Raw genomic sequence first — 72,089 nt, 5'->3', positions numbered from 1 at the left:
AAATGGGGAGTCCAAAATCTGCACCTCGTGGGGAGAGATGAAAATGTTAGGTATCTTGATTGTGGCAGTGGTTTCACAGATGTATACAACTATCAAAATTCATCAAATTGTACATCTGAAATATGTGTAGTTTACTGTACAGAATTTATACCATAATAAAGTTGTTTGAAAATAAAAAATAAAATGAACCTAATTACCTCCCACAATCAAAAAATAAAAAATAAAATGTTTTTTAAAAAAACAAAGTTGTAAACATAAAAGAAAATGAGAAATATAGATATATTGATACATATGCAGATATATAGTGATGTATAGACAGATATGTATCTGAAATAAACATATATATCTGTATGTCTCTATATATTTTATATATAGAGACATACAGATAGAGATGTGTAAATTGATATCTATTTATTAGATATAGGTATCTTATCTTATAGGTATATAGATAAAATTCTCAGCACATAGCATATACTCCACAAATGCTAGCCCATCACATGCACACAGCATACACTTTTAATCTCCCGCCTTTTTTCACACTTAAGAAAATGAGAACTGGCTGATTTAAATTATCCTTCCACCAGGGCTCACGCCTTAAGAATTGGCACTTTCAGACCCTGGGAAGCCTTCTCAGCCGACCGGGAGACAGAACCTGCAGTGTGAGGCTTTCCCAGGCACTGGGTTTGCATCAAGCAGATGCCCACAAACCCTTCATTCATAGCGTGCCTGAGCCCGGGCTGGGGAAGCAGAGCAGACTGGAGATAACCAGGTCTTTCATGCACTTAGACACTGAACAGAATTTCTGTCTTTTCCCCCTCTCTGGGAAGGCTGCTCTCGACTTTGCAGCAATAAATAAATTTTTAAATGTGGAATCAATTTAGAAGATATATGGGTAGTACCAGGTTTCATCAGTGGATACCAAAATTGGCTTCACTGTCTTTGTAGTTCAGAAACGGTGCCGCTCATGAGGCATCCAGGCATGACAGCTAGGACACTTGATTTTCTCAGGCTGGCACCCTCATTTCTAATACACTACCCCAGATCGGAGTAGAGTTTACCAGAGGGAAAGGGGTGGGGGATGGGGAGGAGGACCAAATGGGTAAAGGGGGTCACTAGGTGACAGATGGAAACTAAATTTCTGGTGGTGAGCACACTGTAGAGTATAAGTATATAGAAGTAGAAGTATAACGCTTTACACATGAAACATACATAGTGTTATAAACCAATGTTACCTCCATAAAAAAATAAATCTAAGCGCGCACACACACACACACACACACACACACTGTGTATGTCAAATATCCTATGAGGCCATTAATCAGGCTGTGTCCTGGTTTGGGTCTTTGAAAACATGGTCACCAGTTAGAGACAGAGGAGAAAGTAGGACACGCTTTTCTTCCCAAACTTAAAAGAAAATTATTTATTATAAAAACAACATCCTAGCAAGCAACATGACCAGAAATTCTATTGACAGAAAAATTCACCCCTGAACCAAACATACCAAGAGATAAAAATGTTTTCTTTTCTGGATGTGCCCTTCGCCATCCTTAATTTGTGAAATATTTGTGATCAAACTTTAAAAACAAAACAAAACACAAGACCCAGGCAATGCCAAGGCTGTGTGAGCTTCCAGACCTGCACTCTCCCACCCTCTCGCCTGCTCTTCTCCCAGATACAGAGAAGCAAACCATGGGATGCTGTCTCCTCCTCCCCAGCCCACCTGCAGACAGTTCAAATGAACCCCCTCAAACTCTCAATCAATCAATGTTTCAAAACATCACCTACTGCGTGTTCAGCACTCTTCTAGACACAAAGGGGGGTAGGGAGGAGGGGTGTAGGAAAGAAATAGAGGGCCTGGTCCTAACTCTCTAGGGGCGTTGCCATGGCAACGGGAAGGAGGGCGGCGGAGGGGGTGGAAAAGGGCACAGTTTCAGCGAGAGGCCAGGGCCCAACTGGGGTTCTTGCCCTGTTTCGTGTGTACAGGATGCAGCTGCCTTCTTTGTCCTTTGTGAATGAAGCCACTGATTGTAGTTTCTGGGGCAGTTTCCCAAAAGTGTGTCATGAGAAAGAGGCAAGATGTTAATGTGCTGAACAGAAAAAAACAATTCCATGGCCAGATGAGTTGGAACACGAGGGTTAAAGAAAAACAAACAGGTCTCTTTCTGCGGGAGATCTCAGAGCATTTTCTCTCCTGAGGGGCAGTGTGAATCTCAACGAGGGTACTGAAGCTCCCTGCATTTCCCAAGCTTGCATGGATACAGAGGAGAACGTCTTGAGGAAGCAACATCCAAGGAATTCACTTTGGGAAATGCAGCTGCTAAATACTCACTCCCATGCCTACCGAAGATCATACACCAGATGCTCCCAGGTCTTTCTAGATCAGGAGAAGCCATTCTCTTGCCTTCCTTCCTATGCCTGGAAAATGGTGGAATGGAAGGGACATAAGATGGAGTATCCCTGTGCAGTGAGGCCAGAGAAGACTGAAAAGGAAAAGAATCCAAATGAAGATGCCATTGATGGAGCCTCTTCTCTGCGTCCTGCACTATACTCTCAAAGCAGTACTGGGTCCCAGCTACTGTTGTAACCAAGACCAAAGGTAGCCCCCAAGTAGAAAGTTCCATGGCCACCTTCTTGAGGTGCCATAGAAATCCCAGCCTTTCCCCTACTGCCTTCTCTTTCCAAATACCCTCTTCACAGTGTCATGGAAAGCTCTTCCATGAGGTCATGAAATGTTCCGTGGTTCACACTTCTAGGATTGCTTAGGCTGTTCCGGGTCCCTCTTCTTCCCTCCAAGTTTCCTCCTGTAACTTCTTAAGTAACTCTTTTCTTCTACCCTCTAGTCCAGTGGTTCCCAACCTTGGCATATTAGAATCATCTGTAGTTTAAAAAAGTGAAAAAATCCCATTAGCCAAGCCTCAGCCCAGACAAATGAAGTTGGAATCTCTGGAGGGTGTGACTAAGGCGTCAGGAATTTTAACTGCTCCTCTGATGATTCAGATTTGCAACCAACATTAAAAATTGCTGATATAGTCCAAGGATAGAATTTTATCTTTTAGCAAGCTTGGTCTCTCAGGAAGCAGGTTCCTTTTCATCTGGAACCCAACCATCCTTTATTTTGAGCCCGAAGTGTTCTCTCCAGGGTTCCTAAATCCGAATTTACTGGTGTCTCTCAATTATGACCACCAAATTTTCTGGAACCATCATGTTCTCTGCTCTGGGGATCCACTTCACTTCAGTTCCTCTGAGCATCTCTTCAGTTCAATCAATACATTAGGGAGCATAGTTAGGCAGGCAGAGTGCTGCCTGCTTCTGAGAGCTTTCCCTCTCAATGATTCTTGCCAACTTCCAAGTTCTATTACTAACCCAAATTTCACCATCTTGGTGCCATTAACCCACATTCCTGCTAGGAGTGCCACCCCCAGAAACTCATCTGCCACCATTTCTCTTCTCAGAGAAGCCTAAGTGCAGAACATTAGCTCCCCTGTAAGATTTTAGTCTGTGACTAGAAGGCTACAATAGACTGCCCCTTGGATTTTCGGGAAATGAATAGAAAATGTCACCTTACTTAAAATAGAAAGTAATGGAATTAATATAAAACAGATAAAGTAGCCTTTCTGATCTCATCTAAATAACCTGCTTTAAAAGATGGATTTGTAAGGTCGGTACAAATAAGAGTCAATCCAAGTGAAAAATCAGATGACTAAAGTGTAACTTTAGGTCTGGGATGGATTTAACGCAAAAACACAAAATTCTAAAACCGTGTTCTTTAAATGGAGAAGACAAGACAATCTAGGGCATAGAAAAAAAAAATAATAACATTTCCATTTAGATTCACTTTAATTTAGAGAAATAAATAAACATTCATTTTAATATACAAATTGATAGTAGTACATGCAATATAATTTATAAACAAATAAATATATGTGTGGTTAGCACCCAAAAAGTTTTAATCACAGGGGTGCACAATAAAAAAAAGTTTGGCTATTACTGTTCTAAATGATTACATAATAAAATCTCAGTGTACAGAGAAAGCCAGGGGTCAATTTGCAATGGGAAGGAAATGGTGAAAACAGCAAGAGTTGGTCAGTGTTAATCCAGCACTACTGAGAAGTAGAGTGTCCTGAACAAAAGAATGCCTATCAGACACATCAAAGTGTGTTCAGCTATTACAGCTTACATGTCAATTCCTTAGAGTTATCCAGTCCTCTGGACCTGCAGCGATACTCACAAAGCAACCTTCTGGTAGTAATCTGACTTCTCATGTAGACTTTCCTACAGGCAGAGCATGTATTAACCAGCCAACTCCTGATTCCAGGTCTGTCTGGAGATATTGCAAATTCATAAAATAGCTTCCTGACTTATTAGGTGGTTTTGGTTAGTGTTTCTAGTAAATTTGGTAAATGTAAGTCGAGTTTCCTGATCCTGATCACCTCTGAGGGAACATAAGACGCTCAGCATCCTTGAAGTTCTGTCATGAGCAACATGACACATCACTTGACAATACGGAACTTGATTTGTCTGAGTCCCATACATACCAGGTTTTCCTAAGCCACCTATGTCTTCAGGAAAGGGAAATGGGTCTTATTGTTTGGTGCCTAGTGGTAGAATCCCAGGCACTACAGGACACATAAAATGAAGAATTGGAAACAATACAAATGCCCATCATCTGACAAATGGATAGATAAGATATGGCATATCAATACTATGGATTATACAACACTATATATAAAACTGATAAGCAACAAGGATTTACTATATTGCACAGGGAACTGTATTCAACATCTTGTAATAACTTATAATGGAAAAGAATTGGGAAACATGTATCTATCTATCTATATATGTATAGCTGAATTACTTTGCTGGACAGGTGAAAATAACACAATATTGTAAATCAACTGAAGGAGAAGGGTTCTGGGGAGGAAGGGGATGATAGCCGAGGCATATGGTGCTTCATTTTGGGGTGATGAAAACGTTTTAAAATTGACCATGTTGATGGCTGCACATATCTGTAACTATACTAGCAACCATGGAATTGTACACTTTAAATGGGTGAATGTATAGGGTACATAACCTGTACCCCAGCTCTTTTTAAAAAATGAAGTATAAAATTAAGAGTTGATCAAAAGTTGCTGTGGATCTCCTCACTGGGATATTTTTTCCCCACTGATCTCAGTTATGCTTCCCGGAATTACTCTCTAAGTACAAAGAAGAAAATCCAAATGCTTCTGAGACTCAGAGTTCCCATAGTGGTCCTCAGAGCTGACAATCCACACCTCAATTCAGGATAGAAAAGGGAGTCATGAGCAGAGGAATCTTGATCCCTACCTCACACCCCTCTGTAATTCCTATAACCTCAATACGACAGATAGTTTACAATCAGAAGAAACTCAGAAAATCCCAGCAAAGCTAATAATCTGGATTTTTAAAATATCCACCCAATCTGCATAAGAAGATTTAGAATCATAGAATTTCAGACCTGGAAGATCTCACAGAATTTAAGGATTTAATTTAACCTTTCATCGTATAGGAAACTTGCCAAGCTCCCTCCCCACAGGATATGGGGTAGAAACTTCTTCTGTCTTCTCACCCCTAAACCTGCCCACAGAGTGTCCCTTGCCCACCTTCTCCCAGGGTCCTTTACTTTGTCTAACTCCCTTCTCTCCTTTCCCCCCAAACTCCTCCTGCTAGTTCAGAAAATTTGAAATTGCCTTCCTGTATGGCAGGAAATTGAATTTGTCATAGCCTACATTCTTCTAACTCTTTAGTTTAGAGGAAAAAAAACAATTATGTTCAGTCCTCCAAGCTCTGGTACTGAATATTTAAAGACAAGCTTTTGGCATTTGGAAAAATACATTATTTTTTCTCTCAAGGGCCTGGCTCTTGTAATTCAATGTGTGGCTTTCCCAAAAGCTACTGCTGCAATGGGCATCAAGAGTCTATTTTGGCCACCAAATCCTCAACTTTGACTCCTTATTTCTCTGTGTATTCCAACCATAAAATCCTGACCCTCCCTGAGGGAAAGGCACCTCTGGTTGAATATTTGAAAATGTACCAAATGTACCTCAAAAATGTACCCCAAAAATGTACCAAAAAAGGACCAAAAGAAAGCATAGTATCATTTATGTACCCAAAAACTAGCTCATAAAGCTCTCAGTTTGAATATTTTATGATTCTATGACTTTAACCATGGCAGTGAACCAATCTCACTGCAACCAATTCTTCAGTCTTCCCATAAATTCCTAGGTGGCAACTCCTCCTCCTTTCTCCCTCCCCTTTCCTTTCCTCCATATGGATGGGCAATGGACTTCTAAAAATATCTCCCAGTGGGTTGGCAATGGTAGAAGAGAAGGGTCACGTGGTCCTGGAGTCCCACATCAGAGCCTAAGACAAGTCTATGAACGCTTTGAAATCACCTGTTTTTGTCTTGAAATTTCATGCATATATTCCATTCTTCTCCAAAACCGATAACTATTTCTTTTAAATACTACAAATATGCTTTAAATGACATATCAAAAGCACTTAGCTTCTTTTAATCTATGAGTAAAATCAACCCTTCAGTATAAAGCACTACTTTGATTCTGTGACTTCTAATAGACCCTAAAACATTGCTGAGTGCCCCTAGTGGTAAGCAGTAAAAATTATTTTGCTCATTGTTCAGAAACAACACCAGCTTTTCTGCATTTACCAGTCATGTATAAATATTTACATCTTTGTAGTGAGCATATAATGGGAAAATATTTGGGGACTAGTAAACCACCATATTAACCATTGGCTGTCTTCAGTTCCAAGTCATTCTAGAACATCCAGAGCAGGAGTCGATTCGTGTCTAGAGGTCTTGGATCATAGATTTCCTTGAAACTGTAGAGAAGAATCCTTCTCACGTGGCAGCAAGGCCACAGGGCTGGTTGTTCTAGGGGAGGGAAAGCCTGCCCCTTCCAACTGGGAGAATGATAGGGAGAAAAAAGGAGGAAAAGGGCTGAGAAGGAAGGAAGGTAAAAACAGCGCTTCCTTCCCCATCTTGGGGTCCTTTCCCTAAGGAAGGGCATCATACTGATTTTCTACGCTGTGTAACAAACTACCACAAACTTAGTGGCTTAAAATAACACAGACTCATTATCTTAGTTTCCATGGGTCAGGAGCCCAACATGTTCTAGCTGATCCTCAGTTCAAGGTCTCGTGAAGCAGAAGTCAAGGGTCCAGCTGGCTCTGTTTCTACCTGGAGGATCAGCTAGGGGAAGATCTGCTTCAAAGCTTGTTCTAGCTGTTAGAATTCCTTTTTTTGCAGTCGGAGGATGAGGGTCCTGCTGTCCTGCTAGCTGTCACCCGGGGTTGTCTCAGCAATGCAGGCTGCCCTCAGGTCCTTGTCGTGTGCCTCATGCTTTCAATCTCTGACTGCTCTGTCTCCAGCCTCCACAAAAGGGCTCATGTAAGTAGATCTGGCCCACCTGGGTCATCTCCCTCTCTTGAGGTCAACTGATCTGCAAAATCCCTTCACAGCAGCCCCTGGATTAGTGTTTTACTGAGTACTAGGAGTAGGTGTGAGTTCACCGTGGGCCAGGAATCACCGTGGGGTCATCTTAGAATTCTGCCTATCCCAGGCAGGATAAACACCCAGATATGAACGAGGAAGACTGAATACATCTGGGCTAGCGCACGCTTCCCCTGACATCCTGGGGGGAGGTTTCAAGTCTCTGGGGAAAGCCCACACCTGATGCTGTCACTTCTAAATGACAAGAGCAGGGATGGACATTGTGGCAGTGGAGGGTAATCAAATGAGCCTAAGGCAGGACTTTTGGTTCTCCCAGTCCCCCGCATAGTGAGCAGGTGACCAGAAGTGCCCCAGCCTAGAGAGACATCCTGCAGGGGCATAAGGGCTGGGGACCTGGCCTGAGGGCAAAGCTAGATGGAGTAGATAGAGACTTTGAGATCAAAGGCCCCAAACAAGAGCCAGAGAGGGTGGGAGTCCAAGCTGTCTCCGAAGCTGCCCCGGTCTGCTACCCTCAAGACAGGTAGACAGGATCCAGAGGATTCCACGGGGACCCAAAGACCTGGGCTCCTCTTCACTGCTGAGTCAGGCAAACCACCAGTGCCCTCTTAAAGAAGAGAGGAGGAGAGGGGTTGGAAAGCCTGAGCATTGGTCCCAAAGAGACTTGTGTTGAGCTGAGTCCTGGTTTTCCTGGGACTGAGGGGGATTCCCAGGCACTGGACTTGAGTTTTAAAACTGGGAAAGTCCTGGTGAACCAGGACAATTGGGACCATGGTCCAAAGAAATGGTCTAAATGATTAAATTGAGCTATTTAAACTAAGTTAGATTTAAACTAAATTGAGTCACACACACAAGCACTACCCACCTTGGAAAGATCACAACAGTATAAATAATGAGCTGCAGTTTCTTCACTCACCTAAATTGTAGTGCCAGTAAACTTCCAGTCCTGCTTTGCCATTTTTCTAAGTGCTTTCGCCCATATTCTCTTGCTTCATCCTCACACCAGCCTTGTAATGAGACAGAGACTTTGGGGACCATGAAAAAGAGACTTTGGGGACCATGAGGCTAAAAGACGTCCCAGTGAGTTCACTTCAGGGCCAGCACTGGAACCAGATCTTCTGATTCCAAGTTTTCAACTAATGATGAATCTTCTGAATCTACAAATTTGCCACCTATCCTCATCTTTTTCAGTGATTTGCTTAATTTCATTAATAAATTAGATCCTGCATATTTCTGAATGTTAATTACTATTCATAGCGTGTCCATGAGCTACATGGCCATGATCAGACCGCAGGCAGACCTGGTCACAGCTGAACAGCAGCCGCCTGTCGTGGGCCTCACCTGCCTCCCTTTCCTGGATGACAATAGGAAAGTCAGAACAAAGAGCAGGCCCAGCCAGAGCGCTCTCTCTGTGTGATGCTTCCCCCTTGTGGCCAGCTTGTTGCTCTGGACAGGAAGTAAAGCATTCTCCAAAGGGTTTCCATACATGGGGATTACGTATCCACTCAGGTAAGAAGCCTGGACCTGGCTGGGTCTGGGTGGGGTGGGCTCCCCCCAGCCTTCTGCCCAAAGATTCCCCATGAAATTCTTACCTTGTGGGTAAGGGAGGTGGAGGTTTGCTCTCAAGAAATCTGGCTGTCCAAAGATGAAGACCCACAAAATGAAGTCTCTGATCGCCAAATTCCAGCCAGGAACTTTATCATTGTTCCTGGGCTGACTTTCTAAGACAGAGCAGCGCCTAGCTGCCAGCAAAGGCTCATCGCATCTCGAGGATATTAGCAGGTTGCAAGCAACAGCTGATGTCAAAGGATGGCTGGTGTGGAGGAGAATTAGTAGGTGGCTAACCACCCCTTAATCGTCATCAGAGCTGCCCTCAAGCCCTCCTCAGTGTTCTTATTCTTTCATTATGTATATATTCCTTCAATTTTATATAAACTTGAATAAAAGCAATTTTAGAAACTACTCTTTTTATTTGTGTAAAGAGAGCTTTAAGGCAAGCACCCTAAGACTGCCCGCCCCCTTACCCTCTCAGAGCCCCTCTGGCTCTTTGTCCTCGGGCTGCCACAGGCTGCAAGCTCAAACGGGCCGCCACAGCCTCCCTTCTCCATGGTGACCCAGTTCAGGAGCCCAGGGGGTGGTGGATGGGGGGGGCATGTATAGCTTGGTGTATGGAGCCTTGTTCCACCCAAGTTCCAACGAGCACAGAACCACCCTAAGACGGCAGAGAGAGTCTGAGGGTAGAAAACTGCACAGGAAAATGGTGGAGGGAGAGGCAGAGGAATTAGCAGCAAATTCCTAGATTATTTTTTATGACATCAGAGGCTCTAAGAAGACAGCACTATGGTAACCAATGGGTTTAGAAAAGATTTCAATTGAATTGAACTGTCTCACACTGGGTTTATAATTGTTGGTCCATTGTAAGGCTAGGGGTTGTGGTGCAGGGGAAGGTTAACGTTGAGATGGCTGGAGTAGGGAGTATAGCTCAGTGGTAGAGCCCATGCTTGGCGTGCACGAGGTCCTAGGTTCAATCCCCTGGGCCTCCATTAAAAAAAAAAAAAATGCTGAGATGGCAAAAACGTTCCTATTTATGTCCTTGATAGAAAGCTCACTTTCCCTCCTCCTCATCCCTCCAAGATAAGGCCGGATCCCACTTTAATGTATGTTCTTAAGTCCCTTCTTCTACTTGCAGCCCTGATCAGAACTCTTATGAAGTGACTATTTGGGTACTTAGTTTACCAAGTCCTTCCCCACCACTGAACTGTAAATGAGGACAGGGAGATCAACAAATATTTTTGAGTTAGTGAGTAAATGAATGAAGGATCGTGTCATCGAGTGAATATGTGCCAAGTTCTGTGCCAGGCCTGGGGAATACAGAAAGGAACAAGACAGAGGGGGGGCGGCCTTCAATGAACTTACAGTTTAGCAGGTAATTAGAAAGCAGATGAAGGTGTCAAAGGACGAGTACAGTGAGCTACGGGGGCCAAAGGTAATCTGGTATGGATCTGAGACCTCACATAATGCATGGCCATTCACTAAGTGAAGAGGTAGGGATCCCAGGAGAGAGCATTCCAGGCAGGGAGAACTGCCCGTGCCAAGATCTGAGACGGAAAAGGACTTAGCTCATGGCCGAGACCAACAAGGCTGTGCCAGAGTGAAGGGGAGAGTGATGCAAAGTGATGTGGGCAGAGGCCAGAGCACTCAGGGCCTGTTAGTCCTCGTTATTGACTGGACTTCTCCCTAAGGGCAACACGAAGCCACTGGTTGGCAGCAAGCTATGGAGTGACATAATTGGGTTTATGGGAGTTTTAAACAATAATTTATCTGGCTGCTGTGTGGAGCGTGGATTAGAAGGAAGGCAGAATGGACAAGGCTAGGCCAGTCAAGAAGCTGTGGTAGCTGTCCAAGTGAGAAGTGATGCGAGGTTGACCTTGGTGGTGGTCATGGAGATGGAGTGGGGGGAGGGTTCATGAGGAAGCAGAACATGGACAGTGTAGAGCCAGAGGAAGGAGTCAAAGTGACTTCCAGGTCTGGGGCTTGAGCAGTTGGTACACGGACACTGGAGGAGGAGCAGGTCTCCAGGCTCATTTGGGGACCTCATGAACTGAGGGTTCTGTGTGTCCTCCAGGAGGAGTTATCGAGTCAGTAATTGGCTATGTGCATCTGGAACCCAGGAGAGAGGACAGCACTGGGACTAGGGAACAGACTGATGGTAAGTGAAGCTAGGTGGGGTCAAGAAAAGAGAGGTGGTGGGACTCCGCCTAACAGCCACTGAATAGATAGCCATTCTGTGACTGTGAGGACAACACAGCAACTCTCCATGTGTTACTCTGCTTGCATTTTGTTTCCTAATCTCTGTATTCTCCTGGGCGATTGAATTCTTATATGTGGTAGAGGCTGCTAGTAGCCTACCCCATGTCCATTCTCCCTCCTGCCTTAATAACAGGCTCATATGTTGTCAAGACTCTTAGCGTGTCTAGCCAGAAAACTACATTTCCCAGATAGGGATGGCAAATGGGTTATAAATGGAAGTTGCTGAATGAGACTCTTGAGGGGGCTGACTCAGCAAGAGGCATGTACCTTCCTTTATTTTCTCACTGGAACTTGGGCTTGATGGCTGGGGCTCCAGTGGCCATCTTAGACCATGAGGTAATTTTGGAGATAAGAGCTGCACATAAAGTGGGGAGAAATGGACAGGAAGAGAGTTTCTGGTCTCTGATGTCTGTGGAATTACTATAGCCTAGGTGACTCCCAGGCTTCCGTTATGTGAAATTAAAAATGAGCCTCTATGCTGGATAAGCTATTGATGTTTGGATTTTGTGGTTTATGCAGTCATACATAATCTAACTGATAGATCATTCTTGTCATAATCAGTCGAGAGAGTGAATTCAAGAAGGAGACTGTGCAGGGATGCACAGGAAGGAATAAATCAGGCTAGGCTGGTGCATGAAGGAACAAAAAGCTCTTTCATATATCATCAGGGAAATTTTCTATGTTTCTTGCAATATCTTGAACTGGCAACACAACAGCCAAAGTATATCATCCTAAATACCTCCCCTTGGGAGTCTGTTAGCAATTGAGCATCTTTGAATCACAAGAGAATGTTAATTCCATGAACATAAAAGAAATACAGAAACAGTGCTCATTGTGATTAAGATCTAACAGCTATAATTGAATAATTGCAACGTTTAGGATGTTTCAGACAATGTGGAAAGTGCAAACATCTCAGCTGCAAGCACACTCTGTACAAAGTTCCCTCACAAAATTTCCAGGAAAAAAAATTTTAAAATATGTAAATAAACCTCATGTTATTCTTAGTTCTCTTTGGTCTACTGATTCTTCCAGAATTTTGTCTCCAGGTTGCCTGGCTAAGGGAGTGAGTGAGGGCTGAAATCCAGCCTAAGCTTAGCTCCCAAAGTCTTCCTTAAGGTCAGACTAGATCACCTCAGAAGCAGTGGTACTTTTTTACAATTTCTTCATCCATAAGAGGCATCCTTTAGTAACTGACACAGAGATGTTGGTGAGCTAGCTTGTTCTCTGGTGGATACATGGGGCCAAACTTATTCCTTTCTTCTGAAGACCGTGTTGATTTAGATCACATTCAAGTAGTTGAGGAATAGGAAAGCATATTGGGAGCCCCTCCAAACAGGAGGAAAGACAGATAAAGCTCTTTGAGGGACTGGTATAAAGAAAATTATTACAAGCAGACAAGTATGGGTAACCCACTGCAGAGCCGTATCCACTAAGTAAATATAACCCCCAAATGGAAGAAAACATCTTGCTTTCTACCAAGACTAAGGAAATGAGGATGTGGCCAAAGGGGGAAATTTTAAAGAAGTTTCTTTAAAGCTTTGTTGCTCTCTAGCAACCCCTTGTGGTACTTGAAACAATCTGCAGTCCAGTGACTCTTCCAGGCCTGGTTCTTGAACTATAAGAGATTTAAACTAGAAGAAACTGATACCTTGAATGCATTATAATCCCTATTCTAAGCACAAGAATCGTATAGACCTTGCAAAAGAAAGTTAACATCAACCAAAATAAAAATACCCGTGAGTCCATTTCCTGTACACCAATGAGACTCAATTCTTTTTTTTTTTTTTTCCTGCTTGTTAACAGCTTCAAACGGTCAGAGGAAAACTCCAAATAAATATAATTAGAAACTTGTAAAAATGTCCTCTCTGTATGCCTGCTCTCCAGGACCTACCCTTTAAGGGACCCCCTTCTCCAAGCCCCCCTCTCCCAGCTCACATATCCTGACACTCCACCCTCACCAAGAGATTCCTTAGATGTGTCCTTATTCTGGATCTTCTCTCCAACCCAGCAGCTCCTGCCCAGGTCTGTCCCCAGCTTGTTACCATGAGTGACCAGATGCAGACAGCCCCTGGCCTAGGGCTCTGAAATCCAAACCCCACAGCTGTCTAGGGCTGTGGTCACAGCCACAGGGAAACCATAGGTAAGAAAGAGAGCCATGGTGCCCTATTTAAGGGTCATGATTTTGAAACTCAGTTCTTTGGGAGAACCAGTTTGGTTAAGAATTTCAATCTCTCTCTATCTCTTCATTCTCCAAATATTCAGTAAAATGCACTAGTCCTAGGATTGTGGCTCAGGTCAGTAGATGGACACAACATCATAGTGTTGTAGGACAGCCAGATAGGTGATGGGCAAGAAATGGATCATGAAAGACCCTTTATATTCTGCTGAGAAATTTGAAGGTGATAAGGAGGCATGTAGGATGTAAGCAAGGAAGAAATGCAATCAAATCTGTCATTTACAAAAACTCATTCTGGAAACAGGATGAAGCAGGGTTGGGTGTAGGTATAGGATTATGAGACTTAGAATTCAAGATAGGCTGTCCCAAGGCCAGGGTAGTAGGCATAAAGAAAGAGGAGGACAAATCTAAGAGGTAATTGGGAGTAGAACTGAAGGATGTAGCAGATGGGTCAGGATTCTAACTAAAGCAACCAAGTGGCTGGAAGTGTCAGTAAGTGATGTTGCAAATGAGGAGATTTGGAGTTGGGTAAGGGATGCAGAGGCTCGAATGGGGAGAATTTGATGGAGTTTAGGTGTTTTCATGGAAAGAGCTTGGCACCTGGAGTCAGGCTCCTGCACTGATGCCCTTTTGTCCTAATTGTATTTTCGTGGCCTGCACTTGTCTATTTGGCATTCATTAGTTACAGGGCCAGACTGATGACCAAAGCTGTCTACATCTGCCCTGCAATCCAGCTTTCTCAGGTGCACAAAAATCATATTACAAACTCTCCAGATCTCAAGCCCATACCCCCAACTGTCTCCTTTATCTCACTCTTACAAACCAAGTCATATTTCCCCTGTTATAAATCAACCCAGGGCCAGATGTCAGACATCTTGATCTTGGAAAAGCCCTGAAGCCCCCAAATTTGCTGGAATTATCCAAGCTAGCCAACCACAAACTGTTTGTCCTCCTTGCCCTCCCAACACAAACCCTAGTAAGGTGGTGCCTATGCTTTTCCCTCTTCATGCTGCCTCCTGGCCAACTCTGGTGCTTCTCCATATGGCCCTACATGGCCTGATGTGTGCTCCCTCCTCGCAGGAAATGTAAGTAATAAAAATTCTCTTTCAATGGCATTAACCTTTCTGTGCCCTTTATCAATTAAGACCTGGTCACAAATCACAAGTCTTCCTTCATAATTCTAAATATTACTACATTCTTTGAATTTTCTTTTGCTTCTAAAATAAATCATTTTGACCCTTGAATAACATGGGTTTGAACTTCACGGGTCCACTTATACACAGATTTTTTTCACAATAATAAATACTACAGCACTATGCAGTCCAAGGTTGGATAAATTTGTGGATGTAGAACCACAGATACAGAGGCACCTCCAATATGGAGGGTCTACTACAAGTTATGCATGAATTTTCAACTGGACCGAGGGTGGATACCCCAACATTTGTGTTGTTCAAGGGTCAACTGTATAGGAATAATAATAAGAGTTGGTTCATGTGGTTATCATGAGCCTTATTTAAGATATGTGATACTACTCAGCCATAAAAAAGAATAAAATAATGCCATTTGCAGCAACATGGATGCACCTGGAGATCATCATTCTAAGTGAAGTGGGCTGGAAAGAGAAAGAAAAATGCCATATAATATCACTTACATGTGGAATCTAAAAAAAAGGGGGGGACACAAATGAACTACCTATTATTTATAACTTAGATGATTAATTTCTTGAATATGTGTAAGCACATTTGACTGTCCTTTATGATTGGATTACCACATTCTGTTGATTCTTATTTTGTGGTTGGCTTTATTCCTTTGATAACTATGTAAGTTTAAAAAGCTAAAGCTCTAAACTATTCTTAGAAACAATGATCAGTACATATATGTAAACTAAAAAAAATGGGCAGTATATTGTATATATGTATTTACATGCAATATATTGTATATGTGCAGTCAAATTGTAACAATACTACCTAATAAAGCTGAAAAATGAAAAAAAATGTGATAGCAGTCTTTGCGTATTATAAGCATATTCATTATTATGATTAGCCCTCAGACTCTGATTGGCTAATGACTTTCCCCAGCAAAACCAACTTATGAATTTTTTCTGATGATCTAGTTGGTCCACGCATCATATTTATGGAGCATCAACCCTATGCAGGTGCAGGATTTCTTATCATAATCTGAGTAAATTCCTGCAATCTAGTCTAAGCAACAGGGATAGAACTACAAGGAGCTGGACTGGTTGGTTTTTCTTAATGCAGTATCATGTACAAAACTCTACATTTAAAAAGAAAAATCAATAAAAGGCTCCTCTAATGTATTAAAAAAAAAACTGGATTTATGATCATTCTAGTTAGAACTTTTCAGGAGTTCAGCTAAACAGATTTTGACCCTTAAGTCTTTATTGAAAGCCAATTGCTAGTTTATAAAAACTTCCCATCAGATTCTTAATTACTATTGTTATAAACACAATGATTTGGCAACAGAAATGGAATAAATCATGTTTAAGGGAAAAGGAAAGATAAACTGTTGGGGAGAGAAAAGGAAGTAGAAGGAAAATGCCCTTTTCCAGCAGAAAATGATATTATTGTTATTCTAAAAAATAACAATTTTCACCAAGAGCTCTCCACAGTTTCAAGATGCTAACAAGGAAAGGCTTGTTCACAATCAGAAACATCAGAATCAAGATGGTGACACTATTTAAAGGAACTCAGCATGAGGAAATTCTAGATTTCCTGGAGCATTTAATGCCAGCTCCCAGTGGTTCAGAATGAGAACAGAGTATAGCAGGACCACGACAAGGTGAGGCCAGTGAGATGCCTCTGGTGCAAAATTTAAGGAGGCACTCAGGATTCCCGGCTCTGTGGAGGTCCCCTGGTCCCCATTCTACAGTACAGCTACAAGGATAAAGAATTTCCACTGTAGTGTCATTAACACAGAAGCGCGCTATCAAGTGGCCAGCCCTCAGCTGGAGCAAAACCCTTGTGTGCCGCCCTCCTCGCTGAAGCACGCCTCTGTGGATGGACTGGGTTCTTTGCCAAGTAGCCCCCATCGAAACCTAACCAGAGTTCTGAATCTGGAGAGGAATTGAGACTAAACAACATTTGCTTATTCATACCAGAAGTGGAACAAATTCTCAATCTTAGTGAGGTAAAAGTCAGTGTTTCTCAGAAATTCACCCCAAGTTCCACAAATACGCAAGTGTATTTCTTATGAAAACAGCCACCACCCAAGGCCACCCACACACTTCATTCCACTAGTGCTCACGACCAGAAATTCCTCTGCCTCCGGCTCTTCTTGCTTCTGCTTCACTCCAGGCTTGGACAGACCATCCATTTTTGTAGCACACTTTTCAGAAACAATTATAACCTGGTCCCATCTTTCTAGGGCCTGGACCTGCTTACACAGGAGGAAGAACAAAGCCACTAACTTTTACACGGCCTAGCTAATCATGCAAGTGTGTCCAGGCTTCAAATAACTTGAATTTTAATTTTCTTTCCTTGGCAGAGTAATGACCAGTAAAATTCCAGATTTTATTTAAAATAAAAATGTGATTCTTCCCATAGGTCTATAAAGGATGTTATGGTGGCAAATAGCCCTCAATGGAGGGTTTGATTTTTCTTGATTCAAGAGACAATCTACTTAAACACTTTTTTCAGCACTTTTCAGATGTGTCCCTGCTAAAAACATCCCACACATTTGCTATAGTGTTTGCTGTCCCTTTTATTTTTTTTAAACTAGAGAAAAGCCCAGCCATTATGTCATAGGCATTTGTATTGTGGCACATGGGCAGGAGCTTTGGGTCAGCATTGAATTTGACCTCCAGAGTTGCTTTCTCAGTTAGTCTGCTGCCCTAAATCCTACTGTAACTCCTCCCTTTGTGGGTGAGGGATTCATTTAATCTTACAACAAATATTTACTAAGCATTTACTCTGGAACAGACATTATTCTAGGCACCGGGGATGCATCAGTGAAAAAGCAGATACAAATCCTGCCATCATGTAGCTTACAATCTAGCAGAGGAGACAGAAAATAGCAATGAGCTCATTGATAAACCATATATTGAGTTAGAAGGTTACAAGCTGGGTTCAGGGTTGGCGGGGAGAGAAAGTAGAGCAGGGTGAGACAGGAAGTGCTGCGGGCAGGGGCAGCATGGGCTGGGCTGTGGATGGTGCCGATGTCAATATTAAATCAGCAGCGATGGCCAGCTTCATGGAAAGGGTGAAGTTGAGCACACGTGTAAACTGAGGGAATTATCCAAGCATGGCTAAGGGAGGAACATTCCAGGCAAAGGGAACAACCAGTTCAAAGGCCATAACATGGATTTGCCCTTGTGTTCTGGAAACAGCAATGAGGCCAGTAAGGTTGGAAGGGAGAAGGCGAGGGAGAGAACAGGAGAAGGCGGAGAGGTGGCAGAGGCTGGATCTTGCAGGACTTTGACAGCTATTTTAGACACTTTATGTTTTACTTTGAGTAAAATGAAGAATCATTTGAGCAAAGGGGTGAGCATGATCTGACTTCATCTTAGAAGGGTCACTCTGGCTGCTATATTGAAAACAGTCTGTCATGGAACGGAAAAGAGCAAAGCAAGATAGACGTTTTAGGAAGATACTGCAGGAGTCCAGGTGAAAGGTGATGGTGGCTTGGCGCAGGATGGTGGCTTTACAATGGAGGTAGTGGTCAGATTCTAAATACATCCTGGATATGCTTAAGGTAGAGCCAAAGTCTTGACATATTAGATGAAAAGTGTGAGAAAGAGAAAAAGAATTGTCAAGAATGACTCCAAAATTTGGGGCATAAGCAACTGGAAGATTAGAGTTGCCATCAGTGGAGATGAGGGAGACTGAGGTAGATCAGCTTAAGGGAAGAAGTAGAAGTCAAGTTTTGAGGTTAAGAGGTCAACTCTTTGACATCCAAATGAAGATGTTGAGTAGGTAGTTGGACACAAGAATCTGTAGTTCAGGAGAGAGGACTGGGTTGGAAATAGATGTTTAGGAATTGTCAGAATTTCGATGCTGTGTGAAGCTATGAGGATAGATGAGACCAAAAAAAGAAATTCAAAGACATAGCCTTAGGGCGCTCCAACATAAATAGAGGCCAGGAGAAGAGAAGGATCAGCAAAGAGACTGAGAAAAAGCAACCAGTAGTGCAGGAGAAAAACCAAGGGAGGTTGATGTCTTGGAAGCCCAGTGAAGAAAGTACGTTAAAGATTGGAATTACAAACATTCCCATACAGCTTTCTCATTTGTGGCAAAAGGGTTGCATCACTTTGAGTTTTGAATGCATTTGTTGCAAGTGACAGAAAACATAAAAACTGTCATTTAAACATGCATGTCTGTCTTGCAAAAAAGGAATCTGGAAGTATGTAGGTCAGAACTAATGCACCTGTGCATGAATGTCATCAAGGAGACTGACTTTGTCTCTTGGACTGCCATTTTTAGTGTGTGCTTTTTAATTTCCTGGTCAAAAAATGGCAGCTGCAACTCCATGCAGTGTCTTCAAGTTCCAGGCAGGAAGAAATGGGAAGGACAAAGTGAGAGAGAAAAAACTTTTTCTGAAATTTTTCCCTTTTTAGTGCAACATGGAAGTCCTCTTCAGAAATTATACCAACATTGTATTGACCACAATCCTGTGACATGGCAAACCCTAGCTGCTTTCCAGCTTTCATATTAGGAAAAAGCAATAAAAACAATATATAGAAAAGTTGTTGCATGAACCAATCTATAATTTCTGCTGCAGAGGGTAAGAAATTATGCAGAGATAAAGATCTCATGGCTGTAAAAGTAGATCAGAAGTTGGAGCTTCCAAGGTAATATTTCTCTGATAAATTTATGCATCTTAATGACTTGGTACCCATATCTAAGAGTTGTAACCAGACCACTGCCCTTGCTTCCATTTGTACCTCATTTTGCCTTTAGTCTGATCAGTACCCAAGAACTTCACATGACAGTCCTTCTTATGACTCTTTTTTGGACCAATACCATTCTCATTTAAAATGATATCAACTAAGAGGATAACTTCAAGAGCCAAACTTTCAGCCTCTTGATCCTGCCTTTCAAAGACATGTTCTATCTGTAGACTAAAGATATTAAATATTCACCAGTACACTTTATAAAGGAAAGGTCTATTCATGAAGCCAGGAATATTGTTCTTTTGGCTTAGAATGCTCCTACCTTCCTCTCTGCCTAGAAAAAAATTCCCTCAAAGCCCAGTTCAAACGCTTCTCTGCAATATTCCCCAGATTAATTAAAAGCTCTTTTCTCTGTACTCTGATAGTACTTTGAACTATATATCATACTGCATTTTATCAAAATTCGTAGGATGCATCTAAAATAATACTTAGAGGGAAATGTATAGCACTGAATTCTTACATTAGAAAGTATTAAGGTCTCAAATAAATTAACTAAGCTTCTACCTTAAGAAACTAGAAAAGAAAGAAAAAATTCAAACAAAAGAAAGGAAAAGAAGTAACAGTTAAAAAAAAATCAATGAAATAGAAATGGAACAAACAATAGAGAAAAGACAAACAATGAAGCCAAAAGCTGATTCTTTGAAACTATCGCTAAAATTGATAGACTTCTAATCAATATCACCAGTAAGACACAAATTAATATCATGAATAAATGAGGATATAACATTACAAAACTTACAATATTAAATAATAATAAGGAATGTTATCAACAACTTTATGGTAATAAATTCAATAACTTTATGCTAAAAAATTCATAATTGATATGGACATATTCTTTCAAAAATACAAATTATCCAACTTACTCAAGAATAAGTAAATAACATGAATAGCCCTTTATCTATTAAGGAAATTGAATTCTTAATTTACAACCTTCCAACAAAGAAACTTCCAGGCCCAGGTGAATTTAATGGTAAATTATATCAAACATTTAAAAAAGAAATAATACCAATTCTACATAAAACTCTTTCAGAAACTAGAGAAGGAAGAAATATGTCCCAACTCATTCTATGAGGCCATTATTGCCTTGACACCAAACCAAGGAAAGATATGACAAGAACAGAAAACTACGGGCCAGTATTCATTATAAACATAAATTTTAAAATCCTTAAAACATTATCAAATTAGTCCAGCAATATATAAAAAGAATAATAATCACAACTCAGAGAAATTTAACCCAGAAATGCAAAATTGCTTAGCTTTTGGAAATCAGTCAATATAGTTCACCATGTTAACAAATGAAAAAAGAATGATAATCTCAATTTTTTATGATAATTTCATCAGATGCAGAAAAAAGCTTTCCTAATCAGCTTTCACCATTTCCATTCAACTTTGTACTAGAATTCCTAGTCACTGCAATAAGATAAGTAAAATAAATAAAAGGCATCCAAATTGGAAAGGAAGAATTTTAAAATTGTATTTTCTTACAGATAACATCATTGTCTATGTTAAAAAAAAATCCTTAGGAATCTACAGAGTTGTAGAATATAAGATCATTACATTTCTATACACTAGCTTCAAATAGAAAAAGAAAATAATGCCATTTATAATTACATCAAAAATGAAATATTCAGAAAAAACAAGATATATGTAAGTACACCAAACACTACAAAATATTACTGTTAAAATAAAGAAGATCTAAGTAGATGAAGAAATGTAGCATGTTTACAGATTGGAAGACTCAATATTGTTAAGATGTCAAGAGCATAAGCCCTTTGACACAAGCAAATTTCGAGTATCTATTGTATCATAATAATAATAATAATCTATTATTATCCTGTTAATAAAAGAGAGTCACATGGTCAAGCCTAACATCAACAAAGTGAAAATATCTAGTCCTCCTGTGAAGATGAGGGAGAGGAATATAGTTGTGAAGTATAATTCGATTCACCACAGTGTTCACTGAACATTAGTGACATCAGTATCCCTGGGACTTAACATAATACATGGAAAATGATTGTTGAATAATGATTAAAGAAATGTCTTTTTAGACAAGTCACCCAAAATACCACTTTATGGTTTAATTTGGAAGGATCCTTGTTTCTAAAATCACAACTAGAGTGTCACAACCTTACTGCGTGGTGATGCTGTCACCTCACCAGGCACATTTCTTAGACTCAACCATCACTAGAGTCTCACTCTGGTTGCAAAAGGAGTTATAATAGAAGCCAAACGGCAGCACTAAAACACAATCATTCTAGCTAGGAATGGGAAATTGCCTTTTATTTCCCTTCCTGTTTTCTATAGAGTTGAAGTAGAATGGTTGGGTTGAACAGGTGTAAGAATAGAAAATAATCTTTATTTATTGGTGTCCCAAAAAATCCCCCTTTATACCTGTTCTGTAAAGTTCATTCTTCCTGTCCCTTTAGATAAAATTTAGAATCAACTCACTGACATTTCTTGCCATGCATAGATAATAAAATATTCTCCACTTCCTCCAGTATACTAACTGTAAACTCTAGACTTCATGTGAAGTTTTAATTTCTATTTCTCCACCTTGGACCTCCTGAAGAAGTAAAGGCTGCAGTGGTAAAGAGATGGATATGATGAATTCCTTGTCTATTTTCCCTAACTAGAGCTTTCTTTTTAATTCCTCCCATACTCACTTTGTTACCTCCAGGCCCTCCAAAGTTCAGGGGAGAAGGATATCATTTGGGGAAGAAATAAAGAAGATAAGAGAGATCTTACTTGACTGGTACTCTGTTGGGTCAGTGTCAAGACTGTAAAGGGTCTGAGATTTTATCCTACTTGTAAGCTAATAAGTTAGTTCCCCATAGTTTCATGGATGCTGTCAAAAGACTACAAGACTCCTAGGTCAGAAACAAAGGATTTACTGTACTTACAGTACAGTAAACAGCACAAACTTTATGTTAGTTTGCCCTGCCCCCAAAGCCCTATGGGGACAATACAAGTGGCCTAGGTGGATGGTACACAGGGAATGGGTTTGTGTCACAGCTGCAGAACCCTAAGCTTAGGAAACACCAATCTTTTAAAATTGCAGGCAAATCTGACCAACCTCCATCCCAGAAGAAGACATTGTCTTCATTAAACTGGCCATCCAACGAATCTGCACTCTGCTCTGGAGTCTGTCTCTGTCTTCCATGATACGGAGACGTGGTTGTCTATTGTATTAATTTCTGAATCCCAGTACCTAAAACAGTGCCTAGCTCAATAACACCAAAGAAGAGAGGGATAAAAGTTTGGGAGGATGGATGTGAAGGTGGCCATGTTGTCTGGAATCAAACCAAGACAGGGATTGCAGGAAGTAAGGCCACCCGGTCTGGCTCCCCCAGCCCTAGCTTCCGTTCACAAATGTTCGGACACCACTTGTGAACTCTGGTTGCAGAAAAGCTTTCGTTTTATCAGAAGGCTCCAGTAAGCTATACTGTATGTCCTACTCCCCAGGCTCTTTGTTCCTCCCAAGCAAGGACTCTGGCCTGCTCCCACCACAATTTTCTGCTTGCTGCTCTGCTGTCACATAATGTTCCCCTCAGGTAATTAGCCAGGTGGAAAGTCTGCCAGCTGCCTAATTTAGGTATAAGCATTCTAGAGATCAACAAAACAAAGGCAAGGCTGTTCTCTAATATATATTTGTTGAAGGAATTAATTAAAAAATGACTTTCTGGGGCCAGATCACTGCATCATGTTCTCATGCATTTTCTCCATTTAGAAAACCAAACCCCAGCCTCTCTAGGAAGAAAGGATGTCCAATAACCTCAGGCTAGGGAAAGATGCACCCACTCTGGAATTGTCTTCAAATACACCAGATATCGCACGCCATCCTGCGGGATAGCAAGCTCAACAAGATAAGAAATGTAATGCAATCCTCAAGATGGGGGGGGAAAGGTTTTCTTCATTTCCAAGAAAAGTTACTTACTTCCTCATCGAGCCTGAAACTTGGACCAACCAAACGATCTGCAGCTTAAGGCCCTGCACAGAAAATACTGGATCTGATTCTGTTTGGAGCAGTCAGCATGAAATGTAATGAAATTCAAAATAGACAGGATACACATGCTCCAGAGGGAAGTCATTAATACCCATGAATAATGATAAAGCAAAATACCATCTGCCAGGATAATGTGGCAAATCTTTTTAAAATTCCAATTAGCCTATTACCAGAAACAGGGAGCAAATATACTCCCCCAGCCATGTGAGACCATGTGTCCTTGATGTCTCTGTCACTATATATGTAGACAAGAATGTGGATGATGGAAACATTATCCATGTAGGAATACATGGGGGATGCGTTCATTATTCTTCAGGACACGGATACTGTTTATGTAACTGGGTGGAACAGAATGCTGTAATCTGCTAATTAAGGAGATATATATATATATATATATACCCACACACATATATATATAATTTTCATATATATTTTAAGGCTGAGGGTGAAAAAAGTGTGTCTATTATAAACACAGTATATTAATTTTGCTGTAACAATGTGGTTGGACTTAATCCTTGTATGTATTTGAAGTCAGTGATAATGAAGCATTTATTTCTATCACTCCGTTATCCCAGGGAAAATTGCCTAGTTTTATGATGGTTTCAGATATTCTAAGCCATTTTCCTGACCTGCATTTTATGAACCACATAGCTATTAAAATCATAATATCCATTATTAGAACTGTTGTAGTAGAGCCTGAAAAGAAATTGCTCTTACACAGAAATGCAAAACAGTTCTGCAGGCCGGCTAGTCCATCAGTTGTCTTTTGAAATATTTCAAGAAGCAAAGCAACTTATTTCTGAACGCTGACATTTCCCAGTAACTCTTGCTTTTCCACTGTTTGTTGTAGCGCAAACAACATTGGAATTAGTGTATTTGGAATTTCTAATCCCAAGGTTCCCATTACTGGAATTGTTATGATTTTTAGAAATCAAGTGATTTCCTCAGCTATAAAGTCTTCCCTTCCTCAACACACTATTGTAAGAATCAAAATAAGCAAAAGTGAGAAGGATCTTGAAACAGTTTTAAAATCTTCCAATAGTAAAAGCCATTTTTTGTTACCATACTGTATAAAATAGGCAGAACTGCCTGCATTAAATTAAGAGGTAGAATTATACATTAAAAAGGAGAACAAAAAGACCTCTCCACAGGCTTGGAGCCCCGATTTGATGCTAGATTAGGCCGCTATTGTTTCATCAGCAGGATTATTGCTCCCTACGATCTGCCTCCCTCCTGGGGCTGGAACAGAGGCTGATCCAATACGCAACCTGCAGCCACGCTCCTTCCAGCCTTAACTGCAAGGAAGTGTGCTTTGATCTGCAGGCTACCTGAACTTGGGCAACAAGGAGTTATGTTGGAACAGGGTGCTATATTCCAATTATTAGCATAATCAACTTCCATTATCCATGAGTTGAAAACGAGGTGAGTTGTTTTTTGTTTTTTGATTTTTTAGTTCCTAAAGTCTTTTGATTCGGCGTGCTTTAGAACACAAAAACCCACATCCTGCCACACACATCACATCCCACTGAGCAATGTGAGGCAGAGGAAATCCTAGAAAACGGCAGGGAACTGGCAGAGCAGGTGATTCACGTGCAGCCATTCAAGAACTTACTGTGACAATCATATCTGAAGGCTTGGGCTCAATGTCAATTTATTTCTGCACCTGCTTTGGCCTAGCAGGTTGATTTCTAGGAATCTATCCTGACAAAACACTACTATATGTGCACAAGGATGTATGTACGTGCAAGGATTTTCATGAGTCATTTAAATAGCAAAGGACTAGAAACTATAAATCTATCTACAGGAACATGATTGCATAAATTATGGTATATTTACATAATGGGATACTATGCTGCTGATAAAAAATGAGGGAGGTCTGTCTATCTTCTGACAGATATCTCTAAAATACAGCATTAAAAGAAAAAAACACTGTGGACTCTGGTGATAATGACGTGTCAATGTAGGTTCATCAACTGTAACAAAGGTACCACTCTGGGGGGGATGTGAAGCTGTGCATGTGTGGGAGTGGAGGGAAGAAGGGAAATCTGTACCTTTGCTCAGTTTTGCTGTGAACTTAAAACTGGTCTAAAAAAATTGTCTGTTTTTTTAAAAAGAAAAAGAACAAAGCATATTACAAAGCATTACATAAAATGCAATCTCATTTAGGTAAAATATGAAGCAAAAATAGAGATGTATATATATGTATATAAGCAGATGCACCGAAAGGGGCTGAAAGGATAAAAACACACAGAAGACGCAGTTCTGAAAAAATAGAAAGAAAGAGAAAAAGAGAGAGAGAAAGAGAAATAAAAAGGAAGGAAGGAAGGAAGGAAGAGAAAAGATGCAATTCCATCTCTGGGAACTGGGACCAAGACAGGGAAGAAGCTATGGTGAAAAAAGACTTTAACCTTTTACTTTACATCCTTCTGCATAGTCTGAATGGTGTCCACAGTAAATGCAACCCTGTACTTGTGTAGGGGAAAAAATACCACACATGAAAGTACTATTATAACAAAGAAAAGACAGGATAAGGATGAGCCAAGGGCCAGTCATCTTGAAGTCAAATACTGGGTCTGAGAACTAACTAGCTCAAATAATATTTAAATCTAAAATTTCCTATCAGCTTCATGAAAACCACAATACAGAGTCCTACTGGAATGTTGCTAAGAAAGTAAATTAAACAGGATTGCTGTAATTTATGGTTAAACTAAAGACAACAATGCTGGAACTTTAGCATAACTTTAAATTATACGTATATATCTTATTTATTGAAATATAAAGATCTTCATTTACATGTCTTAAAACAAAAACATGAATGGGGCATTTGTAATACAATTGTATTGGCAGACCCTTCCTATAGAGTTAGTTCTCAAACATTCACCACACCACTGTTTGGGAACATGTACGTATTTTTCTCTTTATTATTTCTAAAATAAAAATTTTGGACAATCAAAAGTGCAACAGTTAATGTGCCTGTGGGGAACATCACAGTTAAAAAAATATAAACAAAGGCAGTGATACAGCTTGTCATAAATGTTTTGGCAGTATTCTCCAAGTCTATATAGAAATACATATATACATATTGATGTATAACATCATTTTATCTCACGTCCCTCTTCACAAAAATAGGACCGTTTTGTACAGATTGGCAGACCACATTTTAAGGACATCATCGATCATTTGAAAAGTCACAAATTGTGTTTCTCAGGCCAACTTTGATTGTCTTCATAAAAATAGAAAGCAGGAAGCATTGACAAATTTTCATCTGGGGACTTTGCAGGAGGCCAAAAAGGAAACAAATCTACGATACACTGAAAACACTGTTACATTAAAAAAAAAAAAATGCAGTCACACACAAACTCAGGTGAGAGCGTTCGTGAGGACTAGACCCTGATGGTCTGAGAATTTTCATCCAGCTTCATGATGTCACTCAAGACTCAAAGGACATCAAAGTGCAAAGCACCAACAAAAGAAGGCTGTACAAGGGAGAGGGAGAGATAAACAGAGTGCTTGAGCTGTGATTCTAGAAACACAAATGTATTTCAAGTCTAATGGGCTCTACAGAACCTAGTCAGGGTTTCTTTTTTAATTGCCCAATATGGCTCAGTCTTCACGCTTACCGTAAGAAAGGTGGGGCTTGCATTGAGATTATACCAGTAGGTAGTCAAGTACCTTGTGATTGCTTCTACATCTTCCAACGCATCACCTGCCAGGAGCACGTACAGTGATTGCAGTAATCACAGCCCATGTTTCATTCATATGGTATCAGCAATTAAGCGGCATTGCAGAGAATGCCAAAGAACCCACACCAACCGGTTTGACAGTTTGGATGGATGTGACAATCTGTCCTCCCATCTAACCCCAAGATACCAGTAAAACTTTCCATTTTTTGCACCAAAATATTGACCTGGTTTTAGAGACTTGGTACACTGAATTGCAACATTTGCACATCCCTTTGGGGGGAAGTTGGTGGGGAGGGAATTCAGTTCCCTCATGTAGTGAGAAGATCTGAAAAGCCAAGGTTTCACTTGCTCAGCCTCAGTTAAGACTGGAAAGTTAAATGAAGGGTAGCAATTGATAGATAAATGGCATTAAACATCACTGACCCAGAGCCAAGATTTAAACAGTAGGTTTCCTACATGGTTGATTTCTAGCCCAGTTCCTAATTTCAAATTATTTTTTTCCCATGGCAACTTTCTGCCGTCTATGTTGGTGTTTCCCAAGTCTGGCTGATCAGAACAGCCAGGATGTTTGTGAAAATACAAGTCTCTGCTCCCCCAGACCTCACCATTCAGAATCTCTGGGATGAGGACCTAGAGTCTGGTGATCCTGGTTGACAGTTACATTTGGAGACCGAGTCCAGGCTAAGGCACACAGCCTTCACTGTGAACGCCTTTATTGTCTCAGAATTTCAAACTATTTCTCTTGGGGGTAAGAGATGAAGGAAGGGGGCTCCTGTTCAGGGAATCCTTCTGACTCTTTTAGGGTTCACAGAATCAAATATATATATATATGTTGAGATCCACCAGAGTTATCACCAGGTATGAAAAAAACCTCTGCAAATCCAGTCTTTTTGCTGATGATTATCTTTTCCACCGAGTAATAACATGACAAGTCATGTTAGGCGTAGACTCATGCCTTAATATTTAGGATTTAGGGGCTTGTTTATTTATTTTAAATCCCATTACTTCAGAGGGCAGTTAATTGTTTTTAGTACAATGGATTAGGGAAGCTATTCAGTACACGGTTAAAAACTCTGACTTCCTGGAAGACACTACTTTTACTTTGTTCTCTATGTTCAGCTAAATTTAATCCACTAAAGCTATAACCGTATTTTCTAGAGAAACATGTTATTTAATAGAAATGTCAAAAACTGTCAAACTTGTCACCTACTTAGTAAGGATTTTTTTTTTAAATTGTGCTTTTTTTTGTAGGGAAAACGTATTACATATTACACATTTAGCATTACCGATAACAGTAGTATTATTATAAACGTAGATTACAATATGAAAATGAGTTGTCGGGTTTATAAATGACCCAAATCTAATAAACAAGGTTGGTTAATTATTATCCTTTATCTCTTTAACACTAAAAAAAAAAAAAATTAAATGCTATAGTACCAGTACCTTTTAAGGTTCAAAAGTGGTTTTGCATGTACTTCACAAGAAAGTTCAACAGCAGCTGATACCAGGTTTCCAGCAGGAAGTACATGGATGGGTTGAGTGGTCTCTTCAGAAGTCCAGAGAAGATAGTTAATACAAATCAAAACACATCCTTGGTTAGAGTTATTTACATAATTACAATGCTGGAGTTTTGTTGCAGTAAAAATTGTGTACGTTGGAATCTCACCAATGCCCTTGAAACACAAAGTTCGTCTTCCGTGGCCCATGATTTCCTTGTCTATCTACCTCCAAACTTCGCACGCCGCTGAGATGCTACTGAAGCACTTGCGAGAGGCAACGCTGAAAAAGTTCATTTCAAAATAGCCCATTCCTTCCTATTCAGAAGGTTCCCTGAGGCCCTTGGCCGGGAACCCCTCTTCACACATCATCCAAGTCCTCTTCTCAAATTTTGCATTGCAATAAAGTGGTTTTCTTAAAAGGATCCAAGGTGGTTCCAGGAGAGTGGAGGGTCCCCCCCGAATCTGCCAGTTACAGGAAGCTGTCCTCCACCAGGTCTGAGGAGTCTATGCCAATGTCGTCCATCATGTCGATATCCTCGATGGTCTCGTCCCCTCTCTTGATGAAGGTGGAACTGCTGGAGCCTGTCTCAATGGCACTCTCTTCAGACGTCTGCGAGCTGGAGGAGGAAAGGTCAAGGTCAGACCAAGGAGACCATGGAGACGTTTCCAGGGTGGCCTGCTGGAAAGGCTCCCCCAAAGGAGCTCTTCCTGTGAGATCCTTCTGCATTCAAACTCAGGCTACCCAGTCGGGCAAGGTTCTGCCACCAAGCCAGACCCATCGCCCACTGCACTGCAGCGGGCCACATGGGAAACCCGGATCCACAGGGCATCCCTACTCCTGAGTGCCCCCTCTCTTCTGCCAAGCCTTTCACCAAAGCTGCTAACAAGCTGTGACAATTTCTACATTCTCTACTCAATCCTAGTGGAACAGAAAACAAGCAAGGCCTGAACAAAAAGCCTAGGAAAGAAAAAGCAGAAGGATGAAACCAGGGGCGAAGTGCAGCCAGGCCAGTAGGTTGCTCGCTCTGAAACCTCCTGAATGTCTAAACTGTGGTCTCAGGATCTCACCCAGGCCCGGGAAATGCCCTCTCTCCCCTCCTCCCCTTCTTCTCTCCTCCTACATCCACCCTCTTTGAGTCTTGAAGGCCTAGGTGAAGGCTCTTTACTTACTGAGGGGGGAGTTCTAGAGTCAGAAAACCTTAGATCTAGAATGGTCAACCACATATCAGTTGTGGGACATCACAAAAGTCACTTAACCTCCTGAACTTGCTCCCTTGCCTCAAAAACAGCATGACAACAGTGCCTGACAATAGTCCTGTTTGTTGGAGTGATTAAATGAGGTAATAGCCATAAAGCACTGAGCACAGTGCCTAGCACATAGTAAGTCCTCAGTAAACGTTAGCTATGACATCGCTATTATTATTCAAGCTCTTACCTGAATGTGAATAGGGCCTGGATATTAGATGATATTAGGGAATAGCTGTTAATTTTCTCACATGTGATCATGCTATTATGGCTACATAGGAAAGTATCCTTATTCTTAGGAAATGTGTGGAGTTTCAAGTGATTTAGCAAGAAAAAAAAAGTATGAGTGTGTGATACACACGACACCTATTTTATGTATATAGGTAGGCAGATGGACAGACAGACAAGACAAACATGGCACAATATTAACAACTGCTAAATTTAAGTGGTAGATGTGTTCCTTCACTTTTTCTGGACATTTAAAAATTTTCACAAAAATCTAAATCTTCTCTAAAATCTCCAGACTGTCAGTATGGCCTGTTGGTCTTCCTGTCTCTGAACTCTTACTGTCTTATTGTTATCTTGTCTTGTGTTGCTAAATTTGCATGGATCTCTTTTCGCTCTGAGTGATCATCATCTGCTGACGGCAGGACCATGCTTCACCTCTCCCCTGTGAGGCTGCAGCACAATGCTGTACACGCAGCATATAAGCCATAGCGTCAGGCTGGTGAAGGTGGGAAGGCACCTCAGACACACACACACACACACACACACACACACACACACACACACACACATCAAATAGGGGCTTTCGACCCCTTCAGCTATTTCCTGCCTGGCAGGCCAGGCCTGACCCTCAGCCTCTCTCCCTTCCTTTCCATGTCAGTTTCCAAGCAGAGAACTGAGCCCAGCCCACAGGAAACAGTCTGCTTCCATCCTCCCCCAGGCCCCTGCAGCCCAGAGAACCCTTAGAACCTATGGGACTACTGGACGGAGGTCCCCCTTCACAACTCCCCAGATTGGGCCCTTCCCTAGGACTGAGCTTTCGCTCAGTTCCTATTTGTACTCCACCCTCCCTCCCAACTTACGCCCTGGTCCCAGGGCCTCACTAAACCCCAGTCCCCTTAGCTGGTCTTGACTAGTCCTGACCACCCCTCTTCCCAGGAGGCCCAGTTCCTGGGATCTTGGCCAATGGCTGGAGGCCTGAGTCAACCCTTGGATATTATATTGACCCCAGCCCAGCTAGGACCTGTGTTGATGACACTTCCTTGGATGCTGTGATTTGGACCACTAGCCTCCCTCTTGGGATGAATTCCACAGCTGGGCCCTGTGGCGGAGTCAGTCTCCCTGGCACTGGCTCCCCTGGGCCTGGCTTACTCCTCTCTCTGCCAGTGCATCTCACAGAGGAAGGCAGGAGTGTGGGCACAGAGAGAGCTAACTTCCCCCATGACCCAGCCCCACATCATCCTTGCTGCTCGTCAGGCTTCAGAGCGGTTCCTCATGCTGACGACTGGGCTTATATCTGGTCCCTGAGCCACAGTGCCCACCTTATAGCCCAGGGCCTGGCTCCTGATAGGCTCTGACCTAGCACCCCCAAGTCCTGATTCCTTAGGCCCACTCCCCTCCCAAGGCCATACATCTTGAGCCTTGAGGAGAGGGTTCCACAGGGCCACCATGCTCACTCCTGGCTGCCTACACCCAGAGCAGCCCAAGTCTGGGATCCCCCCTCACTTTTATGGGCTGAATGTGTCCCCCCAAATTCATAGGCTAAAACCCTGACCCCCATTGTGACCATATTTGGAGACAGGACCTTTAAGGAGGTAATTAAGGATAAATGAGGTAATAAAGGCGGGACACTAACCCAACAGGATTGGTGTCCTTATAACAAGAGGATGAGACACCAGAAATACACATATAGAAAAAGCCCAAGTGAGGGCACAGTGAGAAGGTGGCCACGTGCAAGCCAAGGAAAGAGGCCTCAGGAGAAACCAAACCTGCCAACACCTTAATCTTGAACTTGCAGCCTCCAGAAATACAATAAATAAATTCCTGTTGTTCAAGTCCCTTAGTCTGTGGTATTGTGTTATGACAGCCCAAGCTAAGACCCTTACCACGTTCAGCCCAGCTGGGCCACAGTATGACCTGGTATAGTTATCTGGGACATACTTCGTGTGATTCAAAGAAGATCAAATGTATCATCACCCTTGCAGAAGTTCTAGTTATGTAATACAACAATTACCTGTCAACTAGAATTATTCTCCCTTGGAACATGTGTCAAGTTCTAAAGACCAGCCTTGTGCACCCCTAGAAAAGTTCTTGGCACCTTTCTTATGTTATTTATCCCAATGTAATTTTCTAACTTTATTTATAAGCAAAACCCTCTTTTACAGTTGAAATAGTCAGAGCTCCCAAACACAAAGTAACCAAATAGATGACAAATCTGGGGGACAGGGCTCCAAGACCCACTGCTCAGCCTGCCCCCTACCCCAGAACTACCCAAAGCTTAGAGAAACACTGTTTGCTAAAGGAATATAAGTACATTTAAAAACTGTTCTGAGCAAAGGATAAGTAGAAAGGTAAGTCAGGCCACTTTCCCCATCTCCAAATCTCGTAACACATGCCAAAAACAAAAACAAACAAAAATTATACTTTTAAAATTACCCACTGCATACAAATAAACAAGGGCTGTCTATATCTTATACCTAAATTGGTTGAGAGAAATCACACTTCTAAGCCTCCAAAATAATGCCATGTGCTTCTGCCTAAATAATTGTATGTAGTCTGCTGAATGGGGCAGAGAAAGCAACACCCTGAATGAAGGGGGAAAAAAAGAGAGACTCATAAGCAATTTGGGCCTTGAACCAGGGGCCACTCTATCATCATCTTCTCCTGCCTCTGTCCAGGGGCGATGCATAGAGGACAAAGAACTGGGGCATGGCCCCTTCGTCTGGCCCATGTACACCGCTAGGTCTAGTCCTGGCTGTGCATTAGCATCACCTTGGTAATAAATTAATGAGTCAACGTATGACCACCAATGGCTAGTACTGTTGCAAAAAGAGAGACAACTGGACAGAATGCACCTCCTGTACATAGCACCATCTTTGAAGCACACTTGCCAAAAATCTGCCAAGTCAGATTAAGCCTTTAGACTAACTACCAGTTTACAACAAATATAGGAGACAAAAATGTGATAAAACACACAATGGTAATGCAATCAGCAAAGTTCTAAATGTGGGAACTCTATATGCAAATGCTCTGGTTTTTACACAAATAACATGCAAAGGGGCCAAAAAAGGCAGGACGAACTTAGAGAACTCTACCAACCAAGGGCCATGTGTGACTCTTATGAAGGTCTTGAATAGAACAAACCAAACATAAAATAATATTTATGAGAGAATTAAGGAAATTGGAACACTGGATATCTGATGTTCTTAACTACTGTGGATGTGGAGGGGGGGTGAAATAATAGTATCACTGTTATTTTTAATAACTAGTTATTTTAAAAAATAGAGCCTCTTTTTGAGATACATGCTGAAATATTTATGGATGAAATGATGTGACGGCTAGGATCTGCTTCAAAATAACCCAGAGGGGAGTGGTAGAGAAGGAGTAGATATGGCTATGTGTGCAGACAGGCCATGAGTTCATAGACACTGAAGTTGAGTGATGGATACCTGACAGTTCACTATGCTATTTGAACCATGCATGTTGGAAATTTCCCATATTACAAAGTTAGAAAGAAAGAACAAATCAGCCAGAGAGTGCTTGGGCCTCACTCCCAAAGATTCACATTTGTTGGTCTGGGGGAGGCTTGGATATTAGCTTCCAAATCTCCCCAGGTGGTTCCAGCTTGCAGCAAGGAGTAAGAACTGCTGACAGGGGGAGGGTATAGCTCAGTGGTATAGTGTGTGCTTAGCATGCATGAGGTCCTGGGTTCAATCCCCAGTATCTCCTTTAAAACTAAATAAACCTAATTACCCCCCAATCGAAATAAAGTCATTTAAATAATAAACAAAATATTTAACAGATAAATTGGGAGTTCCAGACTTGCAGATACTACCTAATATATATATAAAATAGACAAACAACAAGTTCATACTGTATAGCACAAGGAACTATATTCAATATCCTGTAGTAACTTGTGGTGAAAAAGAATATGAAAATGAATACATGAACATTCATGTATGACTGAAGCATTATGCTGTACACCAGAAATTGATACAACATTGTAAACTGACTATATACCTCAATAATATATATATATACAAAAAGAAAAAAAAAAAAAAAAAAAGAACTGCTGATATAGTGTCAAACAGCCCAGTACAGCCAGACTCCCAGCTTTCTCCTCAGTTCAATGACTGAGTAAGAAAACAGAAAGAGAGGCCTATACAGTTTCAATATCACAGTTGCTGTGTCAGTCTGATCAAATTACCTGAGGACTTAGATCAAAGATTCTCCACCAGGGAAGCACATCCCTCCCTGTCCTACATCTCTGCCAGCTCCAGGGGGCAAATACAGGCAGTACGCTCTTGGACATTGGTGTCAGCAATATTTTTTGGATCAGTCTCCTCAGCCAAGAGCAACAAAAGCAAAAAATAAACATGAAATCTAATCAAACTAAAAAGCTTTTGCACAGCAAAGGAAACCATCAGCACAACGAAAGGCAACCTACCGAATGAGAGAAGATATGTGCAAACAATATGTCTGATAAAGGATTAATAACCAAAATATATAAAGGACTCAAACACTTCAGTATCAAAAAAAAAAAAAAAAAAGCCCACAAGTAATCCAATTTAAAAATGGGCAGAGGACCTGAATAGGCATTTTTCCAAAGACATATAGATGATATACATGTCAACAGGCTCATGAAAAGATACTCAACATCACTAATCATCAGAGAAATGCATATCAAAAGCACGAGATATCACCTTACACCTGTCAGAATAGCTATCATCAAAAAGACAAGAAATAACAAGTGCTGGTGAGTATGTGGAGAAACGGGAACCCTTATGCACTGCTGGTAGAAATGTAAATTGGTGCAGCCACTACGGAAAACAGTATGGAGGTCCTTTAAAATTAAAAATAGAACTACCATGTGATCCAGCAATTCCACTCCTGGGAATTTAGCCAAAGAAAATGAAATCACTAATTAAAAAGATACATGCACCCCAATGTAGTATTACTAAGCCATAAAAAAGAATGAAATCTTGCCATTTGTGACAACATGGATGGACCTGGAGGGTATTATGCTTAATGAAATAAGTCAGACAGAGAAAGACAAATACTGTATGTTTTCGCTTATGTGTGCAATCTGAAAGACAAAAAAAATGAACAAATGAAACAGAAACAGACTCACAAGTATAGAGAACAAACTAGGGGTTACCAGAGGGGAGAGGAGTGGAAGGAGGGGCAAAGTAGGTGAAGGGGATTCAGAGGTACAGACTACCAGTTATAAGATAAATAAATCACAGAGATGTAAAGTACAGCACAGGGAACATAGTTCAGTATTTTATAATAACTCCATATGGTGTGTAATCTATAAAAAAATCAATTACTACATTGTACACCTGAAACTAATATATTGTAAATTAACTATATTTGAATAAACTTTTCTTAATTAAAAAAAAAAATCATCTGGGAAGCATTTCCAAAACTAAATAGACCCCTGGGGGATTCTTGCACTGGCTCCCCCAGGACAGATTCGCCCCGGGGAGGGCCTCACAAGGGGCAAGGGCGTCGCCCCTTCAGGTGTGCTGGGGCAGGGGCGGGGCTCCGCCCGAAGCTGAGGTCGCGCCAGCTACCTGTGTCTGTTCCTCTTGCCAAGGTCTTCCTCCTCAGGAACAGGGTCGATGTCGGGCAAGGGGATGATGTAGCCGCTGTCTGCGCTCAGCCTCTGCTCGTCGAGGCCCCCCTCCCAGTCCTTCAGCTTGTCCTCTTCGTTTTTGTAGGTGACGCCAATGTAGGCATTGTCGGAGTCCACGCGCATGCGTGCCACGGCGGGATGGTCGCTCTTCAGGAAGTCCAGGTGGATCTTTTCGTAACTCTGTAAACATTCATTTCATATAGTTACTCAAGTGCAATTGACAGAACTAAAAAGAAGAATGCAGACCCTCAGAACTTACTATTGTCTAACTGCCTGTGTTTCCAAACAGATGTGGGTTTTGACAACTGAAGGAGAGTCAGATGTCAGCTGTCCCCAGAAATGTGGGACATGAAGAAAGGGCCACGAATGGCAGAGATCTCCTGCTGGCAGGTCTTAAGATACCAAGAACCCTTCTCAGACAGTAGCTACAGCTATGCCCCCTACACACACACTGCCTTCTTCTGGGACTAGCATGGACCCTTCTACATATCACGTAGTCACTCCAGGGGTTTGGATAGGTCCAAGAGGTGATGAGGACTTCCACTGGGAGCACCAAATCTGAAACCTTTCTGATCCCTAAACACTGGGGAAATCTGACTCAAAACTTAGGGACCATTGATCTACAAAGACCTTATTTTCAACAATAGTACCAGTCCATCCCCATCAACATATCTTCACCAACCAGAGTGTCTTTGACTAACCTATGGTTAATGTCCTTCTGCCTCACTTACAGCAACTGTACTGGGCAGTGAGATCATCAATAAAGAAAAATATTTAACTTCCAGTTCTGATAACACTGCTCCTCCTTGAGAAGAAGGAAGAGCAGTAAGTATGGAAACTCTACATGGTGACTAATCTGAATGTAAGAAATTGAGCTTATGATACAAGTGTGCCTAGATTTCCTTCTCAGCATCTCAGCAGAAAAGTTGTTTCATTCATTATCATATCCTGCTTGGTTCCATGAAATTACATTTGTTCCTTTGAACAATACTTCCTATTCCACAAAAAACCAGCTGGAGCCACAGATAACAGCTGAGATTGTTCCTTCCAGTCAGCTGGTAAAAGCCAATTTCGTATGGATTTAAGTGCATTCAAATTAGCCATTTAATGGCTGCAGATGCCCTGAGACTTCTAACTGCACAGTAGCTTCAGCTACTCAAACATGTGGAGAATAAAGTGCTCACAGGTGTTGCACACTTAGGATGAAAGGGAACCTTTCAGGAAGGGGAGAGTCTTCATTCATCCTTACTACCAGGGGCCCCGGGGAGCATTCCATGAAGCTCCAGCCACTGAATCACACAATCTTTTTCCTCCTTTGAAAACATCTCTTTAAAACATTGCTGAACAGTACTGCTTGCCAGCATAATGACCGGCTATCGTCCCCTTCCTTTACCCATTCCTTTCCACCCATCCATCTTTTGAGGCCCAGACAAACCTTTTTATATTGTCCAGGCAGCAGATTCTCCACAATCTCACTCAGGTGGTAAAACGAGGGTCTCTTCTCCGGCTCACTGTTCCAGCATTTCACCATGATCTCGTAGCTGGGGAGGCACAGGACTCAGAGTGGGCACAGGGAGCAACGCCCGGGCACCGCCCGCCCCCACGGACCCACTGGGCATGAGCACAGGCCCACAGGATGGGGAGGGGGCTCACACTTCACTGGTGGCGTGGTCAGGCTTGGCCATCCGGTACCCACTCTTGATCTTATTGTAGAAAGTAGAATCCACCATCATGCCAGGGTAGGGGGTGCCACCTGAGAGCCCAAGAAGAAAACAGCAGGACTGACAACCACGTGGTAAGTTGCTGAAACACTTAGGGGGATACAGCATCTTTAGAAATCGTCTGGGGATCCCCACTTCAAGGCGTTGGTTCTTTCAAGGAAACTATTATCATCTCCTTGATTTCATAGCCCTGCCCAACTTTTTTTGTTTTTTTTTTAATTTTTAAAACTTTTGTCCAACTATTTTTTTAAATTAAATTTAATTCTTTTTTGGTTTTTGTTTGGTGGGGAGGTAATTTGGTTTGTTGGTTTGTTTGTTTTAATGGAGGTACTAGAGATTGAACACAGGATCTGACGCATGCTAAGCATGCGCTATACCACTGAGCTGTACCCTCCCCCACCAATTCTTAAATTTAACCAGCATTTCTAGGTTGGTCGAGTTCAGACACCCCTGGCAAAAATTCTACATGTCTAAAAGAGTGCTTTTCAATATTTCTGACTCCTGGATCTATCTATACGAAGCAAAATAGAAAAGCCAGAGAAATTATGAATCACTGAGGCCAAAAAACTCATTTTCATCAGAAATGTTCAAATAATTAAGGCAGAAGTCTTGAAATGTCTAGATAATTCTCTGCTTCTAATGGAACACTGAGCCTCAGTTACGCCACACCCTAGGATGACCCACAGTGACCTCAATGGAGGGACAGAAAAGGGATGCCAGGCAGGGAAGCCCTTTACTATCACATCAGGATGACAGTAAATTCATGAAACATTTCACATTTTTGTGGCCAAGGCCAGGTCAAGTTTAGCTTCCTTCCAAAACTACTCCAGGACTCCTTCCTCTTTCCTCTGGGCTTCTGTTAGAATTTTAAATGAGGACCACACAGCTGACCACTAAGTGGGTAAGTCATACCTCCCCAGGTGAAGTGTCCGGAGGTCAGAACCCTGAATCACCCCTCGCACAGGGCCCTCACCTGGCAGCTCGGGGCACCTGTGTTGCTCAGGACCTGGGGCCTGACTGACTGAATGACTAGGTCTCTCTCCTCCAGAGCGATGACCAGGAAGGGAGCCGTGCCCTTGCCCTCACTGCACTACCTCTCACCAAGTATCCCTCACCATGGTGAGGGATGGGCGACTCTCACTGGTGAACCCACTCAACCCAAAGTCCAAGACGGAGAAGCAGACAGTCAGTGGATGTCATCAAGAGCATCTCCAGTAGGAGAAAGTCTCTCTGATGCAGCCCAAAGGAGAGGAGGTGCAAAGGCCAGGGGTGAGGGTGCAGCTGCCCAAGACCCCTTCTCCATCCGCACCGGCAGACATAGATATCGTTAAGTGCACAACATGACGTAAATCGGCTGCAGTGCACTTGACTCACACCAGATATCATAACATTGTTCACACCCTGGAGCGGGGAAAACACGGTGTCTCCCTCCTAGTGTTTTTCCAGAACAACCCAAACAAGCAGAGATGTCAGGCTCGTACCAAGGGAAAAGATCTCCCAGAGCAGAATGCCGTAAGACCAGACGTCACTCAGGGTGGTGTAGAGGTTGTCGAAGATGCTTTCAGGGGCCATCCACTTCACTGGGAGAAAGGTCTGCAGGGAAGAGGGGAGGACATTAAACCCGGTGTACGCACCAGTGATCTACAGCAGCAGAAGCAGAAAGGCGTCCTCTCTGGGCTAATAATAACGCTAGTAAGAACACCCTAGTAACCTTGCCCCACATGCGTGTCTCTGTTGTTTTGTTCACGTCTGTATTCTCCACACCCAGAAGAGTACCTGGCACCTAATGGGTGCTCAGTACATATCTGATGAATGATGGATGGTCACTGTTGCCTCTTATGCCCTCCCAAGGACTAATATCCAAAGATACTTCATCCTGAATTTGTACCCAAAAAGTGTGAGCCCTAAATGGACCTGTCCCCTATTTTCTGGTGTTCCTAGAAATAAAATTAAGAACAGACCCAGTGATCTGAGAGCTAATTACATTTTGGAACTGTAAGAATCATTTCCTACTAATACAAAAATATAATATTATGATAATTTTGCAGCCTCTTTTGAGAGGCTGGTCCAAACATCAGTGGAAATATTAAACTGAGGTAGATATAGAAAGTAGCCACAAGTAGCATCCTTCAGCCGCCTAAGATTGTGAGGAGATAACAGAGATCCATGACCTTTTAGAACAGTCCATTGATTTGTGCAAGATGCCTAAAGCTACAGGTCATGGCCACACAGTACATAAAACATGCAGAGCACAGACAGAGACCAGAGTCCTGCAGGGCTGGGCAGCAACGCCGTGAGCAGACTCACAACCAGTGCAGTGGGGTGATTTGGAATTGTACCTACAGGTGGCAGATGTATCCCAAGCTACTTCCTCTGCTTAGAGTTGGACATGGTGGGGAGAAGGTTCAAGTGTAGTACAGAATGATGACCTTGGGAGTTGGGGAAATAGCTCAGGAGTAGCGCACATGCTTGGCATGCATGAGGTCCTGGGTTCAATCCCCAGTGCCTCCAATAAGGGGGGCGAGGGGGAAACCAGAATGAGTATCTTTAAGGAAATTATGCTTCTAAGATGTATTAACACAAATGGTTTCAACATTTTAGGGGTCATGGATGCCATCTGGATTTTGATAAAAGTTAAAGGCATTCTCCTTGGAAATAAATGCACAATTTCCACATTGATAGTTACCACTTACTGGGTGCTCTGTGTGGGCCAGGCACTGTCCTAAGCATTTTACTTGAATCCACTGATCTAATTCCCCCGGCAACTCAAGAGACAGGTACAACGTCACTTCCCTGATACAGAAAGGGAAATCGAGGCACAGAATGGCCACGTCACTTGCCCCAAGTGCCCACACTAGTGAGTGCTGGGGCTGCTGCCCACAGCCGGGCAGCCCATCTGCAGAACCTGCGCTTTTCATAACTGACCCCCGGAGTCTGTTTGTGAAGCTCATGGGCTCCGTGTTAAAGATCTGGGCTCTGAAAGGCTAGAAGCAATATCTGCTTTCAGAGATTCATGTCGGGGAGGGTGAGCACGCAAAAGGTGGCAAGAGCACTTACGCTGCCTTTCGACACATAGTTCGAATCATGCATGATGTCTCTGGCCAGACCAAAGTCACAGATCTTCACGATCTTCCCTTGTGCCAGGAGGACGTTGCGAGCAGCCAGGTCCCGGTGGACACACTGCACAGAAAATGGGAAGAAACAATGCCGAGGTCAGTCCATCTGCTGCTGGACAGCATCACCCCTGCAAGACTGGCCACTTCATGGGGGCGCTTGGAGCTGCCAGGCAGACCTCAGGGAGGCTGTCCTGGCATGAAGAGCTCACCTCTCCCGGCCTTAGTCCCAATCCTCACCCTCCACCACCAAGAAGGAGAGAGCTCTGGAGAAAAGTAGACACCTGATCATGTCAAACTCCCTGCCCTGCTTTGGCGAAGAGGAAGAGAGATGCAACCTTTGCTAGTGGCTTCTCCAAGATCTCCCTCATACGCTGACCTCACTCAGATCTGTGGCCTGAGTCTCAAGAGAGATTTCCCCCTTGAGCACACTTACATTTTTTGAAGCCAAAAACTCCATTCCTCGGGCAACTTGATAGGTAAAGCTCAACAAATCCAACAGAGTAAGGCCTTCTGAGTTATCATCTGACAGGAGGTTTTTGACTTCAGAGTCTGCAGGAAAGGAATTAAGCGTGTTGGAGCTGGCGGATGACATGAAACATCGCCCACCGTGACACTCCCTCACGGCTGGACCACTCAGGCTGTGGAGGCTTACTCAAAGAACATACCAAAAGTATTTTCTTTTAGAATTTCTAGACATCACAGGTGGGTGTGTCAACTATGCAAAAGTTCTCTCTTTAAAAAGAAATACATCCACAGAAACATATACCTGGTTTAAATACATATGTATCTCTATGAGGACCAGTCTCAAGATTCTTACATGTATTTTGCCGTTTGCCTCCCAAATTTCTTTTTTCAACCTTAGTTAACGAATCCCCTCAGCCACTTTTAAAACACACACACGCACACTCGCACACATGTGCCCCAATCTCCCATGATGAATGTACATGAAGGCTCTTTAAAAAAGCAGCTTCTAGGAATAGCTTTTTTTCCTTTTTAAAGCCACCTTCGTAGTACTTGGCTTACTTCATGAATAAAATTAGCCACCAGCCACTAGAGGTGGCGATCTTAACGAGTAGTGCCAAAGACTTTGCATGTAGTTCCCCTTCCCCAGTTGGTCCCATCTGGAAGGGTCCCAGGGTTTTCGAGGAAGGAGGCGCTCTAGGCCAGCAGTTCTCAGTGTTTTTTGAAAAATTTCAGGCAACTGCAGAGTAGCTGCAGCCATTCACATTTTTCCAGCCAGAAAGCAATGGTCTGCCTGCCAACTGGGCCTGGGCTGAGCATGAATCAGGTCCCCCCTACATCTGAAGCCAGGTCCAGCCTGGGAAGCAATGTAAACTATTTTTAACAATACAGGAGGGAAAGGAAGTGTTGGTTCCGACAAGTCTCATTGGCTAATCTTTAAAAAGGGCTTGGAAGTCTCCCCAGTTGGCAATGAGAAGTGAGTGGAACTTGGAACTGCAGGAGTGGAAAATATTATTATGTACTATGCTTTGCAAAACAAGCACATTCTTTTTCTTTTTCTTTTTTTTTTAATGAATTGTACCTTTCACTTAAGAACCCTGAAAGCATTCAGAGTACATCAGTGATTTTCAAAACAATTTCCATGGCAGCTCAATGCCTTTTGCATGGACCAATGGGAGGACTCAGACCCAGTAATACAAGATTAGGGAGCAAGTCACCACCAGCTCCATCTCACAGCCTCCTCCCGACTCCAAGCCTGTGATTAGACTAGAACCCTGGAGGGGCCACCCCCGCAGCAGATGTAGGGTGGTCCATCTGGTATGGGCATCAGCTAGGCTCCCCGGAGTTTATAAATCAATTCAACCTTGCCACATGCTCGTCTGCTTTGAAAACAGACAGATCTTCCTTCAAATGACATTCAGTAGAAACACTCAACCCCTTTGTCAGAAAATATAACCTCAAATTGTCCACTTTCCAGTTTCTGTCACAAACTGGGATATCAGCAAAGCTAAAAGCAAAGGCTATAGAACTCACAGATATTAGGGATTTATATAATTAAATTAAAAAAATAACATTAGGATCCAATGTAAGATTGTCAGCTTTTAATTTTGCCAAGTAAGGGCACTGAGAAAAAACATCAGTCATCACCATAGTTTCAATTAAAGGAAAAATAAAAAAACATGTTAACACCCAAAAAAAGAATATCATTATATTCAAACAAATAATTCTTTAAACAATTACATTTAAAGACACATTACAGGGATGTAATATACAACAGGATTAATATAATTAACACTGCTGTATGTTTTATATGAAAGGTAAGAGAGTAAATACTGAGTTCTCATCACAAGGAAAATAATTTTTTTTCTTTTACTTTGTATCTATATGAGATGATGGATGCTCACTAAATCTACTGTGGTCATCATTTCATGATGTATGTAAGTCAAATCACTACGCTGTACACCTTAAACTTACACAGTCCCATATGTCAACTATATCTCAAAAAAAACTAAGAAAAAAGTAAAAATATACAATAAAATTAAACTAATAAAATAAAATAATTTCACTTAGAGTCTGAAAAATTTGTTACATTAGGTCTGTCTTTATTCTTTTTCTTCTTTTTCAATTCACAGGCTGCAGACCTTTAAAAACATGTCCCGGGCCCGGCCTTGTAGATCTGCGGTTAGGGACCCTGTGGCCTGGCAGTCCTACTTACCCTGCCTGCTCACTATCTTTGGAGTATTTTAAGCATCATTTTAAATCACTGGACAATCACAACACCCAAAACAGGAACAAAGATACTTTACCTAGCATCGACTTCTTCTTGTACGAGGCTGGGCGATCATACAGTGATCTCTGGATGTCTGAGTATTTAGACACCTCTTTCCTCTCCAGCATGGGGACGTACTGTGTAGTATCAGCTTGCTTCATGTCCATGTAGTCCCCATTGTTTTCAAAAGATAAAATAACGTAACTGTAAAAACACAAAAAGAAACCTTATCCAGGGTGCCCCTCTGGAGCGATCATCCCACATTTGGTAGATGGTGATCAGCTGTGCAAGGCAGCGGTGGGCGCAGGGGCGGCGGGGGAGCAAAAGCACAGCCAGCCGCGCCCTCCCGTGGGGTCTAGCGGGGGGACGAGCACTCGGCGACGACCACACGAACACGCAGAGCAGCTCAGCTCAGCTCAGCTGTGTCTGTGCTCTGCTTTCCGGTTTACAGGCCACTGACCTGCACCATGTGACCAACTGGCTTGGGCAGACAACTCCTGCTACTCAATAAGTTTAGCAGCAATTTGGTGCCCGTTGAATAATTTAATATGAAGTGAACTCACGTACTGTCTGATCTGACAGAAATTCCTATCTACAGAGATCTTTGCAGACACGTATAGGTTTCCACAGTGGGGATCATCACTTCACTGGCTTGACTTACAGGCCCAGGTTCAGCAAGGACCTGCGTCTTAAGCTTGGAAATCCTCAGATTCCCACAAGACACTAGCACTGAGACATCCCTGGCGGAGACGCATGTGGAGGTCGTGAGTAGACCACACATAAACAGCAATATGGCTCCCAGAATGATTCCAACTCTCACTCTCATTCTAACCTATCAGCAAACCTATCCCCAACATGATAACCTGGTCCAAAACACCTGCAGACACCAGGTATCTATCAGCATCACGTTATGGGATGACGGAGCAGGGACGGGGACTCTAAGTCCTGCTACCACCAGGCTCTGAATCTCAGACATGGCCTCTATCAGGACATGGGTTCTCTCGCTGGTGAGGCTCGTAAGATCGTCATTCACAGCAGCACCTCTCTGCACACCTACCTCCGTGTGCTTTCATCCCCAGGGTTCAATCCAAAAATGTCCAGCTCTTTCTTTGGCTTCTCTGGGTGGCGGCTCAGGAAGCTGTCCCTATTCTTATGCAAATAGTTGACCAAATCCCCGTAGAAGCAATACTCAGTGATGATGTAAATGGGACCTGGAGGGACCAAAACCAGCCAGAGATCAGTATAAAAACAAAGAACAGAAAAGCCATGAGTCGCTGTGTTTGCCTGGGCAAGAGAAATTGCTCAAACAGTGAGCTTCCCTCAAGTAATGGAATCCAGGCAAGGACTCCATCCAAGGAACTTGTATTCACTGCCATGTCTGGAGGTACAGGGTGGGGGGTGAAAAAGCCTGGACAGTTTTCACAAGCACAGCGCTCTATGAAAATCCTCAGTCTCAGGTGAGCAAGCCTACCTGACTTGGTACAGGCTCCCTAGCAAGTTCACAATGTTTAAATGTGGCCCCAGGTGGGTCATTATCTTCAGTTCAGACATGAGAGCTTGTTTCTCACTGGATCTGGCTGTGGCTGTTGAAGAAATAAATCACATATCAGTTCAACCAAGCTATCTACTACCCAGAAAAAGCCCAAAACATGGCTAATCCTATGACTAGATATCATTTTATTTACCAAGGGTCTAAAAGAGAAACAGATCAGTGACTCATAATAGCTCATCCCCAGGCTTTAACATAAAAAGAAGTCACTAAAAATAACTCTTGATTTTCCAACATACAGGCAACAAGAACAATCTAAATAAACCTAACTGACAAAAGAATCTAAATACACATAAAACCTAGAGTGAAAAGAACCAAGATCTAGTCCTACATTTGGCATTTACTGGCTGTGTGATTTTGAGCCATTTACTTAATCTCCCCATATTCAAAAAGTCCCCAGAAAGGGGCACTTACGTTTTAGCATCTTCACAGCTACTTTCATGACAGGTTGGGACCGGCTTAATCCATAGGCAGTTCCTTCAACCACTTTCCCAAATGCACCAGACCCCAGGATACGACCTGTGGGCGACCAGAACCATCAACAGGCACAGAAGTCAGGCATCTCATCAGCTTTCTTTACCATGGCCAGCGCTCGTGGGTGCACAGCTGGGTGGTGTTTTTCCCGTATGGAGGAAGCATAATGATCCCTCCAAGTCATCATGTCAAAACCAGAATTGAGCCCACAGGGAAGGAAATTAGTATAATTGCTTTTGTCAAATAACATTTGCAAAGGAAAGGAAAACACAGACGGGAGAGAGGAGGGTGCAGCCCTCCCTGGCGTGAGCACTCTGTCTCCCAGCTAGAGAGCTGGGCCAGATCGTGGGCGCTCAGAAAGCACTTGCCTTCTGTGGCTCTCGCCCAAACCTCCTACCCTTCTGTTTTCTGCACGCAAACAGGGGCATCTTTTGCATCAATAAGCCCTTATCCACTGGAACTTCTTCAATATTCAAGACATCACTGATTCCAAGCAGTGATGAAATAAACTTCGGGCTGGCGCCCTTGCTTCCCGTTTGTTAGGAAGACCAGGAGGAGCAAAGGCTAAAACACACCCAAGGAACACACTTTGCCACAATGTTGGGAGCTACAAAATGAAACAGAAGCTGTCATCGCCACTCTTAAACAGCTCACAGCCTAAAGGGACGTTTCCCAGAGTGGTCAGTCTCATCACATAGAGCCAAGCCAGGGAGCGATTCCACTCATAAAGGACACTGACAGCCAACAATGCCTGTGACTGCGTATCTGCATGGCTGGAAATCATTCCTGAAAGGGTACTGCCTCCCCAGCAACTCGACAATACACAGGAGCAGAGCGATGCGGAAATGCCTCTTGGCACATTCGGGATGTTGGTTGCCCTTTTTCTCTGTATTTTATTCCCTAAGCTCCTCATCCCTTTTTGTAAAACAAGAAAGAAAATATAATAAAGCTTAGTTCTCAGGTGTAAGTATTTGAATGGGAGCAGCCAGGGTGTCTTGTTCGATCTCAGATTAAGTAGCTCTCTAAGAAGACCCACCTTTGCTGTATTTTGGAATGAGACAAGTGGATAATTTAAAAATGCCTTTGACATCCTCCAAAGTACACACTATTAGAATATTCATGATGACACAACTTCTAGATCTAACTTTCACTTGTCTTTGTCCTGTTTTCATTCATTCAGAATGAGACTGAAAAAAAAAAATCCCTTGGACTAAAGCTTCATGCACTTGGTCTAAACCCAAGATTGAAATACTTGAAAAGTTTGTGATAAGTTGGCATGACTATTTTTTCATATTTTGCTTTAAGATGTACTTATTTTTTATACTCTGTATTTTAAAGTAGTATCTAATACATCCTCAGGATGTACTGGATCAAAATATATTTTGCAATTATTCTCATTCATCTCATCTGTTCCATTTCAGTCACTGAAATTCATCTCATATTCAGTTGGTACCATTTCCAAAGCAAAGCCACTTTGATGGGTATCTTTGGCACGCTTCCTCATATTCTCTTCTCTTTTTGTAAAATGCTGTTTAACTATAATTTGTTATGGATGAGGTTTTTAAAAAAATCATTACAGTGATTCAATTAACTCATTTTCAAGACAGAAATGTTTCTGAAAGCCGATTTCTAATGCCAAGCTCTTACTAAGCACAAGTTCAGATCCTTTATTCCACCGCAGGCCTGTAAAGAGTAAAGCTGTGTCAGAGGGAGTCTTGGGAGATCTCCCTGGTAAGAGCTTACCAAGCACTAGTCCATCTCTTGGAAACTCCCATCTCGAGTCATAAGGCAGCTGCATTGGGTCCACATAAATATATTCATGTCCATCGGGGCTGATTGATTCAATGACCCTCCAACGAATTTCATACCTTGGTTTCTATAAATGACCAGGACAGGTAACTGGTAAATTACCCACATCCAAATGTACCACAGCACCAAAGTGACTGGACATGGTGGATTCAACAACATGCACTCATCATGTAATTACTGGGCTCCTCCTCTGTGCCGAGCACTGAACTAGGATGCTTTTCTTCTTGTTATTGGTTTCAGAGATTTTTACTCTCTAAGAAAATATCTACCTGTTTCCAAATGACAACCAGGACAATGAGGGAGATGATCACGATCACCAGCAGCACCAGGACTGCAGCTGCCACTGTGAGTTCAGATCGCAGAGCTGGAGGACGAGACAGAGAGAGAGGCATGGTGGAGAATTTGTACGAACACGCAGGAGGGCAGGAAGGCCGGGTGGCTGTTTCTGGGCCAGAAATCTCTCACTGCTGGTAGGGAAGTATGAGAGCTGCCTGGCTTATTTTAGGGATGGACGAGACCAGCTCTCAATTACCTACATGCATGAAACTACGCCAACTCCTCCCTTAGAAGGGAAAGGGACAACATTCAATTGGGAACACGGTACTTTTTCCAAAGTTGCTCCAGCATTAACCTTGTGGACAGAATGTGAATTGGAATATAAAGATTGGTAAATGAGACTGAGAGCTACCATTAGTTCAGGAACTTAAGTTCAGTTTACTTTGAAAGGTGGCAGTTTATTCATACTGCTTTTGGCTTCACTGATTTTTTTTTTTTAAAGAATTCAATCTGTCTTAACTGTTATAAGGAGCAACAAGGGAGAAGATGCTCCTTCCCTGTCCTCTGTCCCCACACTCAGATCAAAGAGACTGGGTAATTAGACAAGCAAAATGCTGAGGAGCCACTACAGGATATGGTTTGGGATCTGAATCTGAAAGAAAAGGCTCCCACACGGATGCCCAGAGAAGGCCCTTTAAGAGCATCCAGAGCTGAATTTCTGCCAAGGGACCTTCATTCCCACCGGACCCTCTGGGATTCAAAGTCCCACCAGAAGAAGGAAGGGCGTGGCTGGTGACTTAGTGTTGTCCTGACTCATGAGCACTCACTGGGCGCCACCAGCTTCAGTTCTCGGCTCTCAGCCCCAAGGAGGTTCTTTGCCAGGCATCGAACTGCAATGGTCTCCTCCACTTTGGCAAATGTCACCTGGCCCTCCACCGTGCTCCTGTCTCGGGGGTGGACCTCCGTGATGATGTTGGAGATATTGTTGGCCAAAATCGTCCATGAAGTTTCATTATTACATCTGGAGAGAGAAAAAGAACATGGATATAGAGCCAATTACAGGGAGTCACAGGGGTGAGTGGAGCTTAGAATCAACTAAGATGGCAAGTGGTCATGACCTTGTCTGCATTGGGGTGGAGGGGCTACAGCCTGATTTTCTTATTTTATGTGCAGATTAACATTAAAACCTGTTCTCCAAGAGAGCATAACCTCCACATGGATAATTAAAAGTTAGCTGTTTATGAAGGCAAGGTGGAGATAAACAAGTTCAATCAAATACAACCACCCATCACAAGCCCTGAGCCCATAAACAAGCTAGTCTTCAAGAACGTCTAACTATCCCAACTTCCCACACCTTCCAAAAGGCCTGGTGCCCACCCTTCTCTCCACCCACACTGTGAAGACCCCTTCAGGTGTCACTAGGGTTGGAGCAATGCCCTGGCTAAGTTAAGAGAAACAGAGTCCAGCTTCAGCCAAGATCCAAGTCTGGTCGGTGCCTTAGGCCTAAGAGGGAGTAGGTCTAGGAGGCTTGGCCCCCAGGAGAAGCAGTCGAGGCTTCGGAGCACCGCAGTCGCCATGCCAGGGTTGGAGGTATGAACACGCAGCTCATGTGCCCCTGGGGGAAGGTGGAGGAAGGCAGGTGAAGGAGGAGCCGGTCAGGTAACCCTCACCATGCAGCAGGTAATGAGAAGTCATCTGGGCAGCAATTTCATTCAAACGCCAATCTAGCCAGCAAATAAAGTTCACCATGTGCAAAATGTGCGGTGGAAATGTGGGCCAGGGTAGTAACAATCCTCTTCCCACAGTTTTTTAAATTCACCCTTTCTTGATGATCTAATGAAAACTATACACCTTCTTACAGCTATTCATGAACACAGAGTGCACATATGTGCACAGACACACACACAAGTTCCATGTTCAGAACCCTATCTTGCAGTTTATGAGACTCAGGCCAAATAAGAATCATAAATGCAAAAAAAAAAAGGAGGAGGGCAGCAAAAGAAATAAAATGCATTTGAAGTCCTCTGTGCCAAGGAAGAAACATTCTGACCACAAAAAGGAACATCTGGTTTCCATACTTCTTAATATCCTTGCAAATCATCCACTCAATGTCAGGAAGAGGGGTCCCTTCAGCTGCACATCTCACTGTCTGTCCCCCGTTAGAGCCATGGTGGTCGTCGACCAAGTCCAGAATGGATGACGGAACTGCAAGAGGTGAAAAGAAATCGGCATTGAATGGTTCCTGTCCCAGAACTTGTGGGCACAACAAAATGGAACGAGTTCAGAACTTGTCCATGTGACACTCAAACCGACAAATCAAGTAACCACCCGGGAGGGGGCTGGGACCGGTCGTGTGCACAGTAACACTCCCGTTTGGACAGACCCACTTGGTAGAAGAATGGTCACAGTTTGAGTGTTTTGGCATTTGTGCCCTGTGGTGTTTAAATCTGGAGTGAAGAAAGCAAAAAGCCCTGTAGTTACTTGGGTGGAAAGGCGAGGAGGCTCTTTAAAACTATATGATAGTTTGGATTCATCTAATGGATTCATCTAAACGGTATAATCTAAAGCAGCGTTTACCAAAGTGCACCTGTGGGATATTACCAGGTTTTAAAGATTTTGTTTTTAACCTGTGATCAAATAAGTTAGAAATATGCTGGTACTTGTATCACAGATTGACAAAGGGGCAGAAGAGCCCACCTAAGACAGTACCTGGCCCAAGGCAGGTACTCAGGGAACAGGTGTGCTCAGCACCGGAATCTAAATAGAGTTGGGCACTGCTTTCTGGTAAGGGCCACTGTATGAGGTCTACAATGAAAGCTAAGCAAAAAGGCCAAAACACTCCAGAACAGTCTAAGGTCATGTAGACCAAAAAGCATCATTTCACTCTTCCCAGAACTAGAGGTATCAGACTGAGAAGCAGGTGGTGACAAAGAAGCTACTGGAGCCTCGGAGTTCGGAGCTGTCCCTGACACGGGACATCCACGGTCCCTACTTCTCCCCTAAAAGGGCAGCTTTTCCCTCCACGACCTGGGAGAAGATGCCAGGCTCCCCTCGCCGAGCTGGCATCATCTTCCTACGGCCCTTCCAGACCTTGAGTTAAGAGTTCAAACGTGTAGCTCTTCATGTCATCCTCGTTTTCAACTACGATGGTATAATGGCCACTGTCTTCTTCCTTGGCCCGGATCAGCTTTAATTTGCTTCGATACCTTAAAAGAAGAGGACTTCGTTTCAGCAAGGAGTAGCCAACTAAATTCCAACCGCAATGTCCGTCTCCAATTTAAATTCTGTTTTCATAAAAAAGTAAAAACGTCTTTTGTCCTTGCTCTTATCACCACGTTACTGGGATTTTTGATACATTTTCTGCACATGGAATGTCTTGAGTCATAGATGCTTAATTCTTAAACAGAAGACCAGACAGTCTGAGAAGAACAGTGGCTTATGTGACTACAAGAGCAGTCAGCTCTGCTAAGGCCTGACCTTTAAACAGCAATAAACACATGCAACCAACTTTTTTTAAGCCCTTGATTTTTATCTTAAAAAAAAAACTTGCTTCCTCTATCCATCATTTGAGTGGTCAGCTAAACAACAGAGCATCCTTGGAAGAAAGAATGAGGCCACAGTCTCTGTATTGATAGGAAGAGGTCGCTGGGATATAAAATTCCTGCTTAAAGAAACTCTAGAAAGTTTCATAAGAATGTTAAAAAACTAATAGAAGTATTCCCCTGTGGGTGGGGAACAGTGGGACCAGGCACATGGGGACAGGAGTGGAGTAAGGCTTCTTACAATGCACCTTCTTTATGCTTGGATGTTTTTAAAGCAGAGGATTCACCTCTTTAAAAAAATAGAGAAAAATATTCCTTCATACTTTATTAAAGGGAAGTTTCCCCAAAAGATCTCTTCCACATATTATAAATGACATTTGGCCATGAATGAGAGTGTGTGTGTGTGTGTGTGTGTGTGTGTGTGTGTGTGTGTGTGCGCGCGCGCGCGCGCGCGCACGCACATATCAATAAAGTATTTACCCGTTTGATGACAAAAAAGCACAGTGGGGAGTGGGGGTATAGCTCAGTGGTAGAGCACATGCTTAGCATGCACAAGGTCCTGGGTTCAATTCCCCATACCTCCATTAACCAAAACAAACAAACAAAAAATTTGGAACAGCAGGTGGGGTGGAGAGGAAGAGCACTGGTCATGGAGGGAGGACACTGGGCATTACTGAAATTCTCCAAGCCTCAGTCTCCTTATGTGCAGCATAGAATAACTATGCAAGGCACAGTGTCATTGTGAGAATTCATTCAATGAAATAATCTACATGAAAACATTCATCAGAGGCTCAGAAATACCCTGCAAATGTAGTCTCCCACCCCAAGATGCCAGGTGCTGGAACCTGCAATGAGAGTGTGCTGGGCTGGCTTTCCCTCTGCCGCACCACACTGGACACACTTCCCAAGTGGACTTCCTTAGGGTCCCCTAAGCACCCCTCCTGCCAAGGACCAGATTTCTGTCATTCATTTTCTGTGCTCATTCACTCAAGAAAACTGGTGGATCCACCAGTTCTGGGTAAGCCAGATACCCTCCATCATGTGCATCCTTGTTCCCTGGGCTGTCATGGGGACCAGAAAAGTATGTGCTGGAGGAACCCACGAAGCACCTCAGGCAGCTTTCCTGAACCGCTCAGTTAGCGGCCACAGTCTGGCCGTTGCTACCAAGGACAGCTGGCAGACAGGCTCCCCCTAGTCCTCTCAGGCCTCACAGTCTCCTGGAAAGTTCAGGCATTGCCCACCTCTCTGTGCATCCCCATTTCATGCCATCAGAAAGCCTTCCTGAGTCAGTATCCCACTTTTTCCATCCCTGTTCCACAGAGGTTGTCACACTCCATTTCCCCAGACTGCCACTTCTCAGTTACACATGAAATTTAGTTCATGAAGAAGAAAGCAAATCCTGAGGTTAAGTGAACCAATGAGAGAGGTTCTGTCTCTTCTTCCCTGAAGGCTTGAAATAGAGGAGTGACTTTTGTCTCCCTGGGATAGCTTCTGACAAGGGCACAGGGCTGGGTTAGCCGGGCCCTTCAAGAGGTACCTTCTACTCTTAGATTCCAATCAAAGCTTAAAACTGCAAGAGACCTCAAAATAGCATCTGAACCAGTTCCTCACCTTGAAGGACATAAGGTGTAACTAACCCTACATTACAGATGAGGAAACTGAGGCTGAAGGGTGACTTACACAAAACTCCACCACTAGTGAAGAGATGAGAGTGGTCTACGGTCTCATCAGAGGCAGGGATCTAGACTACCCATTGTCTGTTTCCTCCTAACCAAATTTAGCCAGACGTTGCTCTTATTTCCTGTGGAGGCCTCACTGGGGCAAAAGCATTTCAAATTAAGCCAATGATGCTTTGTTTCATGTAGCTTTGTGTGATAACTGCCCTGGAACTGGAATCACCATACATCTCTACTTGCAATATGGGTGATGGATATCAGGGAACATATATTCAGTCCAAGTGGGTCCAATTTTACTTTCTTTCCTCCACCCCTTGCTGAATCCAGGGACCTGTCTTTCATTGGGAGCAGAGATTTTCAGTTCTTCTTTCTTCTCATTTCGTTGTTAAATACTTACCAACATACTATGAACACATTGCAATGTTATCGTCAAAGGTCCTTGAGTCCCAGTATCTCCTATTTCCGATCGCTAGATTTTCTTGGTTTGGGTTGTAAGACACCCACAATCCTCAGTCTATCTAGGGATGCCCAGTAAAACAAAAAGGCATACTTGCAGGAGGGTATTTCTTTACCTTATTTCCTGAATCTTTTCTACGTCCGTAGTGATCTCCGTGAGATTCTCAATCAGAGTCAGGTTGTCCTTCAGCCAGGATATCTTGGGAGGTGGGTAGGCCTGCACATCTACCACAAAATGTTTGACTTCATGCAGGTTGACAGCTTCCAATGGGCTGAAGTTGGGTTTGATTTCAATAAACCCTTTCTCTGTACAGGGGAGAATTTCCATTAAACAATGATGACCACACAGCGGACCCCGAGCAGCACGGCCAATGGACATTTTAGAAAGCAGAATGTACCATGGACAGAAATGGTGACTTTCTTCATTTCTTTGACCTCCTTGGTGGCCTGGCGGGCAGCACATTCGTAATCTCCGCTGTCTTTCACCGTGGCCTCGGGGACCCTCAGAGTGTACACCAATTTGATGTACGGGACCTTGGTTTCCTCCAGCATCGTGACGCCTTTGCCCTTCTGCAGCAGGAGGGGAGGAAAGCCGACTTTAACAAGCTAGCTCCTCAGAGTGAACCCTCGCGTAAGCTACGGACTGGTGGATCGCGATGCAGCGGTGCAGGTTCGTGGGTTGTAACAAGTGTACTGCCCTGTGGGGAAGCTGGTGATAGGTGAGGGGTGAGCCCAGGGGTTACCGGAAAAGCCTTGTGCTTCCCACTCAGTTTTGCCATAAACCTAGAACCGCTCCAAAAAATAGTCTAATAAAAAAATCTTTTTAAAGCTTATTCCTTTGAAAATCCTGTTTTAAAAGGATATTTAATAACATAATGTGTTTGTGCTATACTGCCAAAAGAAAAATATATAACAAAGCACTATTTAAAGTACAATCCTATTAATTATTACATGTATCTATGTATACAGAGTATTTAAAAGATTTCTCTCCCTAAAATTATAATGAGGGTGTTCTAAATAGTGGCTTTTCCTGTTTCTCTAAATTTTATGAAGTTACAACAATAAACCTGCAATATTTTTAACATCAAGCCAAAAATGTGATTTATAAACCAATACTTTGATTATATATTCTGGGCCAAACAACATGTACCTTGGTTTTTGGTGGGGATATGTCTATCTCCAATAAATGATATGCTTATGTTTTAAGGATTAAAGACAATCCAGCATGAACAGAAAAATCAAATAGCTTCATATTTCAGGGAAGATGTATGCATATTGGTCTATGAATGTCTCTTCAGTACATGAGGTTTATAAGGTCGTATGTGAAAACGCCCAACTTCCAACCACACGCCCTGGAGAGAAAGGAACAGGGCAGCAAAAGCAAGGGGGGCGGGGAATGGATAAAAGGAGAGATTATCAAATGTCAAAAAAAGAGCAAGGAGCAGAAAGCTGCAAACCAGGAGTGAAGGAAAGAAAAATCACCATGTATATACATATCTGGGCTTTGTGCTCCATAAGGCCACCACGTTAAACACTGTCCATTGTATCTGCGTGGCACCATCATAGCCTTTTACACACGGTTCACACATATCTACCACAATACATCAGAATGAATGAGACCCTATCTGCAAACCCCCAGTGACCAGAGAGCACAGTGGCTCCCCATCCCCATGTCCATCTCCACTCCTGCCTTCGCCCTCTTCCTGTGCATGGGCCAGCTTCTCACAGCACGCTTGGGATTTAGCAAACATCACTAAATCTTTGTTGAATGATTCAAGTTATGCCTGTTCCCTGAAGGGAAATCATGCAAAGGAAGACTAGGCAGGCAGGAGGCAGAATTCTTGTGGGTGTCCACAAAGCAGAAACAGAAGAGGGCAGGCAATCAACATTATCCAATGCCTCAAAACCCAAAGGCATGGGAGCCAAGAAAAGGAGAATTCATAGCTCTCTCAGCAATTAGCAAATTTTAAAATCCATTCATTCTTTGCTTTCTAATTGTAGGGCTGTGATCTTGCAGCCATAGAACCTTCCTGTTTCTCTCTGACTTATGAGAAGGGAGGCTCAGTGGGAAATTTCCATGGATTCTGAAGGGCCTGGCTGAGCCCTCATCATCTCAGGCTCTCCCATTGCTCCAGGAGCCATAAAGTCATCTCGTCACGCATGCTCAATGTAGAAACAGGAAGTTGAGGTCTAAAAAGGTCAGTGTCGTGCCCCACCTATGACGGGTCTTGGGAGCCCTGCTGTGCCCACACCATGCCACCAGGAGCCATGAGGCCACCTACCACTTGTCCAGGGTAAGTCCACTGAAGGTCAACTACTTCGTTGTTAAAGACGGCGCAGGTGACCACAATCAATTCCCCTGACTTATACACAGTTTTCAGAGCTTCCATTTCCAGGTCAAGTTCTGATGTTGCTATTTAAAAAAGAACAAACACAAAGGCCTAAATATTCATAGTATAGTTGGCATCTTACAAAGTTTGGGTTTTTTGTTTATTAAGAAAACCCTGAAAAATAATTTGCAAACCATTTTGACCAAGACAAAATTATTAAAATCTCAGAAGCCTTGATTCGTGTTGACATACATAATTTGGCAGGTAGCTATAATAAAAAATGGCACGCACACACACACACACACACATATGCACACACACAAACAAACAATAACAGTAGTAAAAATAAATTCCAATTGGACAGAACACCACAATCTCATTCCCAAGCATTTGGGTTAATTACAACTGGACTTTTGCAATCACCTTTATTGATGGATTTACTCATTACTCAGCCAGTCTTTACTGACCTGCACCCCTCTAGGGACTTGCCCCATCATTTATTCTCCTCTTCTCTCCCACACTGCCCCCAGTTATTCTAAGCCCTTTGAGAACCTAGCACAGGGCCCGGCCTAAAATAAACCCTTCACAAGAGTTAAGCAGTGCACTCTCGCTAACGCCATACCTACACATAAGTGTTTGATAAATCTGTTGACCCAAATATGGTGTACACTTTCCTGTTCGCATTAACCACTCACATCAAAGAGATGAAGTCGACAACTACAAGCTTTTCCAAAAAATCAAAATCATGTCTCTTAAGTTACTAAAATTAACCGACACGTCCAATCCCCGCAGGTGTGTGTGTGTTGTTAGGGCCTTTGTAGTCAGGAATGTGACCAAAACAGTAAGAGGCTTAGGCAAGAAAAGAATTCCTTACAGCATTTTGAAGTCAACTGATGAAACACAAACTCCCACAGGGGTAGGAAAGCTTTTTCCTTTGGTAATGCTAAGCTTCGTAATATTGCAGCCACAGAGATCAGCCTAACATTGTGTGGTAAAGGTGGGGTCCCAAGGCCCCCATATCAGAATTTGGAGTTTCCATCACTGGGGACTAGGATTTTTTTTTTTAAATCCTACAATCCTACATGCATCCAATTATTTTGTCTGTAACCCTTATTTAAAGAGGGAAGAAGAGGGTACAAGTACCTTTTAAAGCATAAACATTGAATGGGATGGTCTGGAACTTCTTCCCTCTGACGGTGGCCTCACAGATATAGGGCCCAACGGTGAAGGTTCCGTTAAAGCCTTGTCTGCTGTCATAGGAGGCGTGCACCACGTTGTCACCGCTGAGCAATGTCACTGGAGTCTCCGGATCAGTCGTGCGACAAGGGATGATGGCGGAATCATCATCCTCCACGATGACCAAATAATCTGTCATCCCTAGAGGTACGAAGGCTACATCTGGGTCTGAGGTTTAAAAAAGAAAGAAAAATATATCAGGGCTCCATTTCACCTTTATACATACATGCCAAAAGTTTATCCCTTTGGCATTAATCATGTCAGGTATGAATTTTACCTTCACACATATATCCAGAAGTGTCACCCCACTGACACTTTGCTTCATTGCCCTTCGCAGATACTGCATTTCTTACAAACTGAAAGTTTGTGGCAACACTGCACCAAGAAAATCTATCCGTGCCATTTTTTCCAACAGCTTTTGCTCACTCGATGTCTCTGTGTCACATTTTGGTAATTCTTGTCATATTTTGAACTTTTTCATTATTATTATATTTGTTACGGTGATCTGTGATCAGTGATTTTTGATGCTACTATTGCAAAAAGACTACAACTTGCTGAAGGCTCAGATGATGGTTAGTATTTCTAGCAATAAAATATTTTTAAATTAAAGCATGCACTTTTTGTAGACATAATGCTATTCCACAGTTACAGGCTATGATATAATGTAAACATAACTTTTATATGCACTGGAAAACTAAAAAAAGTTGTGGGACTCGCTCTATCGTGATATTTGTTTTATTGCGGTGGTCTGGAACCGAATGCACGCTATCTCCAAAGTATGCCTGTATATGTTTCATTGAATATGAAAAACAGCATGGTTATTTGGGAGCTATTTTATGAACTATAAGCAACTCCAAGAAAAAGCCTACGGAATTAATTTTTGTGTCTCTGACAGTACAGTTTCTAACACTCAGTAAATACAGTTAATATTTGTTGCATTTGATTGAACTGAATAGAGATGAGTATATTTCAGATTTTTTTGCACCATGCCAATAAAAGATGCCACAATAAAAATGATGTTCAAAACTTAATACAGTTCCAAAATGTTAACAATAAGTATTTCGGGATTATGACATTATGAGTGATCTTGATTTTAGCTTGTATGTCTGCCTGCAGTTTTCAAATTTCCTCCAATGAATACTTACTATTTTTATTCTTTTAAAAAATTTTCATACAGTTAACTGGTGGGACGGGCCAACAGCAAGCATGGCCCAGGGACACAGGAGGCTCACCCGGCACATAGATGTAGATGCGTCTGCCTTCAATCTCGCTCTCCTCCATCTGCTGTGTGATTGTAATAGCAGGTGTACAAACCCGTGTGGGCCGCCGAGGCACTGACCACCTCCAGCACCTTCACAAAAAGGCCACTGTTGTTCTCCTCGTTTCTGATTTCCACGTTGGGGTTCTCTTCTTCAGACATGGGGTACTGCCAGCTCACTTCACTCTCCCCAAAGCATCTCAGAGAAAAGGATGAATTCAGCTGCACAACCTTTTCATTATCATTTGGAAGGATGGAGGGTAATGAAAGCTGGCAGAGGATTAGGCTGGGCCCTGGAAAAGGAAACATGCTCTGAATAGGATGCAGCCCAAAAGGACGATCTCACCCAGAGCAGTTTCTATGAACAATGACCATTTCTACGCAAAAATCCGTTAGCCGGGATGCCCATGAAAGGCCCACCATTATAACAGCCACTGCATCTGAGTGCTGCAAACGCTTCAACATGCCTCGGCAGCCCCACCGACCACCCCGACTCCTGCCCCCTGCCCCGGATTCACCCCTCCAAACACTCAAATGGATAGAGGACATCTGACTCCAATTCCATATTTTACACTCTTACGTGTAACCCTAAAATATCCCAAGACAGCACAGGCTCTAGCACATATGGGTTCTTTATTGTCCACGTTCCCTGCAGAGAAACAGGATGAGAACAGGGGCCGGGAGACTGGCTGAACAAAGCACAAGGCGGATTTGTGCTCAAGAATTCCGCTTCTTCCATTTCTCACAACACTCTGGCATGCCTCCCCTCTAATGACTTCCAGAAACCAGAGCTGGATGATGTGGATTCCAATTCAAAAAAGAATGAGTCGAGCCCAAGAGTGAAAACTCAAAGCTCATCTTGGAACCTAAAATGTCAGTCCAGCTTCCCTGGTAGATAAAACTGATGGAAGAGATACTGTGACTCAATTCACTCACAATAAATGTTCTCTAACCTCCCTCGGAGCCTGATGTGGGAATCCCACCCAACTTCAGTGTGTCCTATGATCTGTGCAGCTTGTTAAGACAGAAGTTGTAAGTGCATCTGGTCCTGTAGATGGAGTGTACTGAGTGGAGTTCAGAATTATTATATCAGTGATCTTGCTCGACTCCACCATCTCCATCTAGATAAGACCTGAAGATGCTAATGGGCTTAAGTTGACTCCTTGAGCTAGAAAAACATTGGTGTCATGGTGAACATCTGTAATTCATAAATATCTGGATGAAAACTAAGAAGGTACAATAAATATTTCAACAAATGGCCCCAATGGCGATCTCCTGGTGGAAAAGAGTTAGTTAAGATTCCCCAAGGGTCAAATAATCATTCAATTCAATTCAAGAGAAAAAGTGGCTCTGAGATTTTACAGCAATTAAAGCATCTTCCACTTAAGACAGGTATAACTTAAGGCAGGTATGATTCCCTGGATGAGAACTTTCTAGCATTTGTTTCCTTTGAACATTCCTGAATTTCTCAGATCCATCGCTACTGGAAATCCATGTCCCAGGGAACAGAAGAGGGTGGTGGGCAAATTTAGACCATTATTCCTCACAATATTTCAATGCCGTGATTATACATATACGAAAATTGCCACTGGAGAGCATTCTTTTTGAATTGGAATGAGTGCAGTACAGCAAAGGGGACTGAAGGTCTTTCTAGATCACACCCTGTAGTTTCTACGTCTCTTCCCTCTTTTGGACCGTTCGCAGAGTACAGATAAGCTACCCCTCCCCACCGCCCCCACTCCCGCCCAAATACAGAACCTAGAGATCAAGACCTTCCCCAGGACAAGGAACTCAGAGAGGACTGGGATCCATACCTGTGAGGAGACAGCCTAAGACCAGAAGTGTCTGATGGGAAGTCCCCATAGTTCTGGAAAACTGAAAAAGTCAAATGTCAAACAGAAACAGGATTAGCCAATGAAACGAACCCTGAGCCTAGTTCTTTCTGAGCTTTGCACTATGCAGAAATGTTAACAGAATTATTTTAGTCAAAAACATTCTGGTTTGGCGAAGAGGGTACAGCTCAGTGGTAGAGTGCATGCCTAGCACGCACAAGGTCCTGAGTTCAATCCCCAGTACCTCCACTGAAAAAAAACCCCCACACACATCCTGGCTTAAGATTCCTGGTTAACAGAAACTAACACAACATTGTAAACCAACTATACTCCAACTAAAGAAAAAAAAAAAAAAAGATTCCTGGTTAAAACAGTCAAATGCCTAAGAGGCAGGAATGGGATAGCCTGGTGCAGCCCCAGGATCATGACAGGAGCCGTCTGAAGGCAAAACCCTTTTGATTGCATGCAGCTTTCAAATTCCGCAAAGTCTCACTTTATTGTCTTGGAGTGTGTCCAAAAGCACAGAAGAACTGTTCTTTTTAAACCATTTAAATTAAAAATGCAAAAAACAAATAAACCTATGTATTTACTCAACTTCCAAATTCAAGCTGCTTTCGCTCAAAATGGGTTGTCATTTGCTTCGTGTTTCACTACAGAAAGTACATGAAGGTCACATCCTCTACCACCTTTGGGAAAGATGCTCGGGCTGCCAACAAATATCTTAATATTTAAGAGCCATTCTGGTCTAGAGGTTGTGAAAGTCACACTAGGCAGTGTCACTGGGAGGATACACTTTGTGATACACAGGCCTGTACCAGGCTCAGGCCTGGGCTCCCAGCACAAGTTCTCCTAGGACCTGCTGCACTCACAGTCTGGCTCGACAAAGCACAGAAAGCCCAGGGCACAGGCGTGGAAGGAGGAACACTAAAGGAAGTGAAGGGAGAGGAAATGAGAGAGAAAATTGTGACTAAATTCCTGTGTTTTGGGGAGGCAGCAAACCAGAGGATAAAATTCGCTGGGTGACTCGTTTTCACACAGGTAACACACAGTACCTGCAGAAACCAAATTCTCCGCTCTGATGTCCTGCAACAAATTCTGGGGGATGGAAGAGAAACAGAGAGATGGACAGTGAATGTCCCTAAGACACGAACAGGGAAAAGCAGTGCATGAGGAAGGAAGAATAATGGAAATTAAGGAAGGGAAAAATTGAAGGAGAGATCCTACTGCCCTGCAGTAAAACCACTGAAGAGTCTCTTCTGGTCCACCCTCTGAAAAGGCCCCTTTTCTTTCTCCTTGTCTTTGCATGCACACCCCACACATTTTATCATCTCCCCCTTCACTTCCCATGTGAAGTCATTGAAAAAATGATCTTCCCCAAGTCGAGAATGAGCTTGCAGGTGTAGGGGCCACTGAACACGCAAGTTTCAATTGAAGAGGCTCCACTGAGCCTCTTGGCCTGGGCTGTTCCAGGCTCCTGAGTGGCTCAAAACTCCAACTCGTGCTACGGAATGAGTTTGTAGGACTTAATCTGTTCCATCACTAACTTTGGAAACTAAGATGTGTGTACATGCTTCCTAAGTAAACTATGTAAAAAACAAAATCAAAAAAAGGAGAAATTCAATGTATGCCTGGGTTTAGCCCTTGTTTGCCCACCCCCCTTTTTTTGGTTTGTTGGTTTGTTTGATTGGTTTTGGTTTTTTGGTTGGAGAGGATCCAGTAGATTAATAGTAGCCTAGTAGTTTTTGGTGGAGACTGAGCATATATTTTTGCTTGGAGGTGGCCAGGTGGCCTACTTGCAGACATCAGATTTCTGCCTCATTAAATTCTACCAGGAAAATGGAGGAGGAAGAAAAACAGAGTAAAAGATGGAATGCTGGTAACAGGGATGGAATGGGTTGGACAGGAAAAAAAATGATAATTCTGTTTTCTCCAAGGCAGGAATGAGAAATCAGTATTTCCTAAGCCAAAGTTGTCATGTGTGTGCCATGTTTGTTAATAATAACCCTGTGACATAGTTGATTTTAAAAAGTGCCGCCTGAGGCTCAGAGAAGTTTAGCAAAACACCGGAAATCACACAGCTGGTAATAAAGTCAGGATTCTAACACCAAGTGTGTGTGATACAAAGCCCTTGCTCTCTCCAATCCGCCATATGGTCTCTCTAGGAAAGGTCAGTGTTTCAGCCCTGTGTGCTAACCCCTACCCCCCTACCCCCCAACCCCTATTGCCTAATGCAAATTGGGGCCCTGCCTTCCTTCTCTGCTCACTGCAATGAGAGAAGCACTGTGTGCTGTGAATCCAAATGTCATCTGCACAGTGCTGGCTGGCTGATGGCTTCAGAGGATCCTGCCACGTACCCGGGGTACAGGGTTTCATCACTGCTGTGGTGATGGGCACAGCGGGCCCCAGAGCCAGGCCAGCCAGCCTGATTTACCACAATTAGCAGTAACGGCCTGTGTATTTGTGCATATAAATATCAGCCTCCCACTGATAATCCACTTAGCGAACTTCAAAGGAGCCCTCGAGAGCCAGCTTGATGTCTTGGGTTTTATCACGTTTATATCCTGCATTTCTTTAGCAGGCCTTGCCAATGATGCATCTTTAAAGCATTCCCGAGCTTAAGAGAGGGGCTCCCTGCTTTTACAGCGCAGGCTTTGAGAAGCGTTTTGCCCTGGCCAGGCCCCACCAGATTTCCTACTGTGCATCCAGATAGGGGAGACCCGCTGCCAGGAAGGATTACTTACTGACATACAAAGTGGGCAATGAAAACAGGGTCCCAGAGCAAGCGATAATGATGCAAATACTGAGAACCAACATGTGTTTGCTTAAGATTTCAAACTCCCTTCTCTGATAAGAGTGGTTCTCTGGCTAGAAATCCAGGCGTATATGTGAAGTTTCGTGTCATTACTCATCTGTAACTCAGACAATTTACTGGTGAATAACTGCAGAGTGTTAGCCCTACAGGGAGGTAACAGGAAACAACAGGACAGAATGGAGCCTTCCCTGCTGTCCTGGAGTGAGACTCTCTGGGAGTCTGTCTTGCTGCTTCCAGTGCTTTTCTACCCTGGAGTAAACGCTCATCCTTAATCAGTAACCCCTGTCTTAGAGCTTATCCAAAAGTCAGATGTGCAAATATAAACAGTTGAGGTTACAGATTCAGAAAAACACTGCACATTATGAGCCGGCAAGAATAAATCACTTTGCAAGGAGAAATAATGGATTTCATCCAAATCTTTTTTTTTTAACTGTAATTATAGCTCTTATGCCAACTATATGTTGGATATACTGGACTTCAGCGTCAACCTTCTATAATCACAACTCATTGCCATAGGTTAGAGAAACCATCAGAGAAAAGAGATTTCTGTCATGTTCACTCCCGCACCCCCATTCTCTTGTCCTTCAAGCCTTCTCTCAGAAGACATGATGGAAATGGCATTGGACTAGGTTCTGATCTCACATCTGACACCTAGTCCAACTCTCAGAACCCCAGTCTCTCCTTCTGTAAACCAGGACTAAGAACACCTGACTTTGCCGGCTGGCCTTACTGTATTACTATTACTACAAAGACTAAATTCTAGCTTTTAATTGAATGGGCTTCAGAAACTGTTCCCTACTGTTTTTCATACTGACTCTTTTTTTTTTCTTCCAGACTCTGAGGATGTTTAGATGAGAGGGACAGCAGAGTGGCTACTTCAAATTCTAACTACTGTGGTAGTCCAGCAGAGGCCACCTGACCAGCCCTGCACCACCTGCATACTGAAGAATCGGATCTGAACTTGTATGCAGTGGAGACTGGTGTAGCTATCGAGACCATTTTAAGTTGAACCAATATTTACAGTCACGTAGTTGTAAACAGAGAAACAAATCTGTTTGCAGCCACTATTCTTTCTCTTTAACAAGTTGCCATCTCTTCCCTGCAAACAGAAGTGAAGGGCCATTAACTGTGACTCCAAAATCAAAGACAACGTGCTAAGCCAGAGAGCAAACAGGCCAAACAATGCAAGGGCACTGCTTCCAGGAGAGAAAGCAAGCACTCTTCTCATAAAGCCAGAGAGCTGGCTTCCTGATCACCAACTGCACAATGCAACCCGCGGCAGAGCCACCGAATATTGAATTTCACCCCACCCTGGCATGATTAGAGGCCACAGAAGACTCTCTCACAGTCCCAAAAGCCACTGACGACTTCAAGATTCAGATTTCCAAGGTTCAGTTAATTTCAGTTCTCCCAAGTTAATTCTAACTGTGAAAATTATATATGCTGTTTTTTCCCTGTGACAAACGTTCTACTCGGTCTTGTAACTTCAGCCCAGGCAATCCAAACGCTGGTCTACCCTGGTGGCGACTTCAGCGAGGGTGTTTTTACTGGGATCTGCACCTCATCAGAGCCTGTTTTGTTTTTATCTCCTTGAGTTCCCTTAGACATTCCAGTGATGGGTGGGGGCTGAAGTATTTTTACATGGGAATATTTTATGGGACAATCTGAGCTCATAAACCTTTCTGCTCTCTCTGGACAGATTTTAACCATGGGAGATTAAAATGACATTTCCTTTTAACTGTCACCAAACTGGTATTACTCCTAATGGGACAGCCTTAGGTACAGCATCTTCCAGTACTCTTGAGCTCACCAAGCCCCTAGCCCTAGGGCTTCGCTCGTAAAAGGAAATGCAAATGCCCACGTATCTCCTTCCCAGGTCGGCTCTGATAATCAGATATGGGAGGTCAGTGCTTTGCTCATTACGTAAATGCAACGGATTAACAACTAAGGCGAAAGACTACCCAAAAGTCCATAAAATAAATGTTGTCAGCTCAATGATTCTTGCAACTTTATAGGAAAAGAAAATGAGTCATCATCTTTCACTTGATCCTACCAAGAGAAAAATTCATCTTCCTGAAGCGACGACTTGCTTAGAAACTCGGCGAAGCCCATTCCAGCAAAGAATTGTTGCTGTTCTCAAATGCGACCAGCAGGTGGCAGTGTTGGTTCAAGGGATGGGCGGTCCCGGGTGTGTGCGGACGCAGATGCCGCTGCAAGTTCTGTGCTAAAATGTCCCAAATACTTACTTCCAAACTCTTCCCTTCTTGCGTTGTACTTTTGGGTTTCATGGTGACCTCAGTTCAAAGCCCGCAGAATAGATGCAGGAATAGGAAAACTGCCGACGAAAAAGGCCTAACACTCCACAGGGCCCCGGGAGAATTCGCTGGGAGACAGACATCATGATCATCATCACCATCACCATCATCCCTGCCAGCGGGTCCGCCAGGGCGACTGGGCCTCGGGAGCCAGGAAAATGGCGCTGCCAGTCCCAGGTCGCGTATAAGGTTCAGCAGGAAAAGCCACTCGGGAGGAGGTTGGGTGGTTCAGGGTTTTGTTTGGCGAAAGCTCTCCCCACCTCGAAGTTTCCGCCCACTCGCGGGAGGGAGACCACCTGGGCCGTGGTAGGTGGGAGCCGCGACGCCGTGGCCCGGCCGCGCTACCCAATCTGTTAGCAGGCCATTGTCACCCCCTCGTAAACCCCCCGCGGGGGCCGGGCAGCCCTGCAAATGAGGGCTAGTTGGAAAGGACTGTTCCTGTTGCACAATAACACAGGGTCGTAAAACAAACAAACAGCAAATGGCCGCCTGCTCGGCAGGAGAACTTTCGAGGGGCTTGAAAAACAAAAATCGGTGACCACGCACCCCTAAACGCGCCCGGAACCCTATGTCCTCCGCCTTCCTCCGCTTCCCCCCGCTTCCCCCACATTTAATTATTATGGCGCCCTCACCCACATCCCTAAACCCGGTAACCTCCGACCCTCTAGCCTTCCCAGCTCCTCCCCGGCACACGCAGTGCCTGCCAGGCGTGTATCCGAGGCCTCCAGGAGGCGCCAAGTTGACCGAGGTTGGTCTTCCTGGGGCCCCTGGGTCTCAGCGCTGCGCTTCGACCCCGCGGCGGCGCCGACCGCCAGAGGCTGGCGGAGAGCGGGACGGTGCTCCGGACGCCCGCTAGAGGGCGCGGCAGCCCCACGAATCTTACCCGGCTCGCTCCTAGCTCCCGCCGGCTGCTCAGGCTCCGGGTCCCCGACAGCGCAGCGGGGACCGCGGCTCGCCCACCTTCGCCGGGGAGGTTCTGCGTTGGCACTGTCCGGCCTCGGGACCCACCACACCCAAACAAACACGGAGCGGGCCACTCCACCTCCAGCCGGTCCACGGCCTCGGCGGCTCGGTCACCCCGGGGCTGGGAGCAATGACCGCCGGCTCCCGGTTTTAGTGCACTCCTAGCCGCAGAACTGCGGCGGCCGCTGCGCCCCAGGCACGACGCTTAGTGTTTGCATTGTTTTCGGCTGAGACCTCAGAGGGGGCCGGACGGGGTGGAGGGAGAAGGACTGGGGGGTTTAGGGTTACAGTCGCGCGCCAGCGCCTCCTATGGGCCCGAAAGCGCCACGGGCTCCGCGGGCAGCTACTCGCGGAGAAGGCCGCTCGAACCAAGGCTGCGCCCCCTCCGCTTTTAAGAACCCAGTCTTCCCCAGCGCCCACTTGCCTGACGCTCGCTTTGCCGAGGCTGCCTTGCGCACACGCGCGCCGCCTGCGCCCCTCACTCCCCTTTCGCCGGGAAGACTGCAGTAGGCAGGAAAGGAAGCACCCCAATTCCGAGGTGCTCTACCCACTCCAGTCTACTTTTCCAACGGATCCTTGGCTCACTGCTTAGTTTAAAACAAAAAGAAATGCCAACGAGCCACTTCAGCAGAAGACAAGCACCAGCGAGCCCGGACTAGAGAGCAGTGGGGAAAAAAACAATTTGCCCTGACTGCATCCCGCGCGGGAGGCGAGACCGCAGGACCTCCCCTACTTGCACCCCGACGGCTGATGATACGCGAGGACCCCACAAGACCAAATGCAAAGGAAGCTGAGAGCCGCACCTTTCGGTCATCGAACCGGCTTTTGGTTTTTCCCCCAGAATTGCCGCTTTTCCACCAGCAACACATAACCCTGTCATAGCCCCCCGGGGGCCAGAGGGAGTCCCACCCACTGGGGTCTGCAGGAAGGCGCCGGCCACCACGTCCCCAGGACGCGTCCCGACGCTGCGCGCCGCCCACGGCTGGTCCCCAGGAGGCACAAAACGGGCCCGCCTCGGCGCCAGACGCGTTTGCAGCTGGAAAGCCTGGCCCGATGCCCCTCCCCCCTACCCCAACCCCCGCCCCCCTCCCAGTCCTCGCCCCTGGAGGAAAGCGGACCTGAGACTGGGAGTCGGGCTTCGCTTCGCGTCCCTCTCGGTTTAAGGGCTAGTGGAAGGGCCGAGGGGCAGCTAAGGGCTCCTTCCCGGTTCCTCCTCCCACCTCGTATTCTGTCTCCAACCCGCCACCCTGCTTGCTCTTGGGACTCCAGTCCTGGAGTCCAGCTACACTTGGGTCAAACCAAAAGCAAGAGTGTCCAAGAGTCCGAAGCAGGGACTCATCAGGGGGTCTGTGAGGCTGATCGGGCCTGAGCCTGTCGGGGAGTGGAGGAAGGGCCCACTTCATCGTGAGGATTGTGGAAAGGAGGAAGCCAAGAGGGAAGAGATGCAAAACAGCAGCATCAGGGTCCAGGAGGGTCAGAGGGAGGTGGGGGTTGGGGATGGGAGGGAATGTTAAAACCCGAGCCAGCGCAGCAGCGAATGGGGTGCGCACGTCCGGGGTGCCTCTTGCTCCCCTCCGGCGGCCCTGGGCCTCCCTGGGCTCTGAGGTGTTAGTCCCGTGAACTGTGAGGCTCGTTGTCGTGCCCCGTTTGCCCTGGATGTCTCTCCCCGCTCTAAAAAGCTGCCTAGTTCTGGTCGAGAGAGACTGCGGCAAAGCGAGTCTGTCCAAAACGTTGAGCAATTCGGTTGCGGAGCCAAAAAGCCATTTCCCACACTGTGCAGCCCGGGGCTTTTCCAGGCAGCTGGGCTGGGCGCGGGGCAGTTAGGACCTGATAAGGGCCATTCATGCTCCCTCTCCAGCCCGGGTCTGCGTCTCATCCTTAGAGACGGAGTTAGTGGCAAGTTCTTCCAGGCACTCTTTCTGCACATCCTGGGTTCCTAGCAGGGCTAGGGGAGTAAAATGCGGTACGGGCGCTCTGACTGTGGGAGAGACGGACAGCGGACAGACAACCCAGCGCTTCTTCCACGGCCGAGACGCTTGGCCAGGGCACTGGCAGCTCCTGCACACCTGGCCAGGCGGTCCGGGTTCCTGGCCCACTCAAGCAGCTAGACTCCGGTCGGGCCACACTCCCTCTCGCTCTGAGCTGGCCCAGACCCTTTCCTAACGGAACCGCTGATCCCAGTTGTTTCCGAGCCAAGTGGACACCGCCCGCTCCCCTGGCGCTGCCTGGAGAAGTTAATCTCTCGTATAAAAGCCGATTTCCATGGGGATAGACGGTGGTGGAAGGCGGGGCGCTAGGAGACGGCTCCGAAGCGAGCAGAGAGGAAGGAACAGAGAGTGGAACAGGGACACTAGAGAGGGTGAAGCAGTGCAGGGCGACTGCAGGCGGCGAGTGCCACGCATCTCCGGTCTGAAAGGGGCACGAGAGGAGGGGTGCGGGGCTCGGTTGCCCCGAGGGAGGTAGTGAGGGCGGCTCGCCTCCCACCTTTCTGTCTTACCTGGAAGCCAAGTTTCTCCGTTTCGAGTTGTCCCTAACTTCACTCACAAGAAGTTTTGCACTTTTTTTGGCGACCTTCCTTCTTTCCTTCCCGCGGCCAGGACTGGGCAGCAGCAGAGTCCCGGTCTTTGCAGAAACGGTTCCACCGAGAAAGGGGGCGCGCAGAAATGAATGGGGGTGGAGACCACCGCGCACAATGAGATCCCCTTGGAGCACTGTTCGAATTCCTCAAATCCTAGTTGCTGGAATGCGAGGCGACGACGACTTCTTCACTCGGGGCCAAATGTGTTTGTCATTACTCCAGACCGCCTGCCTGCCTGCCCGCCCTCGCCGCCGTCGCCCCCGCGCTGGGGCGCGCACCCTGAGCGCACTGCGGGGCTGGCGCCCGCTCTTCCTCACACTTCACTGATCCCACAAACCACTAGGGATCTCCCCAAACCCTCGCCCATATCCGCGCCCCCTCTGCTTGTCTCGCAGCCGCCACGGTTGTGCTGAGTCTGGCCCGGCTCGCAGCGGGCGCAGCGCCGTCCAGTAATTACGCGCCCTGGGTCAGCCCCATGTGCACCCATCCGGCACCCAAGATCCGGCCCTCCCCAGCCAAGCCCTTCACGCCTCCGCTCCCCGCAACTCCTTCTGCGCCCCACTCCGCTCTCTTCTCTCCCCACCTCCCTCCGTCCTCCAGCCGCGCTCCACACCACCCGCTGCAGCGCGGTCCCGCCAAACCGCGGGCAGGAATGAAAATACTCATTAAAAACCTGTCGCCTTCCAGGACCCACTGCCAAGAAGAGGACAAACACCTCTGCTCCGACTCCCAGCATTACTTGGTGCTCGTCCCAGTATACACGAATACCACCCCCAATCCCAAAAGAAACCTCAAAAATGTAAGCCTAAACAATTTCTTTGGGATGCTATAGAGTTGTTAGAAAAACACTGCTTTTTAAAAATAGCTCTGGAAAATGTGTTTTTAAAAATCCTTAGACTTTCGAACTCTATGGTTATCTTCCTTCCAAGTGAAGTTTATTCAAAATAAATTACTCTCTGGACACACAACTGGAATTCGACACCAATATTTTTTTTCTCATCGCCTAAAGTTTAAGTGAAGTTACTTCACTTCTAGCCCAAAGGGCCTGCTTAGGGGCTTCTTAGAAACAAAAATCCTTTTTCTCCTCCCTTACCTTCTCCTCCTATGTCAATTCGCAATGATAATCCTACATATGGAGCAAAAACTGTGTCCACAGCCTTCAGTCCTCTCCTGTAGTCCCCTCCTCTGTTTCTCTCCCTCTAGCTCCAACTGTAATGGGCTCAAAAACCGCGTTTTGTAATTGATTCAATGTTATAGTCCATCCTTCTAAAACTAATCATTTGCTCTAAGTAAATAGCTGTCAGGAAATGAAGCCCCCCCCCCTCCCCTTGGCCTCTTCAAAATAAAAGTTTCCCTCGAACTCCGTGCGCTCTGAATCGTCCAGCCTCCAGATTGCGCCTTCGTTTTTCGCTCTTACGCAATCAGGGGGTCCAGCCCCAGCCCCCAGACTTCGACAACAACTGGGGGCGGGGAGAAGGAGACCAGATGGGGTGGGGGTGGTGGAAGGAGGAGGTGTTGATGCTCTGCCGGGAAAGAGGTTCGTGAAAATACAAACTGCCCATCATTTCCAGAATGAGTTTGCCTCCTGATTTTCCTACGCTATGTTGCTTTGTAGCCTCTTTGAAAGTAAAAAAAAAAAAAAAAAAAAGGTAAAATTGCAGTCAATGCCTGGAGGGAATATAAATCTGGAATCGAAGAGTGTCCCTTCTGTAAAATTCCTAGCCCAACTAGAAATGAGGCCGTCGGAAGAGGCTCTAAGCTGCTGCGTCGTTTTGAACCTGGGGTCTTTTAGGGAAAGTGCCGTGTAGTTGCTAATCCTTTAACGGGATTAGGCAAACTGTTGAGTCTAATATGAAGATGATGGGTGTTTTTTGGTTTGGGGTTTTGTATAGTTTTGAAAACAAGTTTGAAGGAGGGTACAGAGAGTCGAGGGTCTAAGGAGGTTTGGCACGTTCTCCGACAGAACGACCTTTACTCCCTTGGAGTACTTATCTTGTCATGCCTTTGTTTTCATGGTTATCAGGGCGAGGTTGTCCTGGCTTCTATCACGCACACAAAAAGGCTTAAGATTGAGCGTTCGAGGAATCGTCTACAACCAGCCTGCCACCTCCGCGTTCAGGCAGAGGGTGCGATTTGACTCTCCCCGCGCTCCCTCCCGCCGCGGGGGTCGGACCATACTAATGCCCTGGGGTAGAGAGCGGAGCTGAAACGCTGTGTCCGGCGCGCGAGGCAAGAGACAGCGCCAGGAGAGAGCGATCCTGCTCACGAAGGAAAGGGGGCGCTGACGCTCCAGGAACCAAACGAGGATGGAATGAGTCTTCCAAGCGAGGGAGGGGGAGGGGGCGCGTTCACCTTCCCCGCCTTCTCTAATTTTGAATGCTCTTGTTGGGTGGGGGTGCTCACCCTTACCCCCACCCCTCATTCCCTCCCCCACAACTTAACACACTCACTCTTGAGAATGGCCAGGGCCTCCTGGTTTGGACTGAGACGTGGGACAGCCATCACCTTCTCCCTCGTTAAGGTGGACACGGGACAGCCTGCAGGGGATGGTCACAGAGAAGTACTCCAAAGAGTGCTGTATTTAACTGGGGCGGGCTCCTGGGTGTCAGGCTCGGGAAGACGCCTGAGGTTGGGCTAGAGGCCCCATTCCCCCAGCCCTTCTGCGCAACGGCCTCTCGTGCATCTTCACTTCGGATGACTGCACTGCTCACTATTACTTCCACATGTTCCTTCAGGAAATCATTGAAGGCAAATATATGAGCAGCCCCTTGTTCGGAATGCTAACAGGATACCGTAATGTTTGTAGATAATGAACAAGAGTTAAAGACCCCCCCAAAAAAAATCGGAATGCGCAATAACAGGGTTAAAGCGGGTGCCGGCTTTCATGCTAGTAATAAAGACAAGCTGAGATATACGTTTTTATACTAAGTGCTCAAGAGGGTAGGAGGCGAGGCACGAAGCCTACCCAGGAAGGCCTGCTTTGTCGATGAGAAACTCCCAGCCTGGGGTCTCCAGGACGCAGGGCCCCAGCGCTCCCCGCCCACAAATGGTAACTTCACAGTTCATTTCAGAGACTCTTAAAGGGGCCCAAAAAGCGGCCTGGGCGGGGGTGTCTTCAGGCCATAACTCCTCTCGAGTTTAAAGCTGAGAGCATGGATGAGCAAGTGAGCACCCAGTTGTCCTTCTGGTAGTAATTACCTGCCTAATTTGAATGATGCCTTTGTTATGATCATTAACAAACATTTGCTAAAGGTTTCCATGTGTGACATTCCAGAAGGTTTAAAGGCCTGGGGAACCGACTCCCGGGATAGAGCACCGGTGGGGGGTGGCTCAGGGAAGCAAATGGTTGGGGAAAGATTTCGCCGAGTCGGGCGAGCAAAACCGGATTGAGGTCAACATCTGTCTCTCCTGCAAAAGCAAAATAAACCCAGTGGTCAGGAGCAACCTCGAGGCTGGAGGCCCTCTAAAAGAGGCGGTTCTTTCCTTAAAACGAGTCCTGCATACCCATCCCTCCCACTGCTCATAGGCGGGTTTGAATCTTGCCGTCCGCCCTCCGCGGGTCCAAGGCTTGGAGAGGTCGGGTCTGTGCGCGTCAGTCAGCCCCCGGAGTCGCAGGAAGGTGGTGCGAACCGAGCTTCGCTCTCCCGGTGTTCTAAGATCCTTCCAGATTGTTCCCCTGATGCCTAGGGTCCTGGGTGGTCCTGGAGCCGCAGCAGGCAAGAAGCATGTCCTGGGCGAGGCG

The 72,089-nt window shown here is 44.3% G+C and overlaps 1 protein-coding gene across 1 annotated transcript; it reads right to left on the bottom strand.

The window, feature by feature from the left end:
* Nucleotides 1–26,129: 26,129 nt before the first annotated feature.
* PDGFRA (platelet derived growth factor receptor alpha) lies at nt 26,130–65,969 on the bottom strand. The gene is given in 25 exon segments (XM_032497394.1): nt 26,130–29,182; nt 35,612–35,853; nt 37,109–37,214; nt 37,327–37,426; nt 38,876–38,987; nt 40,452–40,574; nt 40,944–41,059; nt 43,279–43,445; nt 44,299–44,452; nt 44,713–44,731; nt 44,733–44,824; nt 45,205–45,309; nt 47,008–47,140; nt 47,343–47,437; nt 48,177–48,370; nt 49,428–49,554; nt 50,440–50,555; nt 53,140–53,329; nt 53,422–53,593; nt 55,306–55,436; nt 56,497–56,757; nt 57,822–57,873; nt 57,875–58,140; nt 59,662–59,722; nt 65,690–65,969. Coding segments are annotated over 24 exon segments (3,270 nt in total). The 5' UTR covers nt 59,711–59,722; nt 65,690–65,969; the 3' UTR covers nt 26,130–29,034.
* Nucleotides 65,970–72,089: the final 6,120 nt, after the last annotated feature.

The sequence above is a fragment of the Camelus ferus genome, chromosome 2, assembly GCF_009834535.1.
Source record: "Camelus ferus isolate YT-003-E chromosome 2, BCGSAC_Cfer_1.0, whole genome shotgun sequence".
Lineage (NCBI taxonomy): Eukaryota > Metazoa > Chordata > Mammalia > Artiodactyla > Camelidae > Camelus > Camelus ferus.
This window is presented reverse-complemented; position numbering and strand designations above follow the sequence as displayed.